The sequence below is a fragment of the Sceloporus occidentalis genome, unplaced genomic scaffold (assembly GCF_023333645.1).
Source record: "Sceloporus occidentalis isolate IW3139 unplaced genomic scaffold, rSceOcc1.0.p SCAF_30, whole genome shotgun sequence".
Lineage (NCBI taxonomy): Eukaryota > Metazoa > Chordata > Lepidosauria > Squamata > Phrynosomatidae > Sceloporus > Sceloporus occidentalis.
In genome coordinates this window covers 573,490-645,578 of record NW_028317010.1, presented here as the reverse complement: position 1 = coordinate 645,578, position 72,089 = coordinate 573,490, and the positions used below count along the sequence as shown (strand labels likewise).

The 72,089-nt window shown below is 40.2% G+C and overlaps 2 protein-coding genes and 1 pseudogene across 2 annotated transcripts; all 3 read left to right on the top strand.

Annotated features, from left to right (window-relative positions):
• The first annotated feature begins 26,578 nt into the window (after window positions 1-26,578).
• On the top strand, window positions 26,579-27,521 carry LOC149298852 (mitochondrial import inner membrane translocase subunit Tim10). The gene is made up of 2 exons (XM_089486977.1): window positions 26,579-26,649; window positions 27,320-27,521. The coding sequence occupies exons 1-2, from the start codon at window positions 26,579-26,581 to the stop codon at window positions 27,519-27,521; spliced, it is 273 nt and encodes a 90-aa protein (XP_089343103.1).
• Window positions 27,522-33,159: 5,638 nt separating this feature from the next.
• LOC149298851 (large neutral amino acids transporter small subunit 3-like) lies at window positions 33,160-52,827 on the top strand (annotated as a pseudogene).
• An 8,700-nt stretch (window positions 52,828-61,527) lies between these two features.
• LOC149298850 (transmembrane protein 17A-like) lies at window positions 61,528-65,093 on the top strand. The gene is made up of 4 exons (XM_089486733.1): window positions 61,528-61,630; window positions 62,109-62,212; window positions 63,936-64,049; window positions 64,860-65,093. Exons 1-4 carry the CDS (start codon window positions 61,528-61,530, stop codon window positions 65,091-65,093), a joined length of 555 nt encoding a protein of 184 aa, XP_089342859.1.
• Window positions 65,094-72,089: the final 6,996 nt, after the last annotated feature.

Sequence of the window (72,089 nt, the reverse complement as noted above, 5' to 3'; positions counted from 1 at the left end):
TCTTGTCTCCTACCTTCTTTCCTGCTTATCATTCAGTGGGGTGGGAGACTATTTTTATTCAGGATTAGCTGGTATTATGCATCCTCCTTGGTTACCCCACCCCCTCACAGCTGTCACCTTGATACTCCGTCCATGGAAATCTAAAAACAGTCCTGTGTTATGTCACTTGTCACTGTCCCTATGACTGTCCAAGTGCCACAAACCCTTTACTGCTTCAGTCACAGCTGTTAAAAACCATGTGTGCTGCTTGACTTTCTTTTAGTATTCTTATATTTGTTTTTACCAGTGGTTACAACATCTATATCTACAGTACTGGGATGTTAAACAGATTTAAATTTGTCACGTCCTTAGATCACCTAATCATTTAATTAATTTGTACATTTTAATACATTATCTGGATAAAGGGGTGCAGACTTTATGGGTTTTGTGTATATCACAAACAATCTGCCTATTTAAGTGTTATTTAAATGTTTTGGGGAGTGTCTATATTCTCTTTCTTTCATCATGTAAACTATTCACAATGGTTGTGCAAAAAAGATACATTGCACCAGTTAAATTGTTTAAGTGTTACCATGGACAGACTACAAAACACAGCTATGCCTTAGCCCATTCCCCTAAAATGACATAAAATATATGTGAAAACTTCAGAACATTCTGCAGCTAAATATCTGATACCATGTTGGCTTGCACAATACTGTCAAGAGTCGCATTTGTGTTTTGGCTAAGGAAGCCATGTCATCCTTGGATGAATGTTCAAATTATTTAAATTGATACTGGTAACTCGAGAAGTTCTAGGCAAATTGCCTGGTGGGGAATCCATCCTTGTCACTATTTGATGGAGAAGTAAATCCACAGTGGAATCTAGGGGAGGGAGCTGGAGGGCTGTTTATGTAGGATATGGCGATTCTGCATGTTAGAGAATCAAGTGTGTGACTGAGAGGAAATCCCTTGGATAGAGTAACTCAAGGGTTGGCTAAGAGACCTGAAACATCAATTGTGGTTGATCAAGGAATATGGGAGAATACATGAAGTAAGGTGAAAAGTTTGAAACATGAAATATCGGTATTATCTATATGTCGTTAAAATACACATGCAAATTGATGGCAGATACCTAGTCTGCCTGTTATCCCTGTTGTAAAGACTCAATCTTATTCAGGTCTGATCTCAATTTTATGATAACCATATGCCTACCTCATGCATGTTTGGATGGCTGCTCTGCTTATCTACCACCCCCTCAGTAAAGGAATACTTGCATTACATTTAAGCCCCCAAACCTCTTGTTTTGGATTAAGACCCCCTCCACCTGAAATAAACCATAATTTGTTGAATACTTTTATTATGGAGCAACTACAGATGACTACAGAGCCACAAGGGTATTGCTAGGTCCTAAAAAGATCTGTGTCAAAGTCCAATAATAACTGTGGGATGCAATTCTTTAATTCCTGCAAGTAAAAATCAAGCTATCTAAAATAATATCATAGGACTTACTCACTGAGCCATATATACCATTACCCAGCTACTTTTCAACTTACTTGCATGCTTCTGGCCTTCCTCCTAGTATAAAAGCAGTATCACTTGTATTTGCGGTGCTCTGTACAGATAGATGGGACAGTGGAATATGGCCCCCCTACAGATTGCTTACATTAACACCCACTGACTCATTCTAGCACCATGCACTAACACCCACTATTCACTCTAACATGCAGACACTCACGCTAGCACAATACATTTACACATACCCTGTTCTCCCTCTCTCACAGCTGCCCATCTCTCTCCCGATTTTGCATTTTCCCTCTTTTCCGGCTCTCCCTCTCTCGCAGCCTTGCCTCTCCCTCTATGTCTTGCTCCTACATCTTTCTCTATTTATTTCCCAGTCTCAAAACTTTTACTTCCTCCCCCTTACCCCAAGCTAAACTGTTTCTTCATGCAGTTTGCATGTGGGCTGCTATGCTTCTACACTGATGGGTAGTATAACATTTTACATAAAGCAACTGGGTGCAGGACAGGTAGGAAGCTGGGTCCAGTTTTGTCCTATACAAAGGATGCCCCTGATTTTATGTACCGGTATTTAAATGTTTGTATCAAATCCATTCTCTTCTGTCTTCTAGCTATGCATATTGACATCTATTAGTCTTTCTTGATTTTTTTTTTTATCTTGCAAGCCATTTACCTTTTTAGGAGCCATTTTCTGAACTCTCTACTGAAGATGTTTCTGGAGATGGGGGCTCCATAACTGTACACTTTAATACTCTAGGTGAGTTCTGACCAGAGATCTGTAATGATATATTTTATTAAAACTTGCAAGGAGCTTTCAGTGAAGTGACATTTTTATGGGGCTTATCTGCCAGTAGCACATAAGCAGCGGAAGTGACATCTGAACGCAATCTGATTAACCAATCAATAATGCATAGAGTATTGGTTAATCAAACTGTGCATGTACAGCTCCAACTCTGGTCAATATTAGTTTCCTTTGGTTATGCTGACCATACATATAGTTAAAAAAAACTCTATAAAAGCAAACACAGGCCACTTCATAAGGAATACACTAAAAATGCTTTGCAGGGCTGGCCTGGCCGAGTGACCTAAATTTACTGTAGCTTGAACAACAAATTTAGCATAGAGACTTCAGAAAATTAACCATGCAAACTGGTTGTTTGTGTCCATCACAAAGTAGTATTCACAGGCTTCGGGCAAAGCTTACAAAGGAAGCACAGCATGCCATGTCATCTTTTTGGAAACTCTGGAAATACTAGTCAGAGCATTTCCATACTATACTTCATTCTACTTAATGCCCATGAGCAGATGTCTAATTGCTTAGGAAAAAAGTTAGCAGCCCAAAACATAGGTAAAACTGCCTGGAGCCAATTGTCTGTAGCAGTTTTTCAGCTTAACACTGACCATACTTAATAGTATCCCTTTCTCAATTTAGAACACACGTTTACACAAGCACTGACCTTGAAAAAAAAAATGATTGTTGTAATTTGTTGATGGCAAAAATGACCTGACCTTCATAGTTCTACGGTCTGTTTAGCTCTATTACTAACTTTTGGAATATCTCCTTCATAGGTGCACGTGTATATTCTAAAACAGAAATCTGAATTTGCATTTATTCAAAGTATTATTATGGATGTGGCTACGTTCATAGAAAATGCTGAGATTTTATCAGCTGTTACCTGGCAAAAACACCGTCACAACCTGTTGTAAAGAGGATCCAGCAACTGCCATTCATAAATCGGTCAAGCCAGGAGGTCAACTGAAAACTGTAAACAAAAATTTGGAGCAATGTGACTTTTAAATATCCATTTTGCCTCTCCTGCTCTTTCAAAAGTAAACAAAAAAAAAATATCACAGTCATCATATGAACCCTAAGTAGGTTGCGATGTTTGCTGAAAACGTATGCAAAATATATTTTTTTTTCTGAGACTTATTCTCATAGAGACTTGCCTGCTGCAGTATTCTGACTGTAAACCTGATTGTTATCCCAATTGTTAAATGCATAAAGAAGTCGGCAATGTCTATGGTGAAAAGCATGTTTTACAATCTAGTATGCACCATTTGTGCATTGGATCATTTGTTTCTTTGATTTTAACACAAAAAAAAATCAAAAACAGTTCAAAGTTCATGTTGTCAGTGGAGCAAAAGGATCAACTTGCATACCAACACATGGCCAACAATTTGCAAGTATGGTTTCTGTCACAGTTTAAATTTTTTTCAATCTTGAAATGTATACCGTATTTGCTCGATTATAAGACGACCCCCCAAAATCTGAATATTAACTTAGGAAAAAAAGAAAAAGCCTGAATATAAGACGACCCTAAAGGAAAAAAGTTTTACCAGTAAATGTTAATTCATGTAAACTATTTTTTTAAATAAAAGCTATGATTGAGAAAAATATTTTTTTTGTTTTTATTTCCTTGTATTTTCCAACCTGTCCCCCAGTTACACACATCTGCCCCCAGGCTTGCCACACCAATATGGCACTGTGGCCCATGATATGCCTTTTAACCCTCTATATGCCACTGTGCCCCATGGTATGCCTTTTGACCCCCTATGTGCCACTCTGCCTCCAGAAATGCCTTATACCCCTATATCCCATTCTGGCATTTAGGGGGTTAAAATGCATATTATGGGGCAGAGTGGCATATAGGGAGGTATAAGGCATTCCAGGAGGCAGAGTGGCATTAAGGGAGTTAAAAGGCATTGTATAGAGCACTCTGCCTCCAGAAATGCCTTATACCCCTATATCCCATTCTGGCATATAGGGGGTTAAAAGGCATATTATGGGGCAGAGTGGCATATAGGGAGGTATAAGGCATTTCAGGAGGCAGAGTGCTCTATTAAATGCCCCCTTAACGCCACTCTGCCTCCTGAAATGCCTTATACCTCCCTATATGCCACTCTGCCCCATAATATGCCTTTTAACCCCCTAAGTGCCAGAGTGGCATATAGGGGTATAAGGCATTCCAGAAATGCCTTATGCCCCCATTTAACACACACACACACACGCACACACACACACTTACCGGTGCTTCCAATTTCCTGCTGTATTGCCGGGGCAGCGGGTTGACGTCTCCTTCCGCTGCAGCCGGAAGGAGGTGGAGTTGGCAGCGGGGGTTTGTCTGCGTCCGTCGCGCATACCTTCCCCGGCTGTCAGAGATCAGAGTTCCCCAGTCGGGGAAGGTATCCGCGACGGACGCAGACAACCCGCGCTGCTAGCCACACCTCCTTCTGGCTGCAGCGGACGTTGTCTACGCGGATCGCGTAGACCTCAACCCGCTGCCCCGGCAATACAGCAGGAAGCACCGGTAAGTGGGGGGGGGAGACAGGAGGATCCAGGTCCCCTGCAGCGGTGCGGGGGATCTGGATCTTAGTCTCATAATCAGACCTCTATTTGAGGTCTGATTAGAAGACGATTTGCTCTGAAAAAACCTCATCTTATAATCGAGCAAATACGGTAATTTGAGATTTTTCAAAAATATTGTTCAACAACAGTATTACACATTATGTTAAGGCTGAGGTCATCAAAAACTTTACATTGCCAGGTGCAAGAATGATCTTAATTTAACCACAGCACTTCCCCAATTTAGAGCTAAAACAGACTTTTGTTTTCAATACACTAGCTGCCACAAGAGTTTCATTTCACCCAGTGGACAAAATATAAGTGCTGGGTCAAATGTTATATTTTTTGCATTCAATGATTCATGAAACATATTACCAGAGAAATGCTGTTTGGGGAACTGAATTTTAAAAAGTAACATATAAAAATATAACAGTAAAAAAAAATGTTGGACTAGTTGGACAATCCATAATTACAAGGTGGACCAGATAGATACAACCATATATATATATATATATGTTTCTATTGGCCAGGTACTCTACACTTCACACCATCCACATGATATTTTCGCTCTTTTTCTTACCCATGTTTCTAATACTATGTATAATCTATTTTGGTTTACTTATTCTCGGTTTCTGTTAAAATCCCTATATAATACAGAATATATACGAATAAGTTACACAAGAATGGAAAAACTACGAGATGAAATACTACAATGTTTATTGTACAAATCAGTGCAAACACTATATTAAGCTTCTGAAATGGCTTGTGTATTTATTACGAAGTGCTTTGTATAAATCCATGCATCCAATTTCTGAAAATTCAATTAAAAGAAGTTAGTAATGTTACCTGCCTCAGTAATGGATAATCCACACTGGTGCATGACATGCCTAATTCTCCCAGTGCTTTACTTTATAATCTGACATTACTAACACAACCTCTTTGGATCACACAGTTGTGTTATAAAAGGAAGCCACCTATGGGTCATATTGTAACACTGCATCTGATGGAGCCACTCACAGTTGCATTGATTTTACAGCTCCCTGACCGTTCAGGGACAGTGCCCAAAAATCAAGACAGCATCTCACTTCAAAAATATGCCTAATATGGTTGCTTGCTTGGTAACCATCCAGTTTGTAAAATAAATGTGGACACATGTTAACAGCTGCTTTATTGTAAGGCCAGCTGGCATGTTGGTTGAAAAAGCCTGCCACAGGAAGTTCTGGAATTCTCCCTTGTGTAAATGTAACCAACACTTGCACTGAGTGACATTGCTTGATCTGCCAGTGATGCTGGCTGCTGCTGACAGACACTTTCATAATTACATATAAAAAGTGATTCTGGTGCTATGGTCCAATCAGCCGAAGCATACCATTGGTCGCTATGATGACAAGACCGCTTTTCAAACTGCACCAGAAGCACTTTTTTTATGTCTAATGCCCATAGACTTTTAGCTCTTGGTAGTTTGACTTGATTTTTGTTGTGTAATCTTGAATCCAGATTCTTCTTAAGAACATCCTCTATGGGCTGAAGCTCTCTATGACTATTACCCACTTGGACCTAATAGGCTGTTTGGGAGTTGTTAAACCATTGCCTTTCATCATGAATTGTTTAACCAGGCTTCTGTGTATTTCCCTTGGACCTTTTTGTTTCAACAGTAGCATAGTTGTAAATTAAAAAGTAAGCAATTTGCATTTTTCAGCAATACCTAGGTTCCATGTGGGACATTGTTTGCCTTTTTTGAGAATATGCAGTTTCTCCATGGGATGTAAGCTCGTTTGAGGAGGCGTCTCCTTTTTATTGAAAATTTTTTTTTGTAGGTTATGTAGTATTTGTTATGTTGTTGTTTATCCACTGTGCAGCCTTGCGCTGCAGAACTGCAGGAATCTGGATCTTAGTCTTATAGTCAGACCCTGAATGACCCAGAATATAAAAAGGTGAATTTTTCAAAGCATTTGCTCTGAAAAAACCTTGTCTTATATTAGAGCAAATACAGTAGATATGATTTGTTTAGCTTAGCTACTTCATGTAGTTAAAACATGAAATAAGAATTGTTGTAAACAAATTATACATAATGTATGCAAAGTTATGCGACAGCATAAAAATAATTCCGAATAATTTTTTACGGTTTTTTTTTAAATCTGTGTGACTTTTTCGAAGATATTGACTTCAAAAGTAATAAGCTCTGTGCATTGGAATCTTCATGAAACAGGTTTTCATGGCAGAGCAGGTGGACACACGCTGAAGATCACTATGCACAATGCCAAGCGTTGGCTGGAGGATACCCCTACTGGACCCTGGAGCAGTGGAAACTTGACAGACAAATATGGGCTTACTTACAGGAATGCATAGTGCCTACTGTAGAGTTTGATGGAGGAGGGATACTGGACTGGGGCTGTTTTTCAGGGTTTTGGCTATGCCCCTTCATTCTATTGAAGGTAAATGCTAATGCAACAACAAACACAGACCAGTTAGGGGGAAGGCTCTTTTCCGCTTCTTTTTCAGTTTGATGAGTTTGGTGCATAAGAACTTAAGTGGCCTGACTCCAACCCAATTGAACACCTTTGGGATGGATTGGAATGCTGATTGTGATGGCAGAGGAGGCCCCTGCAGGCGACCAATAGAGTTGCTTGTACGGACATTTGAAATCCTGGCCCTAAAGCTGCTGCGTAGTGCATACCGCGTTAACCCCGTATTATCCCCTCCTACAAAAAAACGGCAAAAAATGATTACGAAGAATGTACACGAATATTTGCCCAAACCGAACACAGGAACGGGCAAATATTTGTGGAATGCGAAGATTCTTCTTTCACGAAGATGAACGCGAAGAGTTGGCCGGCGCCCAAGTCTACTAATTATACATATAATTGCAGCCACCGCAATCAGTGACACACCAGATTTATGGGGTGAAAATGGCAGGGTATAGAAATGATGGTGAGGAGGAATATGATGATAAGGTTATGAATATGGTAGTTGTGGGTAAATAATTGTGGTTTGGTATTGGAATGATTTAGGGGTATGACTATGGTCAGGGGCAGCTCTACACTAACACATACATTAACCATACATACATATATACTCACACCACTCTAGCAAACACCTACATACACAAATCCACTCTAACATCATGCACTAACACATACACCCACAATGTACGTGCACAGTCTAAAACCATAAACATGCATACACTCTAACAATATAAACGTACATACTTACATACACATTCACTCTCTCTGATAATCAACGCAACTCCCACATGTCCATACCTGGGAACTCCAGGTGAAGCACCGGTTCTCTGAGTCAACACCTGAATTCCCAGTTAGCCCTGGGTGGGCCCTTTCTAAAAGCAGCATACATACACTCACTGACCACTTTATTAGGTACACCTTGCTAGTACCAGGTTTGATCCCCTTTTGCCTTCATTCTTCTTGGCATAGAAGGCGCTGGAAACATTCCTCTGAGATTTTGGTCCATATGGTCATGATGGCATCACAAAGTTGCTGCAGATTTGTCGGCTTCACATCCACAATGCGGAGATCTGGATTAAGATCTAGTGACTGTGGAGGCCATTGAAGTACAGTGAACTCCTTGTCATGTTCAAGAAACCAGTTGGAGATGATGTGGGCTTTGTGATATGGCGCATTATCCTGCTGGAAGTAGCCATCAGAAGATGGGTACTCATGTCAATACATGGTCAGCAACAATACTCAGGTAGGCTGTCGTTTAAACCATGCTCAACTGGTACCAAAAGTGTGCAAAAAATGGAAATTTTTTACTCACCGTAAATTCCTTTTTCCTTAATACAATGGCAGTACGACTGGGTATAGTCTCTTCATTTGGACAAGACGACGCTACGGGTTAAAAAAGGGTCAACAAGCGAGAAACCCTCCTCCTTCCCCATAAAACCACGTTCACCCTGAAAGGATCCAGTAAATAACGAACAAAAACTGCTTGCAACAAATAATTTATTTAGACACAGAGGGAGGGAAATCCGTACTGCCCCTGTATTAAAAGGAAAAAGGAATTTACGGTGAGTAAAAAAATTTCCATTTTTCCTGCCATACAGGGGCAGTACGACTGGGATGTACCAAGATTCCTGAAGAATGAGAGGGCAACAAACTTCCTCAGGAAACAACCGTTTGGAGCACTTTACGCCCAAAATCCGCTGCAGAGGATGAGCAGACGTCTAGCCGGTAGTGTCGAACAAAGGTATTGAATGATGACCACGTAGCCGCCTTGCAAATATCCTCCGGTGAAGCGGAAGCCTTCTCAGCCCACGAGGCAGACACAGCCCTGGTGGAGTGGGCCGTGACAGGAGATAATAGTGGAACGTCAGAGACTTGGTAGCCCATACGAATAGTTTCTGTGATCCATCGTGACAGGGTAGCCTTAGAGGCAGCCTTCCCCGCTGAACGACCAGACCAAGTAACGAACAGTTGGTCAGTGGAACAGATGGTGGAAGTCCTAGAAATATACAACTAAAGGGCTCTCTTGATATCCAACATGTGCCATTTAGCTTCCTCCGGAGAGGAGGGAGATGGAAAGAATGATGGAAGAACTAAAGGCTGACCAATAGCGCATTTGGATAAAACTTTCGGAAGACCGGAAGGCTGCAGGTAGTGATGGAAGATGGTAAACTTCTCAGAGGATGACAGGGCTTGAATTTCTCCCACATGTTTGGCGGAAGTAATATCCACTAAAACCACAGTCTTAAATGATAAGAGCTTCAATGGCACTTCCTCCAAAGGTTCAAACGGAGTCAAGCAGAGAGAGTGAAGAACCACGGTAAGATCCCAAGCTGGAAAGTGAGTTCTCATCGGGGGATGCTGAATGGTGATGGCCTTAAATAACCGTCTGACTAGCACATGAGAAGCTAGATTGTCCCGAAAAAATTGAGTAAGAGCCGAAATCTGACCTTTTAGGGTCAAGACACTGAGGTCTGCGGAAAAACCATCCTTTAAAAACAGCAAAACAGAGTTGATGGCAGGAGGAGAAACCGAAAAACCCCTTGAGGCATACCAGAGCAGAAACTTCTTCCAGACCCGAAAATAAATCCTTGAAGTAGACCCTCTAACAGATTTCAACAGCAAGTCAGAAAGATCATCCTCAACACCTTGACCACGCAGAATCATCCTTGCAGTAGCTAGGCTGTCAACTTGTACATCTGGAGATGCTCCAGATGCAGAGCCCCATCGTCCAGAAAGTGATCTGAAGGAGGCGGTTCCCAACACGTTAGACTTAGTTGTTTTAGGAGGGAGAACCAACTGCGGTTTGGCCAGTATGGGATGATGGCTAAGACCCGGGCTCTGTCTGAACGGATTTTCTGGAGGACGCAGGGAATTAACGCGACTGGAGGAAACACGTAACCCAGACTCATGGACAGACCGTCCAGGAAGTCTGGTCAATCCTGCCTGTTGAGAGAGGCAAAAATTGGAACCTTCCTGTTTCGCCTGGACGCCATCAGATCTATCTCTGGAAAGCCAAATCTTGACACCAAGGAGGTGAAGGTCCTTTCGGTTAAAGACCACTCTGCTTGTGACCACTTTGGTATTGTCGCAGCCTCTTATGTGGGTAGCCGATATGTCTTTCAGATGAAGTTGGGCCCAACTCATCAACACAGAACAAAGAACCTGAAGGCTCCTTACCCGTGTACCCCCCTGCTTGTTTATGTATGCGACTGTCGTACCGTTGATCGACTGTATCCTCATGGCACGACCTTCCAACAGGGTTCTGAAGGCTAAGAGAGCGAGAAGAGCTGCCTTTAGTTCCCGATAATTGGATGAAGCGAATCTTCCGGAGACCAACTGCCTTGCCGGAAGTGACAACTTAAATGGGCGCCCCATCCGATACCGGAAGCATCCGTGGTAAGGGTTACCCAATTGGGGGAATGAAAAGAGAGGCCTCTGGAAAGATGAGAAGACGTCCTCCACCAGGTAAGTTGGGATAAGACCTGACTCGCGATCTTGACATCTAGATCTAGGTCTTCCTCTCGTCTTGACCAATTCCGTAGAATATCCCACTGAAGAGGACGCAGTTGAGCTCTTGCCTACTTGACCGCCGAGATGGAGGCTGTCAGTACACCTAGGATACTCATGGCTTTCCTGATAGAGCAAGTCGGGTGAGATTGAAGGGATCTGACCTCCCTTTTGATCTTCCTGATTTTTGTGGACGGAAGAAAAAAATTTAGAGAGACCGAATCTACTCCTAAGCCGAGGAACTGGATCCCGGTGGAAAGGATGAGGTTGGACTTCTTTCGGTTGATAATCCAGCCATGATCTTCCAGAAACTGCATAGTGGTGGCAATGTCCGCCCGGAGCTTCCCTGAAGATTCGGCCTTTATGAGCCAGTCGTCGAGGTAGGGAACTATGTAAATCCCCTTTTCTCGCAGAGATGCCGTAAAACAACACAAAATCTTTGTGAAGATTCTTGGGGCAGAGGATAGACCGAACGGAAGTGCCTTGAATTGGAAATGATGAATGACTCCGCGTATTCGGATTGCAAACCTGAGAAACCTTCTGGAAGACTGTGCAATTGGAACGTGAAGGTAAGCGTCCTTCAAATCCAAGGTCGCCCTGACGTCTCCTCTTTGAAGCAACTGGGCGACTGAAGAAATGTTCTCCATCCGAAAGTGGCAATACGGGATGCAGCTGTTCACTTTCTTGAGATCCAAAACGGGGCGAAAGGATCCGTCCGGCTTTGGGACTAAAAAGAGTCTGGAATACACACCTTGGAAGTGTTATGAAGCTTCAACCGTCTCTATGACTCCTTTTGAAAGAAGAGATAGGCAAGCCGAATGAAGTGCTAAATTTTACATATGGGATGGATATGAGGAGATCAGGAACTGACTTCTGGGAAGCGACATGAAACTGATCTTGTATCCTTCTGAGATGATTTCCCGAATCCACTTGTTGTGGGCCGTCCGTTCCCAAACATGAGTGAACTGCTGCAGCCTTCCTCCTACTTTGTCAGTATTTTCTCTTTTCTTTTTTTTTGGGACGATCCTGGAATTTCCGGTCTCCAAAGTAACCTAGAAAATTCTGTGATCTGGAAGACGTCTGGAAGGGCCTGGTGGTCTTATACGGATACCTCCTATTCCATCTGGAACGTCTATCCTGAGGGAGAGCCCTCTTAGTCTCAGACATTTGCTTGATCAAGTCATCCAATGGGCGCCGTCCAGGATCTCAGCCATAAAGCTCTGCGGGCCACAGAGGATAAGCCCATATTGCGAGCTGAAATCTTCACCATTTCCTGAGAGGAATCCGTAAGAAAACTATTTGACAATCTCAAATTTTTTAGTAGTCGTGACATTTCGGAGTATTGATCGTCCGGTAAGCACTCTTCCAAGGCTTGTATCCAATCACTTTGAGCCCTAGAGACCGCTGCACTAGCCACAGCTGCTCTGCATTGCGCACCTGATGCCTGAAATATACGCCTGCAGGAAGTCTGAACCCTTCTATCAATTGAGTCTTTAAGGCCGGAGACACCTCCAATGGGAATGGTCGTTTTTTTCGACAGCTGAGCTATTTGGACATCAACCTTGGGGGGCTCATCCTCTTCCCTGGGTATTTCCATTCTCTTTCCATAAGTTGCTTCAGCTTGGGAAGGACAGGAAAGCCCTTGATTTTATTAACCTCTTCATAGATAGAATACGAGTCACCTCCTTGGTGAACTTCCGAAGCTCTTGGGGAGGAAAAACAGCTTCATCCTCCGAACTGTACGATGGAGGATGACCGAGATCTTTTGCGTTTGCAGGAGGATTTACTCGAAACCCTGGACTGAGCTTGAGCTGCAGAAACCTGAAATGCCTCAAAAGTCTGTGCTAGGTTTTCCTGGAACCATCCCAGTAAGGATTGCAAGTCTGTTTGTCTTTAGAAAGTTGCTCTGCCGAGCAGGCATTACACATCTTTTTTCCTGCATCCATCAGGAAGAAGGGTAGCACACTCAGAGCAAGCCGCATGCTTTGATTTAAAAGTGGCCTTCCTAGGAATGGGAGCAGGTTTCTTGTCTTTATCCCCCGGAGAAACCGGACTAGACATCTGGCAAAAGACAATAAGTAGTGAGAGTTTGTATAACAAATATAAATAGATCTTTTTTTTTTTTTATATATACAAAAAATTCTTCTGGAGGAAGAGTAAAATGAAGGAAAAGATAAAATAATCTTACCTCCAAATCCTCTGAACCGTGTGGGGGGGGGCTGGTGACATGGTGTCCTGTGCTGAACTATGCCCATGAAGACAGAAAGGACTTATCCAAACCTTTTAAAGGTTTGAATTTGGCGCCCTCCCGAAGATCCGATACGCGTATGCGCAGTAGCGCGATCGGATCTTTGGTGGAACGCAACGCCACCCGGGCGTGCGTTCCACCCACAGCCGGAAAGGAATCCTACGGCATAAAAAAAAACAAAAAAATAAAAACCTCAGTCAAACCCCTCCGTAACGACCACCGTTACGGAGGGGACCTCGCTCTGCTCTCCACCCGGGGAGCAATCGGAGGATGAAGACCCCCAGGCAGCAACCCGTGCGCCTCACCAGACTAGACATCTTCGGGGAAAAGATCCCCCAGCCGCAGCGCACATCCGTCCCTGAATGGGACAAGAAGAAAACTGGATCCTTTCAGGGTGAGCGTGGTTTTATGGGGAAGGAGGAGGGTTTCTCGCTTGTTAACCTTTTTTTAACCCGTAGCGTCTTCTTGTCCAAATGAAGAGACTATACCCAGTCATACTGCCACTGTATGGCAGGAAAGAAATGTCCCCCACACCATTACACCACCACCAGCCTGAACCAGCTCAGACCAGGCAACGTTCTTCCAGTCTTCCATTGTCCAAATTTGGTGAGCCTGTGCGAACTGTAGCCTAGGTTTCCTGTTCTTAGCTGATAGGAGTGGCACCCGGTGCGGTCTTCTGCTGCTGCAGCCCAGCTGCTTCAAGGTTCAACGTGTTGTGCGTTCAGAGATGGTGTTCTGCATACCCTGTTTGTAATGTTGTTAAGCGTTACTGTCGCCTTCTGTCATCTCAAACCAGTCTGCCCATTCTCCTCTGACCTCTAACACGAACAAGGCACTTTCGTCCACACGAATGCCCCTCGCTGGATATTTTCTCTTTTTCAGATCATTCTCAGTAAACCCTAGAGATGGTTGTGCATGAAAATCCAAGTAGATCAGCAGTTTCTGAAATACTCAGTGTCACGTTCTGCCCAGGCTGCGGAGCTGCATATCTGTCTTGTTTCAGTTTCCCTGTTTTGCTTCGATCCACTCCTGGATTTCCTTTTGCTTTGTTCTGATCTTCCATTCCTTCCTTCTGCTTCAGCTCGGTTTCCTTTATAAGGTGTGCCCCACCTGTGTGTTCTGTTTGTCTCAGTCTACAGTCCTAGGTATGTCTCAGTACTATGTGTTTTGATTGCATGTTTGGTTTGTTTCGTACCACTGTCAGCAGGGATTAGCGTTAGGACCCACCGTCGTTGGAGTACTTTGGCGTAGTGGTGGGCTAAGCATACTATGGCCATAAGATGTGACGGAATCTCCAATAGTTATCATACAGTCCTAGGCTAGTTTCTGTATTTATGTGTGTCAGTCTGTCCTGTATCCCCGGCAGCGGGGTGTCCTGTCTTGTTCCCTGTTGTGCCCTGTGTTATGTATATCTTGTCTGGTTATGTTTATTCCTTGTCTTGTTCACTGTTGTGCTCAGTAACATGTATATCTTGTCTGGTTATGTTTCGTGCTTGGTCTCCCTGTCCCTTGCTTGTTATGTGTCTGCTATATTTCTCTGCTTAGCTTCCATACTCCCAGCCTGCAGCATCCTGCATAAGAGTCTTGTGTGATGTCTCATGCCTGTTCCAGGGTGCCTGCAGGATTTGACTTTGTTCTGGACTACATCCGCTGCTATATCAGGGCACTGGCGTTTGGCTGCACATCCCTAGATATTCAACACCTGGGTGAGTGTGGTCGCCCTGCAACCAGGCCCTGTTCAACTCCACTGCTGCACCGTAACTCCTGCACACAATCTTTGGGCGCGCTGGGTCTTTCAGTCATCTGTTTGGACCCGGTCCGTGACACTCAGACCAGCCCATCTGGCACCAACAACCATGCCACATTTAAAGTCACTTAAATCCCTTAAATTTCTGATGCTCGGTTTGAACTTCATACATAGTTACAAGTTCAACCCTTCTACCTAACCTTCCTACTCTTGATCCAAAAGAATGCAGAAAATCCCTAATTAAGCTACTTCGAATTCTGGCATCAGGGGAAAAAATTCCTTCTTGACTCCAAAAGGCAATCTGATTTCTCCTTGGATCAAGAATCGCTAAAATATTAATTCTGTATGTAATGCCTTTCTAAAAAAAATATCCAGACCCCTTTTGAAGGCATCTAATGTATTTGATAACATCACCTCCATTGGCAGTGAATTCCATACCTTTATTGTCCTTACTGTAAAGAATCCCTTCCTTTGTTGTCTATGAAATCTCCGTTCTTCCAGTCTCAGAGAGTGACCTCTTGCTCTTTGTACATTTCTGTTAATGAACAGGTCACTGAAGAGATCTTTATATTGGCCCTGCATATATTTGTTAAGTTGTCATATCCCTTCTAAGATGCCGTTTTTGCAGTGTATATAATTTTAACTTTTTATTCTCTCTTCATAACTAGTATCTCCCAATCCCCTTATTAATTTTGTAGCCCTCCTTTGCACTTTTTCTAGTTCCATAATGCAAGGACTGGTGCCCAGAATTGTACCACATATTCAAGGTGAGGTCTTACCATTGACATGTAAAGAGGCAAGATGATATCCTCCTCCCGTGAATCAATACCTCTTTTTATACATGCCAAAACCTTATTGGCCCATGCAGCTGCTTGCTGGCATTGCGCACTGTTGTCACATCTATTGTCTACCATTATTCCTAAGTCCTTCTCATTGGTAGTTTTCCCCAAGGATATTCCATTAATAGTATAGGTTGCATTTTTATTATTTTTTACATAATGCATTTATCTATGTTGAACCTCATCTGCCACTTGCACGCCCAGTCCCCAACTCTAAATCCTCCTGCAAAGAAGAAACATCCATGTCACGGGCACACCTTGTACCCCGGCTGGGTACGCCCGTAGTTTCGGCGATGCTTCCTGCCGGGATCGAGAGGGTTAACCGCTTCTAGCCGATACTAGCGGAACGGGACTCACGAGCTGGTACTGTGACTCTAGCTTCATGGCACCGCAGCCCGGTGAGTACAGTGCCGTAGTTGTCCTGACAAGGACAACTAGTGATCCAGTGGGCCCCTGAAGCATTAAACAGAACTTGGGCTGAAACAACTAATCGATAAAATCGATAATAATAGATAATGAAAATAGTTGTCAACGATTTTCATTATCGATTAGTCGAATCGATTTTTATCGATTATAAAAAGAGGTTTTTTTCAGAGCAAATGCTCTGAAAAACTCCTCTCCTTATATAATCCGACCTCAAACAGAGATCGGATTATAACACTAGAATCCAGATCCAAAGCCACGCTGCAGGGGACCTGGATTCCCCACACTGTTGGCTGGTCTCTCACTTCCGTCTCTCTCCCCCCTCCCATACACCCCTCTGACTCCTCCCCCCTCCCATACACCGCTCTGCCTCTCTCCCGACTCCCTGGTGCTTTGTGAACCTCCGTTGCTGACAGGCACTTACACTGCAGCTTCATAGAAGCCTCAGCGTAAGTGAAGGGCTGTAACGGAGTCTGTCTGTGCGATGCGCGCAGACCCCCACCGGCTGACAGAGAATCATCCTTCTATGAAGCTGCAGTGAAAGTGCCTGTCAGCAACGGAGCCGGGTAGAGAGGCAGAGCGATGTATGGGAGGGGGGAGGAGTCAGAGGGGTGTATGGGAGCCACCCTCCCTTACACCACTCTGGCTCCTCCCCCTCCCATACGCCACTCTGCCTCTCTACCCGGCTCCCTGGTGTCTTGTGAACCTCCGTTGCTGACAGGAGGCAGAGTGGAGTATGGGAGGGGGGAGGAGGCAGAGTGGAGTATGGGAGGGGGGAAGGAGACAAAGTGGTGTATGGGAGGGGGAGGAGCCAGAGTGGAGTATGGGAGGGGGAGGAGGCAAAGTGATGTATGGGAGGGGGGAGGAGCCAGAATGGTGTATGGGAGGGGAGGAGCCAGAGTGGTGTATGGGTGAGTTATAGTGGTGTATGGGGGGTATTATGAATTTCAGGGCATATAGGGGTATAAGGCATATCGATATTAGGCATATCAGGGGGGCATAAAACATATCTGGGGGTAAAAGGTATATCAGGGGGCTCAGTTGCATATCACTGGCATATAAGGAGTATAAAGCATATCAGGGGGCACAGTGGAATCTCTGGCATATAGGAGGTATATGGCATATATGGGGGCAGAGTGGTAAGCTGGGGGTCAGATGTGCATAACTGGGGGCAGTTTGGTAAAAGAAAATAAACAAGGCTTTTTTCTCATAGTTTTTATTAAATATGAAAAATAGTTAACATATGAATTAATATTTACTAATAACTTTGTATTAAAACCTAGTTTGAGAAACACTGTGTTTGGGTTCTTGTAGCTTTTATTATTATGTCAGTAAAATAAGAAGGTGAATAGAGAGAGGCCATTGCAATAAATACATGAAAGTGTAAATTGTAAGTTTTTTATTACATTATTTAAAATTTTACAAAATTGCATTTTTATATCCGATTAATCGAAAAAAATAATCGGCCAACTAATCGATTATTAAAATAATCGTTAGTTGCAGCCCTAAACAGAACTAATGTTCCAGGGAAGTAACACTCTTTATTGGGAAACACACAGGCTTATATACAGGTTATGTGATAAAAAGGTCATAAATCAGGACACATCTTCACGCATTGCCCAGACAGTCCGGCGCCATACTTAGGCTACCGAGCCCCGCAATGTCTGTCTACTTTGGTAGTCGTTCTCGGGGTGATCCCGAATGAGTGGCGGCGATCTTGGGGGGGTGCCGAGGGGTCCAAGAACATCTGGTCCAAAAGGCAACGGTCAACGGGGCCCCAAGCAACAACAGTTTAAAGTTTCCCCGGGACGAACTGCGAGATAGCCGGCACGCGTTCGGCAGCCACAGCAGTCCTTTTCCGCTCCTCTGGAAGTCCCGGTGACCAGGCATCCATGGGAGGCTTTTTCCCCGAATCGTTCCTGCTCCGTACCCCATCCCGTGGGTTTAATAGAAGGGAAATAGTGCGGTAGGGGGGGCTGATGGCGTCCGGGATACGAAGAGTTAAAGTATGTGGACAGGGCATGTGGAACCTGGAGAAGGGTGGCACACGAGGGAGAACAAAGGCACAGAAGACAGTCACACAGATAGATATAGCTAACAATCACAACCCCTGATTATTAAATGGCACTTTTTAACCCAGGGTTATGACAGAAGGGGATACATCATTCAATGGTACTTGGTCCGACATTATTTAACCCCGGATATTCTTAATAGGTGTTATAGACGGCATTTATTAACCCCGGGCCGTCACAATCCCCTGCCTAATTTTGTGTCATCAGCAAAAACTGTGACATGGCTCTCAATGCAGCATGGGAGATCATTGATAAATAAATTAAAAAGAAGAGGACCCAGGACAGACTCCTGAGGCACTCCACTTAATACCTGCGTATAGTCTGAGAAACATCTATTCACAACAACCCTCTGCATTCTATCTTTTAGACAATTTCTGATCCAAATACAGATATTTGCCCCTAAGCCTATTTCTGTTAATTTGTAGAGGAGCCTTTTATGTGGGACTGTATCAAATGCCTTAGTAAAGTCCAGATACATCACATCTACAGCCGCACCCAGATATATATTTTTACTAACTTCTTCATAGAATACTAATAGGCTGGTTTGACAAGACCACAAATCCATGTTGACTTCAGCGTCACGTCTACATGCCTAAATGCATTGAGTTGCTGCCATGGGATTGGCTGATTATCTTATTGTTTTAACAAGCAATTGAACAGGTGAACCTAATAAAGTGGCCAGTGAGTGTATATCTCAGACATTATTAATACTACGCAACAGCAACTGAAGTCATGCTATCAGACAGTTTCATATCAGTGGTCAAGCAATCAGACGCTTTTTGTTTCAGATCAGCATTAGGTGTATAAGAACTGCAAACGTGATGATACAATTATGACTGGATTAGGCAGAGTCCTCACAAAAATCGATTCGACTAATCGATAATGAAAATAGTTGTTGCAGCCCTAAATGTATCCAGAAATGTTAGAAAACGTCATTTGCTGGCAATGGTCTGATATTTACCTTTAATTTGTTTAATAAAATTATATATTTTTGTAGAATTAAAGGTAAATATCAGACCATTGCCAGCAAATGACGTTTTCTAACATTTCTGGATACATTTAGGGCTGCAACAACTATTTTCATTATCGATTAGTCGAGTCGATTTTTATCGATTATAAAAAGAGGTTTTTTTCAGAGCAAATGCTCTGAAAAACTCCTCTCCTTACATAATCCGACCTCAAACAGAGATCGGATTATAACACTAGAATCCAGATCCTCCACACCGCTGCAGGGGCCCTAGATTCCCCTCACTGTCAGCCGGTTGGTGTCCGTGCGATGCGCACAGACAACTTCCGCCTCTCCCCTCCACTTTCACTGGGGCTCCTACGATGCAGTGCCAGCATCACATGATGTAGAAGCCCCATCGGAAGTGAAGGGGAGTAACGGAGGCTGTCTGTGCACAATGCAGACCCCCACCAGCTGCAAGAGAATCGAGGTCTCCAGCAGAGGATCATCCTCTCTGTCAGCTGGTGGGGGTCTGCGCAATGCGCATAGACAGCCTCCATTACTCCCCTTCACTTCCGCTGGGGCTTCTATGAAGCTCCGGTGAAAGTGCCTGTCAGCAACGGAGGTTCACAAAAACCAGGGAGTCGGGAGAGAGGCAGAGTAGTGTATGGGAGGGGGAGGAAGCAGAGTGGTGTATGCGAGCCACCCTCCCATACACCACTCTGCCGCCTCCCCCTCCCATACATCACTCTGCCTCCTCCCCCCTCCCATACACCACTCTGCCTCTCTACCCGACTCCCTGGTGTGTTGTGAACCTCCGTTACTGACAGGAGGCAGAGTGGTGTATGGGAGGGGGGAGAGAGGCAGAGTGGTGTATGGGAGGGGGGAGAGAGGAAGAGTGGTATATGGGAGGGGGGAGAGAGAGGGCCCCCTCTATCTGACTCCCTGGTGTGTTGTGAACCTCCGTTGCTGACAGGAGGCAGAGTGGTGTATGGGAGGGGGGAGAGAGGCAGAGTGGTGAATGGGGAGGGGGGAGGAGGCAGAGTGGTAAATGGGGAGGGGGGAGGAGGCAGAGTGGTGTATGGGAGGGGGGAGGATGCAGAGTGGTGCATGGGTGAGTTATTGTGGTGTATGGGGGGTATAATGAATTTCAGAGTGGCATATCTGGGGGAGGCTGAGTGGTGAATCAGGGAGTATAATGAATTTCAGAGTGGTGCAGGGCATTTATGGGGACGGAGTGGCATATCAGGGGGCACAGTGGCATATAGTGGGTATAAGGCATATCGATATTGGGCATATCAGGGGGGCAGAAGACATATTTGGGGGTAAAAGGTATATCAGGGGGCTCAGTTGCATATCAGGGGGTACAGTGGCATATCGAAATTAGGCATATAGGAGGTATAAGGCATATCTGCGGGCAGAGTGGCAAGCTGGGGGTCAGATGTGCATAACTGGGGGCAGTTTGGTAAATATTAGAAAATATAAACAAGGCTTTTTTCTCAGTTTTTATGAAATATGAAAAATAGTTAACATAAGATTAATATTTACTAATAACTTTGTATTAAAACCTAGTTTGAGAAACACTGTGTTTGGGTTCTTGTAGCTTTTATTATTATGTCAGTAAAATAAGGTGAATACAGAAATGCCATAGAGATAAAGAGATGAAAGTGTAAATTGTACGTTTTTTTTTACATTATTGTAAATAAAAAAAAATTGCATTTTCTTATCCGATAAATCGAAAAAATAATCAGCCAACTAATCGATTATTAAAATAATCGTTAGTTGCAGCCCTAGATACATTACAAAAATCCCACATTGGTGTGATTTCACTGTGGAAATATATAGTGCCCCAAATATCAGACCCGTAGTTAGCAAATGTCATTTTTCAACATTCTACATGGGTTTAAACTAGGGCTGCAACTAACGATTATTTTCATAATTGATTAGTTGGCCGATTATTTTTTCCATTAATCGATTAAAAAAATTAATGTAAATTTTTCATTTATTTAAAATAATTTAATAAACACATGATGTTAAATACAAACAGCAGAATAAAAAAAACTTTGATAAAATGCATTTCTTGTCTTTATTTCCCAACCAGCCCCCCCAATTTATGCACATTTGAGCCCAGGCATGCCACGCTGCCTCCCAGGCATGCCACGCTGCCTCCCAGGCATGCCACGCTGCCTCCCACATATGCCACTCCACTCTACCCCCAGATATGCCTTATACACCCTGATACACCACTCCGTCCTCCCCAGACATGCCACACTGCCCTCCCCATACATGCCTTATATACCGTATATGCCTTATACCCCCAGATATGGCTCTCCGTCCTCCCCAGATATCTCATAACACAGGACCAGGAGGATCCAGGTCCCCTGCATCGCTGCAGGGGATCTGGATCTTAGTCTCATAGTCAGACCTATTTGAGGTCTGATTATAAGACGACCCTGATTATAAGACGAGGGGTATCATTAAATTAACCATAAACACCCCATTAACCATAACTACCCCTAAATTAACTCTAAATACCCCATAAACAGCCCCTAAATTAACCCTAAACACACCATTAACCATAGCTACCCCTAAACACCCTATTAACCATAACTGCCCCTAAATTAACCCTAAACACCTCATTAACTATAACTTCCCCTAAATTAACCCCCACTTCCCCTAACTTTCAGCAGCCTAAGTATTATACTTACAGTTAGATGAGTGTCACAGCCATGTGGTTCTGGAGAAGCTACCTGGTGCCTTCCCTTGCGGGACGCGGCCAGCACGGCCCACTGACGTGTTGTAGAAGACTGGAGTCAAGCTATCAGACAGTTTCAAATCAGTGGTCATGCCATCAGACGCTTTTTCTTAAGATTAGCAAAATGTGCCTTAGACCTGGAAATGTGATAATAATCATATAATGTTACAATTTTTAGTGGATTTTGCAGAGTTCTCACACAAATATATCTCCCTGCAAAATTAGATACGTTTATTAAACAAATTAAAGGTAAATATCCGCTCATTTCTAGCAAATTACCTTTTATAACATTTCTGCATATATTACAAAATTCCACCGTTGGACCAACACATTTACACTGCACATATCTCACACACACACCCCTATATAATATCTTACAATATGGTGCATTTTTACTGTGGAAATTTAAAGATATAGCACCCCAAATAGCAGTGCAGTACTTGATAAATGTCATATTTCAACATTCTACATGGAATTAAAAAAAAATCCCCCATTGGACCAATACAGTTACACTGCAGATATCTCAAACACATGCCCCTCTATTATTTCTGAGAATATGGTGCATTTTTACTGTGGAAATTTAAAGCTATAGCGCCCCAAATATCATCCCAGTAGACAGCAACTGGCATTTTTCAGCATTCTACAGAGGGTTAAAAAAAAAATCCCCATTGGACCAATACAGTTACACTGCACATATCTCAAACACAACCCCCTCTATTATTTCTGAGAATATGGTGCATTTTTACTGTGGAAATTTAAAGCTATAGCGCCCCAAATATCATCCCAGTAGACAGCAACTGGCATTTTTCAGCATTCTACAGAGGGTTAAAAAAAATTCCCCCATTGGACCAATACAGTTACACTGCAGATATCTCAAACACATGCCCCTCTATTATTTCTGAGAATATGGTGCATTTTTACTGTGGAAATTTAAAGCTATAGCGCCCCAAATATCATCCCAGTAGACAGCAACTGGCATTTTTCAGCATTCTACAGAGGGTTAAAAAAAATTTCCCCATTGGACCAATACAGTTACACTGCAGATATCTCAAACACATGCCCCTCTATTATTTCTGAGAATATGGTGCATTTTTACTGTGGAAATTTAAAGCTATAGCGCCCCAAATATCATCCCAGTAGACAGCAACTGGCATTTTTCAGCATTCTACAGAGGGTTAAAAAAAATTCCCCATTGGACCAATACAGTTACACTGCACATATCTCAAACACAACCCCCTCTATTATTTTTTTTAACCCTCTGTAGAATGCTGGAAAATGCCAGTTGCTGTCTACTGGGATGATATTTGGGGTGCTATAGCTTTACATTTCCACAGTAAAAATGCACCATATTCTCAGAAATAATAGAGGGGCATGTGTTTGAGATATCTGCAGTGTAACTGTATTGGTCCAATGGGGGAATTTTTTTTAACCCTCTGTAGAATGCTGAAAAATGCCAGTTGCTGTCTACTGGGATGATATTTGGGGCGCTATAGCTTTAAATTTCCACAGTAAAAATGCACCATATTCTCAGAAATAATAGAGGGGGTTGTGTTTGAGATATGTGCAGTGTAACTGTATTGGTCCAATGGGGATTTTTTTTTTAACCCTCTGTAGAATGCTGAAAAATGCCAGTTGCTGTCTACTGGGATGATATTTGGGGCGCTATAGCTTTAAATTTCCACAGTAAAAATGCACCATATTCTCAGAAATAATAGAGGGGCATGTGTTTGAGATATCTGCAGTGTAACTGTATTGGTCCAATGGGGGATTTTTTTTTTATTCCATGTAGAATGTTGAAATATGACATTTATCAAGTACTGCACTGCTATTTGGGGTGCTATGTCTTTAAATTTCCACAGTAAAAATGCACCATATTGTAAGATATTATATAGGGGTGTGTGTGTGAGATATGTGCAGTGTAAATGTGTTGGTCCAACGGTGGAATTTTGTAATATATGCAGAAATGTTATAAAAGGTAATTTGCTAGAAATGAGTGGATATTTACCTTTAATTTGTTTAATAAACGTATCTAATTTTGCAGGGAGATATATTTGTGTGAGAACTCTGCAAAATCCACTAAAAATTGTAACATTATATGATTATTATCACATTTCCAGGTCTAAGGCACATTTTGCTAATCTTAAGAAAAAGCGTCTGATGGCATGACCACTGATTTGAAACTGTCTGATAGCTTGACTCCAGTTGTAGAAGGCAGTAGTATGCCTATACCCACCAAACATTCTGAGCTCTCACACATAAAGCATACCAGGGGTGGAAAGAGGGACACGTAATATCATGTCTGCAAATAGCTGCGAAGGCCTTACACCCAGGTAGATTTAGCTTCTTAAAATTAATTGTATAAAAACGTTTCTGATTGTATATTTTGCCTCTAAATGGTTAAACATTTCACTAAGCATGTGTGAAAATGGTACACACCTGTGTAACGTTAATTTATAGTGAAACAAATCACAGGGTACCCATTTGCTTAACAGCAAGACATTACCTTTACATGGACAGCCCAGTAAACACAAAAAATTAAGGATACCAGCAATGGTGCTTTTCTATTATTTTTGAATCATTGTGGATATGCGTTCCCAAGCCTCTCTTCAATGCTTTCTGGTCCTAGGCGGCTTCCGTCGCCACGTGACTATGGTCTGCCTGTTAGTGTCCTTCGACTCTATCGTACCAGGAAGTTCTTCTTCTTCTTCATGTGACACACGTGTTTCCGGCACAAGGTCGTAGGTGAGTATACTAATATGTCGATACCGGCAGTATTGTGAAAGCGACTGTATTTTGTGTTTTACCGAAATACATGAAACCTCGTGTAAATAATTATCGGATCTTGTATAGTTACGCGATATTTTATTTGATCTCAAAGCAATATGCGTTTTGAGTAAAAGCATGTTATAGCCACAGTGGAATTATTACAAAGGATGCCCTCTGTCTGTATGCCTGCCATTTTATCCCTTGCATAAAACCGTTAATACTTAATTTGAAAGCACTTTGGTAAAGGTATATTTTAGTGATCTCAAACTTCACCGATTTTGGAAGAAAAGATCTGGATTTGGCTTTGGATGAATACACTTACACTGTGATGTATGCCATGTGAAGGACAGCATGGATATGATTCATACATAGTGTGACGTTAGAATAACTGCTTTCATAGAACTGTGAGAGATTCTGTAAGAAAAGCTTTGTGTATTAATTTAAGGATTTGCATATTTATATATATATATATATATATATACACATACACATACACACACGCATACAATGTTACTAAGGTCTATGGTAGTAAATATGCCTTCCTACTAAATCTTTTCTAATGGCTCATGCAGCCACAACAACACAGAATGCACGTTAAAGAACTAAAGAATTCACTTACCTTTAGGAGAAGCAGCAATGAGTTTTAGTTTGAAACCATACTTCAATTAAATATGCATATGTGCCCAAAGCTCACATTAGACCCCCCCTGGAACTCTTGCGCATGTCAGCACTGGGACTGGCTGGCATTAAGTGTACCGCATGCCCACACTGGCAAGCAGATGTGTGTCTAGCTGACTGCATCTCATGCCAGCCGAGGATGGGGATTCTGATGAATCACTCCATGCCCTTGCGAATGAGAAAAAATTATAAATTTAAAGGGGACACTCAGCTGTCATATGCATTAACAAATATAGATGGCTGGAGTGTCCCTTCATATTTTATCGCTCCTTAATGTTGCATAAAAATAGATTGTGTGGGCATGTAGCTAGCGGTGATTGCAAACCCAGTCTTCAAGCCACATCAAAAGGTCCAGGCTATTTTGAATTTCCATTTTGGAGCCTAATGTGGCAATCCTGTCCTTTTGTGGCTTGGGGGTAAAAAGATGAGCTGATAAAAAGTTGCTAGAGTGAAATAGGAATTATTTTAAATTTTTAAAATGTTTGTGTAAAAGAATAATAGTCTTCTCTCCTGCAAAAAAGATCATGATGGAAACACTCTGCAAAGCTCTTGCGTGCCTCCAGTATTTGTACTGGAGTCCGAACCTATTTGAAAGACATCTGTGTTGATAATGACTGTTGGATTCAGTCTTAAATCCAGAATAAAAAAGGAAACACACTGCAACCCTTTGCTGTCAGGAAGCTACTGCTTCCAGTTGAAATGGTACCCAGATAACGGTTTGAACTAATCCGTAATTATAAAAATGCTGCTCCTTCAAGGATGACTTTTGCAAGCATCATACCGCCACTAGATGGCAGTGCTAGGAGAAAGTGCCTTATAGCTTTTGTAGGGTGTTTTTGGTCAGCGGAAAATGGAGTGAATTTATATATTATTATTATTATTATCTTTTATTCATATATCGTCAACAATTCCTTTTGTTTTGCATGACTTTCAAAAATAAAAGAAATGGAACACAATTCTGCAGATGTTCAGCTAGCATAGATGTTACGGAATCCCGCTACTTTTGCGGTGAAGGTACATGGCTAGTGCAGGAAGTTCATTATTTCAGGAAAGGGGACAATGAAACAGGAAACAGAACTATAATGTTGCGACTCCAAATAGTGAAAGAAGGGATAAACCATTTTGCGTTTAAATGAGATACGTGAGCATGGTGTGAGTTCCTTTAAGATGAAGGCTACATTAATCTCAGCTGTATATTGTACTTGGGCAAAGAGAGTAATTTTATATTCTGCTGTTTTTCCTTGTTGTGTGTGCATGTCATTAAGGGTCCAGCATAGTGCAGCTATAACGCAATGGATCCACTCAAAGCTCAGCAGCTGGCAGCAGAACTGGAGGTGGAAATGATGGCGGATATGTATAACAGGTACGGAGTGGAACGCTTAGAAAATATGGCCATTCTTCTGCATATTTACTTTAATCCATATGATGAGGTCTACTGAAGGGAGATATTTAATGCAATACATGCATACCATATTGTCAAGGGGGAAACTGGTGGGTGTTCCCTTATTTTATTTCACCATGGGGATGAAAATCACTAGGGCCTAGGGTAAGTAAAGCAGAGTAGGCACAACCCAATAGCATTTCCAATCCATTGTTAAACCATCAGGTTGAGTTGACATTAGAAAATATTCCATTCTGTGTTTTTAATCAAACTCGTGAGTGTGACTTACCAATTTAAGCAAAATAGATCGCATAAAGCAATGTGCAATTCATGGGTGGTGGTACAAGATATCTCCTTTTCTCCTTCCAACTACCCCTCATTTCGTTTATGGTACCTGCCTACATATTTTTTTTTGTTTAAATAGTACCTGCCTATATTTCTTTTCTCACAGTCTGCTCCATTCCACTCACAATGAGTCTTTAAATGCCTGACATTTCTCTTTGACAATGATTAGTTTGTGACAAATTGCCAAAATATGTAGGTGCACTGTACAATAAAGCTGCCCTTCACTTTTTTTTTTCTTTCTATCTGTGAAACTGTTGTGTCAATCCTTATGTTGATAATATACAATATTGGCTCCTATATCATGCAGGATGACTGGTGCCTGTCACAAAAAGTGTGTTCCTCCTCACTACAAGGAGCCAGAGTTATCTAAAGGAGAGAGCGTCTGCTTGGACCGCTGTGTCTCAAAATATCTCGATATCCATGAGAGAATGGGCAAGAAACTCACTGAACTTTCTATGCAAGATGAGGAGCTTATGAGAAGAATGCAGCAAGGAGTGGGACCCGCGTAGTGACAACACATAAAAGAGATTGCATCATCAAATTGACTTCAGTGATACTTGGGATGTTGGATATTAAGCTATCATCTGTAGCAAGGCAGACAGAGCTATGCTGAAAGAGATTTATAAAAATGTACATGTTCATACTGAACCTGTTGCTGGTCTGTTCTTGATATTTGCTGTTTCTGTCCACTTTTCTGCAAAGTGATGTGAATATTTAAACCTTGTTTGTTGATGTATTGGAACAATGTCTAATAATAAAACAATAAACCATTTAAATGTTGCAGATATTGTTTTGTGTGTGGAAGAGGCTGGGGTAAAAAAATTCTGCCCCAATTGCATTTTTAAAAAAAAAAAATGTTTAGTCTTTATATTTGTTGTAAAAACTCTTTAGAACCAATTGAACTATGAGAAACAAGCACCTGTTTATTGTGGGTAACTAAGTCATTTTAATAAATTAATACATGTAATTCCCCTTTCTTTCTTTTTTTATTATTTTTTTTATTATATATGCTTAGACTGCCATTAAACTTTTTTGGTAGAAAATGTCCCCGCACCGATTCCAGTTCTCCAACCGTTACATTGCACGTTATATTTTGTTTCTCATTGTATCTGCCTTATATGTAGCTTTTGTTCATGTGAATTCTGATTCTGTGTTGTCACAATTCACCCCCCACATCTCTCATTTTCACTCCTACAGTTTCCTACCAGAGTTCTTCACTACTCCCTCCCCCCCCATCAGACATAACATACTTGTAGAATTAGAGTATGTATTCTCTATGGTATTTCCTTGCACACTCCCTCGGGCTGTTCATGAGTTAGTGCCCTGAGTCCTGACCAGTGCTTTTTTTTTTTTTTTTTTTTTTTTTTTTTTTCTTTCCTCCCTTCCTCCTCCCCTTCAAACTTTCCCACCCCCTGTCTCATGCCTTATAAAGTAATGCTGTTTCCTGTACTTGTGCACCCCCCCCCCCAGGCTTTCCATTTAACTTGAACTGAAGGAGACTTTAGGTATAGAGAGTTATCAGTCTGCGTTGGACCCACCTTAAGGTAGGAATACATATGGCACAAAGCTGCTCTTTTCATATGATTTTTTCCTAGAAATATTTCACTTTTTTTCTAAACTATGCAGAACTTTTTTTTTAACTCAACACACGTGGCATTAACTTATCTGTGTAGAGAGCAGGAACTGCAACTTTTAGTGTGTCCTACCATGTGCGCTTACTCTGAAACAATGAAGAAAAAAGAATAAGTAACACGATATTGCCGGGTTGTCTTGTCTAACAATAGTGTTAGCTGTGTATATAAACATACGTGTGAATGTGAGTTGCTGATGCAATGATCTTGGTCGTTACACGTGTCCTTCAGTATGCATCTGTTATGTGGGAAGAATGTTAATCAGTAACAGATTAATGTAAATATTACAACAAAATTCCTGCAGACTTTTGTAAAGATAAAATGCGCACATATAAGCATGCGTTACATGTGTATAATATATATATATATATATATATAAATGTAAGCTTAAAAGTTCTTGAACTATGGGAACCTGTTATCTTTCATGAGTATTACAGTTAAAACTTACAGGTGTGGTGTTGAACAGAATCCGATCAATTTTTGATCATGTATGAGCATGCATATGTGTGTGCTGCTTTTGTGTATTTCTTGGCAGACAAATTTACTTTAATGGGTCGAAAGCAGTGGGTGTGTGATAGCCGCCAGTTTAGGAATGTGTGGAGTTAAAGATCTAGTTACAGGCCACATGGGGATAGTGCAACGCTTTCCATCTGTTACAAGTTCACAGTTGCAGCAAGTCTACTAGTGTCATTCGGAAGGGTTTGTCACAGCGTGGTGTGGTGTCCCTAACATATATAGTTTGGCGTCAACTCGAATGGTCTTACAGCCTGTAAGACAAGTGGTTTGCGTATCTTTTTACTCTTAATAAATACTCTGCACAACGTAGCTTATGCCAATTTTCTACATGTGATTTTTGCATAGGTTCGTATTTAGGGATCCGTTAGTAGAAATATATATCACGTTCAAAATCTGTTGACCTTTGGGGTTCGGGTTCACGGTACAAGGCACTTCTAGAAATTCCTAAGTATTCATTAGTTCACAAACATGGGAAAACACGTGCGACGAGCGTTAGTCGTAACCATAGGCGAAAGCAAGTTTGTGAGTCATTGAATCATTTTATGCTGCACTACGTTTTGATCCGTTATGTTCCTCGATCTCCACTTGTATTCTTTATTATGTTCTTGAGTGTCACTTTTGTAGGCTTCATTGTCTTATTTGGTTTATGCCGTTTTTTAAATTATTATTATTATTCATGAAATTAAATAATTTGTAGAAAACACAACTAATCTCCATGTGGTGTCAGCTTCCTCATCTCTGGTGCATCAGTCTTCTGGTATATTTTACAAACACACTTTCTCATCCCTGTAGGATTTAGTTTACTTAGGTCACTAGGTGGGCTTCAGAATCGTTTACTGTCCGCCATGAGGGTCACGGTTTAATAAAATATTTTGTTTTAGCTCATTGATCTTGGCAGCTAGCAGGGATCCTCCCAGCCTTTTCCCTTTTCAGGGGCTATTATGCAGCCGCTCCTCCTGTGAGTATTGCACCTCTCTCTGCGGTATCTAGAATGATTTAGAAAGAGTTCATAGATGACGAATGCCAGTATAAATATTGACTAGTTGCCTATGAGGTATACACCCCAGCACTTAATAGAACATCCAGTATAAATGGTTGAACTGGAAATAAGTTTTATATCCAGCCCAAAAAGCATGAATTTTCCCTCACGGCTTATAAATAATAAGTAGGTTATCCAAATTGTCTATATCATATGCCAAGGCTGATATTTCTAATATATTACTCCATTCTGCCAATATTTAAAATGAACAAGGAGGCAAATGTTTGGTGCCCGCTACATATGGCGTACGTCATTCACAGTTTGCCTTGAACCCGACATTAAGAATAGCTTAATGTAACCTGGGGGGAAAAAAAGATTTCCCTAGGTAAAGTTTACTTTGTTAATTTTGTAAGGTTGTCAATGAAAGGTATTGCAAAACTATAGCGGTGACTAAACTCCCACCTCTCAAAAGGTTAACAGGATGTGGCTAGTGAAAGGTGTAAAGTGCTGCCCTGCACAATGTGGGATGTATAACTCAGTAACCGATTCTCTTTTTTTGTTTTTACATCCTGTGTACTACAGTGCTGTACTCTACATGTCCTAGTTAACAACCATAAGTATCCTGGCAATAATTTCCTGTATAGTAACCCTGTTTTGTATGTATGAGTGTATCTCGCTGCCTTAGCATTAACGATAGTCTGTGTTTGAGTAGAACCACTTCATAAAACATTTAAAATACATCAGCACAAAAAAGTCTAATATATATGGACTGAGCAGTCATTCCCTCCGTCACTGAACAAAGACTCCGCATTAGAAGAGCCGTGTAACTGATACCCCTTCCACATTTGAACATTACACGATTAATAAAGCTTTGAATTGGAGCAGAAACAAGAACCACTAGGTTCAGTTGACTATCCATCATGCCCAAAATATAATGAGCTGCACAAAAGGAAGGAGGAAATCCTTTACGATAAGTCTTAAGTGTGGTACAATATCTGCAAGAACATGCATTACAGGACACCTGATTACAAAAGGTCATCTGTGCCCCACATTACAGAGGCATGAAGTGGGACATGGGCAGAACATAGGCATGATGAGGACAGGCAAATTGGATGAAGATGGAGCAGGAACCTTCACATTCTTGTTTCACCATACTATAGCGTTCCATAAATGCATCACAAGTCTTCATAGTAAGATTATCCTACCTGAAGGTCTTAGAGGGACAATATTATTATTATTCTCAAGATTGTAAGCTTATGAGCAGGGCTCTCTCCACCTAATGTATCGGTTTGTCTTAGTCTGTCAGTTCTCTTCGTCATACCCCTTGAATATATGTATTGTATTACGTGCTGCGTAAATTGTTGGCGCTATATAAATAAAAGATAATAATAACTGCATGATTAGGACGATGGCTAGAGTCTTAAAAAGAAAGGTTGTATGCTTCTCAGAAAAAGTGGGTTTTCATGGAGCTCTGACAGGAAGGGAATTCCAGAGAAGGGGTAGAGCCCGAGCGAAATCCTGAATGGATTTAGGAAGAGTAGGAAGGGGTAATGACAGTAGAGACTCAAGTCATGAGATGAACAAGGAGGGTTTATTTGGATAGGAGGGTCGAGATATAAGGGGTTGCGGAGTTCTTAAGGGTTCTATAGTTTAGGTGTTTGAATTTGAATCTGAAGGGTATGGGGAGCCAATGGAGCGATTGCCATAGTGGAGCAGCAGATGAGGAACGTTGACACACAAAGATTAACCTAGCTGCAGTATTGAGGATGGATTGGAGCGGTGAAAGGTGGGAGAGGGGAAGACCAGTTAGTAAGGAGTTGCAAAAATCTAGATGGGAGCATTCATAACTTATGTTGTCTTTCTGTATTCCTAATTTGTTTTTGTGGACTGATAATAATTAATCCTGATGATAATCAGTCCTAACATCGCAACATTTTTATATGCTTTACATATGATTTGGTGAAAAAATATTCAGTTTTGTTTGTCCAATAATGAACTTATTTTAATATCACATAAAGAGTTTGAGCTTAGAACTGCATCATGCACATCTAAGGGCCCTTTGTTTATAAAAAACAACTTTGAGACTTAATAGTTAATTGACAGTTAAGTCGAATCTGGGAAAAACCTGGTGAGTTCCTATGAATGATTCTAATCACTATAGCCTCATACGCATGTCCCTGCCATACCAGAGCAAACTCTATACTTTATGGAGGCCCACCACGTATCTTCATGAACAACAGCATTTTAGAATGATAGACCTTACATGAAATACCATGGAGAGCACAACTTTCAATGTGGAACTAAAATATAATATTTTAACATTTAAGGTTGCCTTAAGAATTGATTTGGGTTGCTGTATTGTAAATAACTTTGTATACACTTTAGCAATATTTTTTAAATGCCCTGTTTATGAAAATAATTGTGTTTGTAATATATTTGTACTTCTATTTTCTATCTCTTCCGCTGAGAATGTAATATGTTCCAAGATGGCTATGAATTTTGTATGTTTACAAATCTTGGATATTTCACTGATTTTGTATGTTTATGTATGATTTTGTATGTTTATGATGTATGTTTATGTGTGTAGGCAGAATGGGCAGGGCCCTGTGTTTCCTACACAATGCTGTGCTTAAAAGATGTGTCTAAAATAGCAGACATTTGCAAAACGGAGCCCATGTAACCTATGGGCATGAAAAAAGGGACCTAGATTGAGACTTTACATTCATGTCTTAGACGTGTCCATGTTGACATAAGTGTATTTTTTTGTGCTTGAGTTCACCAAGTTTATTAAACCATTTTTGCTATGACAATAAGGCCACCTGCGTTTTATACTTAATCCACATTGTATGGTATACTAGTCCACTATGTGTGTGTGTTTTTTTAATAATTGTGTTTTATTTGAATAAAGCCCAAACAATAAGAACTGTATTATTTATTATTTCAGGTATATAACATTATCAGCTCTCTGCTTTGCCTTGAATATCTTCTGTCGCTTCCGTCCACGCAGAGTCTTGCGCGACTATGGCACCCTCACTTCAGACTGCCTACGCCCGCCGCTGGTGGATCGCTTGTACTGCAGTACTGGAGAATCTCTTCTTTTCTGCAGTTCTTTTTGGATGGGGCTCTTTGCTCATCATGTTGCAGCAAGAAGGATTTTATTCACATCTCTGCACAGGTACAAGTCTCTCCAAACCTAGGTTAAAACTATTTGCATAAGAATTGTATACATTCAACATTTTTGTTACATATTTGTAATATATAGCGCTTCTGGAAGTGTGTGGAAGGGACACTCCAGGGCAATGCCACCAACAGCAACTTTATATTGAAATGTTTTAATATGCGGTTTGTAGCAGGAAAAAACATTACCATTAGGAGAAGCCGCATTTGATTACAATTTGGCATTGGCTGATTACAATGTAAACTAAGAAGCTGGGGGTGGGGAAAAGGGGAAATGCATAGAGAAGACCTCTGATAAACCATTCAATGTACTGTATTACCATAAGATGACTGGAAAGTCCCTTTAACACATAATATTGCAAGCTCTGATGAGTGGCCCTCTGTCATTGAATTGATTTATTTTGGATTTAAATGGCTACATGTACCTGTGTGAAATTGTTACTCCCTTATATGGAGTAAATAATAATAATGTACATGTCTAGACATAAATACCTCATTATTTAGCAGTAGATGTTGCTACCATCAATGGCCCCACACCTCCAGGGCTCCTTAAAACATAAAACTTGACGCATGTAAAAATTGTTTCCAAAAGAAAGGTCATATATGGGTTTTCTGTAGGTCCACAAATCATTTACCAAAATATATTGATATTAAGCACTTTTAACAGTTACCTTGAACATCACAGTTACCACATCTTTTGCTCATCAGTTGTCACCGATTACACATCCATCACTGTCAGGGCTAGACTGGGAATAAAGACCAGCCCTGTAATAATTGAATACAGCCTCATATTTCATGGTGCCATTTCTGTCCACACAACTCAAATGCTGGGTCCCCTGCCCCAGTAATATTTTTGTTCAGAATAGAAACGAACCATGTCTTTTTAAAGTGTCTTTGAAGAACATATCAGTCATATATAAGATATATAGCAAAACACATAATTCATAATATCACTGTGGTCCATGACATAATGTAATGGGTTGGGACCAACTAGGAGAGTACTGGTATAAATAATGTGAAAAACTAAAATAACCATTCTGAAGTTTATTTAAAGAAATTACTAAAAACAAAGTTATTTAAAACACAAATATCACTTTCCCAGCAGATATAAAGCAGTACAAATAAACACATAATAAAAAAAATTAGGACTTAAAATGCAAGAGAGAGTTTGGGGGACTGTGTGTGAACTGAATGGATGATCAAGAGAGACTGTGTATCTGTGTACTCAGAATGTATGTGTAAGTGTATGGTGTTAGAATGGGTGGATATGTATTTATGTGTAAGTAAATGGTGTTAGAACGGCAGTGTGTGTACATATGTATGTGAGAGTGTGTGTATGTAGGTGTAGAGCTGACCCTGACCACAATCATACCCTTCCACATTATAATTTATACCCATACCTCGCCACAATCATTAACTGCAACCCCAATTGGACATTGGGGTTCTGCCTTTATAATGCCTTTTTAATGCCTAGTGAAATTGGGGAGCTGAAACTTCAACTTTCCTGTCATCTCCTGGTTTAGTGAATAACCCATATGTGTATACTGTATCTACTTCCTTCTTGTTTGGTATTTAATATGATTTCACACTATATAGGTTTTTCTTCACTTCTGGTCACAAAAGATTTTTTTTTATGATGTTATTGCCAAGTCAGCACACTTGCTGTTTTTTCTTTCTTCTTTCACTTGCAATATTTAAGGTTGCGCATTAAGAGATTAGACTTTTCCTGGATTGTAATTATGAACGTGCCCCTTGGCTTAAGCTCTGTTGCTGATATTATTGCCAGAAACAGAGGAGAGCGTGCAGGCACCAGAATTTATATCAGAAACATGCATTTTCCCTGTCCATAAATCATGGACAATAATAGTAACATATAGTACAGTGAAAATATCAGAAAATCATTAATCTAAAAGTACTGCATTTATTCAACAATTACTATATTACTTGTATGAAATCTCCTACACAGTTAATATAGTGGCTTAAAAAACTAATATATGATAATACACTGGTGCCACTGAAAAGTCATCGAGGATAAGGGAAAAATCTCTTCAGTAGACAGCAGGCATACATTCACAAAACAATAAGTTTTTTTAAAGGTCATTTTCCACATCAGCTGCCACTAAATATATAATCTGTCACTCCTTGAGACTGAGGATATATAGGGGTAGGTTTGAGTTTGGTAGGGGGCCGTGGCAGATTCATGAGGAAGCTCCTTTCTCAGCTTCCCAGTCCCCTATCATGTCATCCTGTGCGATTGGGGGCACAAGGTGACTGGGAAACCCAATATGGGCTGCACAATGTGCAGATTAACCCGCTATGAGGGCTGTTACGAGACTAAAACACACACTAACATGCAAAGTCATTCCCACACCATGCACTTACACATATATACACATATCTCCCTCCCTCCCTCTTCTCGTTGGGGCCCCTAACCATAGATTCACTCCTGACAATCTAACACCATACTCTCATACACTCACACTAAAACCATACAACACCCCCCCACACAGACAGATGTTGGCACTCATGCCAACTACATACCCTAAAATACACTCAAACACTAACACCAAACAGGGCACATACACTCATGCTAACACCATACAATAACACATATACACACGTGTGCTCACACACACATTTATGCTATTAAGAGACACACATGCTAACACCATATGCTCATACACACATGCTAACAACAAACACTAGCACACAAACAATATTTTACCATACAGTTCAATACCCTTATGCATACATACACACTCTTCTACCATACATTTACACACACACACACACACTTACTCTCTCCTGTTATCCATGTATCTCATGTAGCTCTCTTCCGTCTTTCCGTCCCTATCCTTTTACCGCACCTGGAGCCCTGTCTTCACTGCAACTCGCAATTTCTATGGGTGCACCCGTGGCTCTGCTTTAGCGTGTTGCTATTGTAGCATGAAAATACTTCACATGTTTAAATATTTAACCTTGAATTTGTATATGGAACATCAACTATTGGTGACATAATATCCTGTCATTCTGCAACAAAAATGAGAATTTAACAACTAAGCACGCTTGGCTTCTCTGTATATAATAAAATCATCCGTCACACAGCAAGGTGGCACTGTTAAAACTGACCCGTGGTACTTTTAATTGAATTATTCAAGGATATTCAAATTCCTGACCGAATTAAATGATGAAAGAGTTTGCATTGCCAAGACTAATCCAAATTCCCTTATTCATGTAATGATTACTACTACATAAAATTACAGATTCCTAACTATAAATATCGTGGTGTAGTAAAGTCACTCTAATTAAACTTAACCCTTGCAACGTTAATCAGACACAAAATGTATTTATTATGTATTATATTTTTCTGGCATCCTGTAGAACCCACTAATTAATATGCCATTTGGCTGCTCTTGTCACATGCTGAAATATGCTGTCCTGTTCTGCCCAACATAGGCAATGCCACTACTAAATGTAAACATAAGAAAATAAACTACCAAAACGTATTGTGTAAATAGCTGAAGGATTTTGGTCCTTGTAAGTGTTTTACGTAATCTTTGGCCTTATACGCATCCTTCCTTTTGTTGCTTGAGAGTCCAGTTCTGCTACTTCAATTAATTTAGAGAGCACTTATTCACAACATCTTATTTCACAATAGTAGACCCACACATTAAATCATTCAACAGTAGATGTCACAGTAAGGGACACTGAAATATAGGCAAGTATAGCACTGAGTGAGTAGCAGTAAAAGGAAAATAGATCTATCCTGGTAGAAGCACATATGACCCTTTCCCTTACTACACTATAAAGGACAGTCCCATGTACAGTTACACCAGTGGTGGTAGAGCTGCACTTTCTCCAGCTACTTATGCTAAACATTTATGGAGAGAAAGTTCCAGATTCACCATATTCTATTATATATGAATCACACTATTGTCTAAGTAAATTTTATCCTAACATGTTTTGTTATCTGTTCAGTGAGAGCTGTGGTTTGATAATGTTTTAATGTTGTGCAAATAAGTGTGAAGACAGATGATTTACTAAGACCACTGTTTTATTTTGTCTATTTTCTGTTTTTAGATGGAAACTCGTCAAGTGATGAACCATTATCTCAGGACACTGAAGCTATCAATGCCTCATTTCCGAAGCCTTGGCTGACATGTGTTGCCCAAGAAGAAATGTTAAACTTGGGTTTCACCATTGGCTCATTTTTGTTAAGTGCAACAACTCTGCCCCTTGGGATACTGATGGATCGATTTGGGCCTCGTCCACTTAGATTAGTTGGAAGGTAAAGTATTACTATGTCTGAATACAGAAAGCCAGATCTTAAGACACTTTGGTTTCAGTCCAATGAGCCTTCTAAAACTTAATTGATGTAAACAGTGGTTACATTGTTACATAGTTATATAGGCTGAAAAAAAAGACATGCGTCCATCAAGTTCAGCCTTTCCTATATCTGTTAATTTGTTGCTGTTGATTCAAAAGAAGGCAAAAAAACTCTACAATTTTGCACTAACCAGGGAAAAAAAATTCCTTCTTGACCCCAAATTTGACCCCAGATTTCTCCTTGCTGTTTTCCCATAATTAAAGATTATATCCCTGAATATTATGTTTGTTGGTTAAAAATGCATGGTTTGTCATTCAACTACATGTCTAAAAACAAGTTTGTGATTGTGAAATCTAGACTGTGACTGCTAAAAGAGAGCGACATCGAAATGAAATACTTTACCTAAGTGATTCAGTTTTCTGAAATCTAAACTTAAAATGAAATTATAAGAATTTATTAAAATCAATAGTAGTCCGATTCAATAACTTTGACATGATTCATTTAACCAATATGTGATACCTCTACAAGCACCAGGATGTGATCAATAACTTTAACAGAGTAATTGCTGGTTTAACAAAAAGAGACTTTCAAGAATTTAAACATGTTTTAATTATTATAATTATATATATATTCATTTTAATAACAGGGAAAAGTAAAAAAAACACAATTTGATAGAATTTGATAGATAGATAGATAGATAGATAGATATTGTCAAAATGTGTATATGTCATATGCCAAAAATGACTTCACTATTCTACATTTATGTTTAGTATTTATACTTGTTCTTTGTGCTCAGTTCATTTATTACATTATTAAGAGATTGTGCTTTTGAAGGCTAACTACAATGTCTCATTTTTCACAGCTTCTGCTTTGCTCTCTCGTGTGCACTGATTGCTCTTTCTGGATATGATCCTACAGGTATGTAAAGTTCAGTTATATAAGTGTTCTATATTTAGGTATTCATCTGATAATGGTATCAGGGATGCTTCAAAATAACTCAACACCCCTAAGTGGAAATGTCCAAATTGGGCCCAAAGTGTCAATATTTTGTGTGGCCACCATTATTTTCCAGCACTGCCTTAACCCTCTTGGGCATGGAGTTCACCAGAGCTTCACAGGTTGCTACTGGAGTCCTCTTCCACTCCTCCATGACCACATCACGGATCTGGTGGAGAGTGGAAGCTGCATGGCTTTCTGCTTGTAAGGAAAACAGAAATAGAGATGCTTGGTGTAGGTTGTGTACACAGAAGCCATTGTGTATGTACAGTATATACACATCAGTATATATACATCTTTATGTAGGGGTGTCTCTATATTATGTCATGTGATTCTGCCTCTTAATGTGTGTGTGTGTGTATGTGCATGATCCCTTTATGTGTAGACTAGCAGCATGAATTAAGAAGCAGTGTCTCCATGACCAGGATAAATCTGAATGTTCCTGTCTTGTCTGACAGATAATTGGTTATGCTTGGACATTCAGTTAGTTTTTATAACGTCCATTCAGCTTTGTGGGAACAAGACTTGCGTTGCGTTACATAATTCCCTCCTTGTCCGTAGTCCCTCTCACTTTTCCTGAAATATGTTCCTGAAATCCCTTTCCAAACCCATACTGAATTGCATTGCCTAGATTGTGTAGGAAAAATATTAATCTTGCTGAACAGCCAGGTGTGTGTGTGTATAGAATTATCTGGAACAGTGTTGCCCTCGAGCCCCATTTGATCATGATCCGCCCTTGATGTTGGCTCAATAAAAGGTATTGGCTTCAACCAAAGACCAAATGTTTCGCTGTAATCTTTTGAAAAAATGTACTGTGTGGAACTAAAACTTTTCATCATTGTTCAACAAAAAAGGGTAATTACAGTTCAATGCATACAATAAAATGTCGATTGTCAGTACTATTATCATATGTATCAGCATGTTTATGAACTATATTTCCCATGTTGTATGTTATGATGTTAATAGGGCACCCATTTTCAGTGGTAACAGTATTTTCATGCTTCTACTGATTAAAAGAGGATTTTATTTGCCCCAAACAATGTTGCCAAGATATGACTTCACTAGATACAAACTACAGTAGCCAGTGAGGCTGATAAAGACCTAGTTAGGTAGTGTGTTTGTCACAAGGACCTTGTCATTTGCCCTTGTGTTTATAGGTCAGATTTATGTTTAATACTAGATACTCTGATTCCATATTTTGTTTTGTTAGTATTTTTTTTCACTCACTAACCATGTCCCCACTTATCTCTAACCATGACCCCTAACAAAGGTGTCCAGTTTGGGGCACCTGAAATGCTGAGGGTGGTATATTGATTCTGTAGCCATATACATTTTATATATTTTTTGACAGCCCGTATTAGTAGTCATCTAATTCGGTCCATGTGTGTAACGCATTTTACTGTGTTTATATACAATCTATTCATTTGTTTATCGATATTAATTTTATACTAATATGGTTTTTGTTTGCAGTTTTAGCACCATTAATATTCCTAGCGCTCTCCCTTAATGGTTTTGGAGGTATCTGCCTGACTTTCACATCTCTGACAGTAAGTATACTTATGGTATTAGCAACTTGGAAATGAGGAGGAAATGCTTTGGAAAATAGGGAATTAACTACTAGGTAACCTAGGAGTGGAAAAATACTCAATGTTCCCTGTATTGATATGTCAAAGTTCCTCATATAATTTTCTTATTGCCTTAGAAAGCCTATTTATATATGAATTCCATAGCAACTGACAGGGGGCACTTACCAGCATTTTGTTGTGGGGCCCATTAACATTAAAAACGGCCTTGGATTTAACCATTGTAGGCAATATCAGATGCAACTCCAATGGTGTGATTCTTGACATTTTCTATAGTAATCTAACACAGCCAACTCCCAAGTGTTCTACAAATAGAATACAAGCCTAGGAGTTACTAGATGAAGTTATTATTCCATAAAAGAAGCCAAACTGTTTATTTTAATTCTGGCCCAGAACCACTAACGAAGTAATAGAGCAATCCTGTAGAAACCTTGTACCGTTAAATGTTCTCCCTGTATCACAGACCCAATAACTCCCCTGACCAAGTGGGTGGGGGAGGTAAACACCCATAGTATTTATTACATTCATAGCATAACTAACCAATGAGCCATCAGATGATCTTATAGCAGAAGGCATACAGTAAATTCCCATTCTATGTAGATACCCTCTGTCAAGTAGCTTTGTATGTCCTAAAGTGACTATGATCCTTCAGCGTCACTAGATTCCTCGCGGTAAGAGAAGCAGCAGCACTTCTCGTTACAGTATGTCTGCACTTTACCCAATTTACAGGGCTGCAGCAATAACATGAGATTTAGCCGCACTAAACAAATGGAACAAAACTCATATTTCAGTAAAATTGGGATCATTAATAATGATTCACTTATTCCTTGATAAAATAGGTATGATTACCCCTTTTATATTTCTAGACAATGTGATAACATTTTGCCATGTTTAAATCCATAAAGTAGGTGGTCTCGAAAGTTATAGAAAAGTAACTGAAATCTAGGTTGTGTATTGCTGCTAAACAAATCTTATTTACTAAAGGTCACTTTAAGGAAACAAAAACAAAAGTATATCATCACAGTCAGTACTCGTGAGGAATGACCCTAGTATTTTTTGTTTTGTATGTGACTGTCATATGCTGGCCCACATGCCGACTGTTTATAAAACAGCCAGAAAGTCACCCTGACCCACCCCCCCACCACGAGCACCATCATCACTGAAACCCCGTTGACACACCTGTTCTTCAACGCACATTTCCTTTACAACTGCCTTCTTGTGTCCTTGATTCTGGCTGGGGCCAGATTTGAAAAGGGGTGTGTAGCTGTTCTCAGCCACGATTGGCTGACGTTTACCTGCCCTGCTTTTTCCAAAGCCAGAGGATAATGTTAACTATTTTTGTTCTCCATATGTCAGCAGACCATTGCTTTTTATTGCACTGGGCACATGAGCTGCAAATGTGCCATTTAACATACAAGTTCTTTTCAAGAAACACTTTTTGTAAAGTAAATAAATAAACGACTGTTATTGCCATCTGCTTCAGATATATATCGATGTGTCTAAACCACGGGCAGCCAATGTTTTATAAATAGTCACACAGCCACAGCACATAATATATTAGTAATTTTTTTTTGCCCCTGTTACCATGGCACATTTATTACGTCATGTGGATGACTAGAACCTGTTCTCAACCACACTTTTTGTCTGCAGTCATCACCCCCACATTTCATTTTATTATTATTAAAGCGGGTTTTTCCAGTTCTAGCAGCAGGTGTTTGCAAACTCTGTCCTCTGTTTTCCAGCCTCTGCCTTTCCTCCCTTTCACGCGCTCTGCAATAATATGTGTTGCAATGCAGATAACCAGACCTCTGACAGTTTACTGGTTATGAAAGGTATAACGACCCGTTAAAAAGTATACTCCGAGGCATGATTTCCTTCTGTGCATTTATAAAACGTACATACTACATGGCTGCTCTGTAACTTGCACTTATCAGCAATATGCGAAAATTATGTGTGTCCTTGAAAAAAAATAAAAAATATATATAATTGGTCAATAGTATAAAACACATTTTATGGTAAAATAGCCCAAATTTGTGAAACCACGAGTGTAATTAAACGTTTCACATGATTTTCTCTTTCAGCTTCCCAACATGTTTGGCAGCTTGCGTTCCACCATGATGTCCTTGATGATTGGTTCTTATGCATCTTCTGCTATCACTTTTCCTGCACTAAAGGTAAGTTTTCTGTTTTTTATATATTTTTCATGTCACGCATCTTTTCAGTGTTTGAGAGTCTAAGAAAGGCAGTGTGCTGCTCGTTTATAAATAGGAACTCACAAGCAAATTTCTAAATATAGGATCAGGTCAAGATTAGGTGAATCTCTGGGGCAATACTGTTCCAAGGGGCCACCTTGAAGTTCAAGGAAGAGCAAGGAGTGCTAAGTTCATGGCTTTCCACCACAAAAACTTTAACAACATTGAACATCTTTGGGAACATCTGAAAAGGGAAACATCAAAATACATTGTGAGATCGCTAGACAATCTCTGGGTTGCTCTAAAAAGCAATGCTGGAATAATGGAAATTGCACAATTGTGCACAAACTTGCAGACCAAGAGTCATCATACCAAATATTCAGTAATGTTTGTTTTCAGGATGTACTAACCAACATATTTTTTTTAACTTTTATTAATAAAAATAATAATTCTTTGTTTGAGATGGGAATGCTCCAGTCAGTTGTGTGCCCCAGAAACTTAGATAAAAGTACAGGAAAGTACAAGAGACAACAGACAAATCTATTTGGATCGTAATGGAATACGAGTTTTTATTTGCATGAAGCCGCATGAAAGCTAACTTTAGTATTTATCAAACAATACATTATAAAAAAAATAAATGCTTACATATCTCATACCAGCAGATATGTGGCTTATTTCCTTGTGCTGATAAGCTAATATACATAGACACACAAAAGCATGATGTATAGACACACTCATATATGCAGCTATGGAGGCATCCCCACAGAAATAGATACGCACAAATAAACACATTGACACACGTGGATCCGAGTTCCTATCTTGACAGTGTATCACTGAGCCTGTGACTGTAGGCTGCTGACTGTGGGATCCCAAAGCAGTAACTGTCACGTCTGCCATCACCGATTGAGCCCTCTCCTCAGACGTTCTTCAGTCCTGGGTCACCTAGAAAGTAGTTGCGCCCTTAGCTAAGCGGACAGGGACTTAGATGATCACAACATTGAGGGGGCTCAGGTATAGGCAGGTACATTTTTGTACTGAGCAGGCAAAGCACAGACAGATCCAGAAACCTGTACAGGCAATCTGCAGGCTGGATTCACAGATGGGTGATACAAAATGTCAGGGGTTAATGCAGAATGGATGGTCAGACACAGCCGAGTTCAGTAGAATAAATGGGTAGTCATACAAGCCAGAAGTTGGTACACAGCCCAGGTAGTCAAACAAGCCAGGAACGGTACATAGGTAGAGCAATGCAGGATCACAATCACTGGGCAGAAGAGTAGTCAGGCAAGCCAAGGGTCAATAAGAGCAAACACAAATTCCAACTATAATACACCAAATAGCAGGATGACAACAGGGTGCCTGTGCTGAGCAGGTCCAGATTTTTACATTTGACTCCCAGCAAGCCCCGCCTCATGCCCCATGTCACCGGCACACCTGTAAATATTTTCCGATCTGGGTAAGTGCGTGCCACTCAGGACCTCTGTGTCAGAAGGCAGGCAGATCTGTCGGCAACAGGTCTTGCCTTCCCTAACAATCATTGAGCCATGCAACTTCCACTCTGCATGTGTCTGGCTACCAGGTGTATTTTATACAGGTAACTAACTGAAGGGAGTGATCCTAATCTCAGCTTGTTAGCTGGCCACAGAAGCAATAAATCAGAACTAATTTTGAATCAATAATTCAAAACTCTCCACCATGGCCAAGACCAAAGAGCTGTTCAAGGATGTCAGGGACAAGGTTGTAGACCTACACAAGCCTGGAATGGGCTACAAGACCATCACCAAGCAGCTTGGTGAGAAGATGACAATAGTTTGTGCGATTATTCGCAAATGGAAGATACACAAAATAACTGTCAATCTCCTTCTGTCTGGGGCTCCATGCAAGATCTCACCTTGTTGAGTTTCAATGATCATGAGAACGGTGAGGAATCAGCCCAGAATTACACGTTAAGATCTTGTCAATGATCTCAAGGCAGCTGGGACCATAGTGATCAAGAAAACAATTGGCAGCACCCGCAAGGTCCCCCTGCTCAAGAAAGCACATGTGCAGGCCCATCAAAAGTTTGCCAATGAACAGCTGAATGATTCAGGGGAGAACTGGGTGAAAATGTTGTGGTCAGATGAGACTAAAATTGAGCTATTTGTCATCAACTCGCCGTGTTTGGAGCAGGAGGAATGCTGCCCATGACCCCAAGAACACCATCCCCAGCGTCAAACGTCGAGGTGGAAACATTATGCTTTGGTGGTGTTTCTCTGCTAAGGGGACAGGACAACTTCACCGCATCAAAAGGATGTTGGATGGGGCCATGTGCCGTCAAATCTTGGGTGAGAACCTCCTTCCCTCAGCCGGGGCCTTGAAAATGGGTCACAGATGGGTATTTCAGCATGACAATGACCCAAAAAACACGGCCAAGGCAATAAAGGAGTAACTCAAGAAGAAGCCAGTCTCCAGACTGCAATCCCATAGAAAATCTGTGTTAAGGGAGCTGAAGGTTCGAGTTGCCAAATGTCAGCCTCAAAACCTTAATGACTTGGAGAGGATCTGCAAAGAGAAGTGGGACAAAATCCAGGCATTTTTCATAGATTTCTCAGCTTAAGGGTGGAGCAATGCAGCAATTAGACAACCTGGGCAATATTTAGTATTGGTTGCTCCTTTATCTATAAACTCTGATGACATTATTAGGAACTGAGCAATGGTTACCTGGTAAGCATGGAGTCCAAATGCAGGAATACTGACCACACATAAAATATCTAGCAGGGGATAACCCTCATTGTAGTAAGTGATAACACTGTCTGAAATGAGTTACCAAAAAAGGGTAATCCAGAAGCAAGCCCTCACACATACTCCAGAGGTCAGGTCTAGAGTATGTTTGAGGCTACAAGTTCTCAAATAATGTTTAAGTCGAAGTACATGATTTGGCAGCAGAATAAGTGACATTTTATAGTAAGACTGCGTCATTCTGCACATTCTGGTTATATGCAACTTCCAGGTGAGCCACATAGAAATATGCAGACATGTGGCCTCAGGTGTCTTTTTTGAGTGATGCTACACCATTTGCATCTGTGAATATGTCTAATACCCTGTAACCAATGGTGGCTGGCAATGCAGGAACACTGCAATCAATCACACTTAATTTTCATACCATGACTTTCCTTTCCTGCTATGAACTGACGTAATATGACATCTGGGTTAGTTCCTCCCTATCAGCTAATGTGACTTACAAACCAATTAAGGTAAACCCTCCTAACAAGTTCCCTAATTTAGTATTGAATAGAAAAAAAACAAATACATTTATATTTATGCTGCCATTGGCTAGTACTAATCATTTTTGCATTTCCTTTATAGCAGCTTGAATCTAGGTAATACCCACAAAAACAGCCGGGGGGGGGGGCAAAACGAAACATGAATAGTACAAAAGGAAAAACTATTAAGATTGCAAGGCAGACTGAAGAACGCCAGCCCTTCGAAGCCAAGGTTATTTAATAGTTGCCTAATGCAGGGATAGGGACCATGTTCTTGCCCTGTAAACAGTGGTCTTGTTAAATATATGATTTTGACTGGTTTCAAAGTTTCAAGCAGATGTAGAGACCAGCACCACAGGATCCTTGGTATTGTGTTAACACACACCGAATGCTCCATACCAGCACACTGCTAAAACTTTTATAGAGGTGGTCAATTAATCAAGGGCATTTGATTAGTAGCACCTGTCTGCTACTTAGCATCTTAATTTCTATGGAAGCAGAGAAGAGTGTACTTAGTTTTTCACACATGGCTTCTCCATTTTGGCTTTATTTTTGTTGAATAAATCATAACACAGTGTAATATGTCATGTGTTTTTGTTCATTTGAGGTCGTATTCACCTAATTTTTACACCTGCTAAGAAACAGATGATTGTTGTTATATCCTGATATGCAAAAATCATAGAATTAAGAAGGTGTAGTTTCTTTTTCACACGACTGTATATCCAAATGACCAAAAGGAAAGTAAACCATATTGTTGGTGTCCTTGTTATTTTTCTCATTTTGTGCCCCCCTACTACAGTTTGTGTGTCCTTTTTCCTTGCATTAACTGCATATTTTCTCTTTGCAGTTGATATATGAGGCTGGTGTATCATTTGTTGGGATTATGTTGGGCTGGTCTGCTTTAGCCTGTCTGATTTTTCTCAACTGTCTCATAAACTGGCCAAAGGAATCCATTCCATCACCCGAAGAGACTGCATATGTGTGAGTAAGCCGCGAGTGTTGAAGAACTGCTCTTTGTAGAACAAATACGTTTCTATAATGTATGATGTGTGACGTTTTCAACCCCCTTAGTCTGCTGTTGGCAGTTTACAAACCTTCAGCTATTTTTCCACTACATAATGCATCAGCCACAGCCTGTAAAAGCTTAAGAATGTGGTAGTCCATAAGCCTCTGTTGGAACACCACATCATTCACAGTCAAATAATATTCTAGTAAATTTAGATTAAAAGTTAATCACAGCTAGCTAACAAAAGGATTTGATATGGAAATATTAGCCAAATGTATGGTAACATCTTTACATGCTTAACAGGAAGAAGGTCACTCTGCATACTTTGGCTTTAGACCACAAAGTCACTGGAGACCAATTTTACACCCATGTGACCACAGTTGGCCAAAGGTTAAGTCGAAAAGGAGACGCTGAACAAGAGCACCTATCCAATGAAGATCTGACAGAACCTACCAAAAACAACGGTAAGGATGACATTAGTCAAATATGATCAATAATACATTTATCACGTTGTTTTCTGTGATTTTGTTATTGATCTTGCCAGCCTCTTGGATAAATTGCCATTTAATGTAATCCACAGGACCTTCACCTAATTTCCTTCATAGTGCACGTTCCCCTATATTTCTCTTCTCACTCATCACCATGATGATGACCCAGCTCCGTATCATTTTCTTTATGGCTTCCATGAACAAGATGCTTCAATACCTGGTGGTTGAGGATGCAGAAAATGGTGAGTGAAAAATAAATAAACAGCAAAATATAGTGATACACATTTAAATGTAATATGTGCCTCGCTCCTTCCACATCTCTAGAACGGGCCCTAAGCACCTACCTACTCTGTTTATATGGTAGGATCACCTCTCACCCTCCCAATTAAATTTTATATAATTATTTCTACAAATATTAGAACAGATGAATTATGCAAACAGACAAATACAGCTAAAGTACATGGCTACATGTTATTCCAGACTCCTTGTGTCAGTTTCATCATATCAACTTTTTAACATTAAGTAGGTTAATGTACCAAGATCTGGCCAGTTAATGTTGCTTTAAATCTGGTTTACCATGCTTTTATATGACATATAATTTTAAATTAGCCAGACAGGCCTGGATTAAATACTAATTAATTACTTAATTGGTAATTGACCCATAAGCAAAATGACAAATTGTGATGTTATAGATGTGTGTATAATTATGAAACTAGAGATTAGTAGAGATTAATATATTAAAAAAAATGTAAACATGCATGGGATAGGCATATGGCTATCCTGAATCTAAGATGAGACCAACGATTGACTAGGATTTTAGTCTTTACAGCAAGAAAAATGGGCCAAAGGGTTCTTATATCATATGAAATTATATGTTTCTATGTGCAACGGAGATGTTTGCACTTCATTGTTCAATTCAATACCTAAAACTGAAATTATATTCAGTAGGCAGCAATCAAGGACCAGGGGTTCTTTTACTTCCCTTTTAAAAAAATTTATTGAAATCCCTGGATTTCCTCCACAAATAACTACCTAGTGTGAGTTATGGATAGTTTGGCCATACCATCCAGAGTATCCCTGGGCATTTTGTTTTAAAAGTCGCATCTTGGATTGAGTCCTGACATTCGTTATTTCAAAACAATAGTTAATTTAACTTTTAATTTTTCTTTTTTTTCTTTTTTCAGCAGATTCTGAAAAAATACCAGAGGGAGCCAATACAGGTATTAAAGGATTACAAATTCTTTACATTCACTATATAACAAAGATAATGCGCATGGAACACAGAATTGAGTGTAACACGTCGGCTTGCTCACTTACCTTTTTCTATACAGCTCCAATTACATGGAGTATGCAGGGTCTGCTATACCTAGTCATGTGGCAGAAGAAGAAATAAATATGTGCCTCCATCAGTGCAGATGTCTCTTTTTTTGCCCTTACATGTTACAATATGTGGATAAACCAGGCTGCCTTGATGTGATATATGCGGATGGGGCCCTGACTCTCTTCTTTCACCTATCTTCTATAACATGCAAACGGAGCACGGGACATGAAGTCCCATTGCGGGACTGTCCTGGGCAATCTGGGACATGTGGTCACCCTATGTTGAGGGACATGAGAGATGCACAATTACACATCAGGGCACCTCAGAAAGAATGACTGGTTTAACAGAAACATTTTCAGTCTGAACATGTTAAAAAATAAGATAGACTGAGCTGTGTCAGCTAAAAATTATTGTAGCTAAATCAGTTTTTCAATTCTGATACCCTATAGGTAGGTAGGGATGTAAATATCGTTTTAAAAACAGAGCACTGAATATTAAAGGCTAATAATAATAATAATAATAACGATAATAAATGTTTCTCATCCGTTGCAGTTGGTTTATACTCCTCCATTTTTGGCGTCATGCAGCTGCTGTGCCTTGTTACCTGCCCATTCATTGGCTTTGTCATGGATTGGAAGATGAAGAAGGGAGATGAAGGGTGAGAACAAAGATAAACAAAATAAAAAGTACTAGATTATTTCACAAGCATAAATTCAGACAACCTTAACGTATTTTTTAAAAAGCAATTCAAATTTAATATAACCCACAATTAATGAAATGTATGCAGAATGAGATGGCTATTCTCACAGTGGATTGAAAGTTCAATGAAATTGTTGAAAGTTTTAATTAATTTATAACATATTTGGATTTCAAAGGGGAACAATATGTGGTATTAGAAAATATAAATGTCCTGCTTGGGCACAGAGTTCCCACTTAAGTTTGGAAAACTGATTCATTTGCCCTGTTGTTGATCCAGTTCTTTCTGTTGTTTAAGATAAAGCATCTTCGGAATTGTAAGAATCGGTGCGAATGAAGTGCAGCTTACATAAGAACCCAGTTTTGTTTAGGAGCAGTTAGTAATACATCCATTATCTTTTTTTATTTTCTTTTTTCAAGGACCAAAACCATCCAGAAAATCACCAATGCTACTAGAGCTTTCATTTTCACCAACATGTTGCTCATTGGTTTTGGAGTCACCTGTCTTATTCGCAGTCTCCCTCTGCAGGTAATAACAATTTTTGCTCTACTGCTTTTTTTTTTTACCGGTCCTTTTTATTATTGTTGGAAGATAATAAAACAGTTGTGGAATATATCAAACAATTACAAAATTGGTCAACTGATCAGCTCCGCTGTACAGATCTTCCTTGCTGCTGAAAGCTCCATTGTTCAAGGGATTAACCCTTTTGTGTAATTTCTCACACATATCTCTTCTAATGACAGCTTTTGTGTTTTCTCAGTTTGTTTCATTCGTCCTTCACACATTGGTTAGAGGTTTCATCCACTCAGCATGTGGCGGGTTGTATGCTGCTGTGTGAGTATGCCCTTTAATTAAATTTGTTAGAGTTTGTTGCAATGATGCCTGTCTTTAAAGGGTAATTGGCCCATTCCAGATTATCCCACTGCAATCCATTTGACTGTATAGAATGTATTTACTTCTGATGTGTTATTTTTTATAGAGCATTAATAAAATGTCAACTACATATTTTTCTCATTGTTGTTTTCTGTAGTGCTTTAGCTCATAGTTTCCATCAGACATTGACGGTGGTACAGCATCACTGTTATCATTGTATACTGAGGCAAAAATTGACGGTGGAACTGCATAACAGCTATCATTATATACTGAGGCAAACATTGACGGTGGTACAGCATAACTGCTCTCACTATATACTGAGGCAGACATTGACAGTGGTACTGCATAACTGCTATCATTATATACTGAGGCAAACATTGACGGTGGTATAGGATAACTGTTATCATTACATACTGAGGCAAACATTGACGTTGGTACAGCATAACTGTTATCATTATATACTGAGGCAAACATTGTCATGGTATAGGATAACTGTTATCATTATATACTGAGGCACGCACTGACGGTGGTACAGCATAACACCTATCACTATATACTGAGGCAAACATTGACGGTGGTACAGCATAATCCCTATCACTATATATTGAGCCAGACATTGACAATAATGCAGCATCACCCCTATCACTATATACTAAGCCAAACATTGATGGGGTGTAGGCCTACACTGTAGGCCTGGTCTCTGAATAGCTTGCTAGTGCTGTCTAATGCTCTAGTTAACCAATGCGCATTATGCTGTGTGTGTTAACATGACATTGTCAGGAGAGTCATCATAGTGTAGGCATATTCATTTCTTTAGTGTCCAAAGCAATGTTCACTGATGTAACATGGACAATGAACAGAATATTTGTAACCTAAAAAAACAGTAACCATAATAAATTAAGATGTAGATGTTTTTCAGTGTTTATTTATATAGTTATTATTAATTATGTGAGCTTTAAGACCCAATATATTTAATTATTATGGGCACTGGTGCTGCTGCTCAAAATTTTAGACTATTCTGCCACCATTTTAGTTGAAGTTTCTTCTGGAGGTGGCACTACCAGGATTGATTTCCAAAATAAAAGGTACCACATCACCACCCGAGCATTGTGAAGGCTTAGGTCCTGATAGTTGCAGATACCAGACCATTTGAATAACTACACAACAACACTCTTACTCTGACCATGAGCGACTACAGCTAATTATTCATAAAACATTTTATGCTAAATTTTCGTCTCTTTAAATGGAACGTACTCCCAGACTCAACTAGACATAATTACAATCCATCTTTTGGGTCTCATATCGTCTGTCTTGTAGGTTCCCATCAGGTCATTTTGGGACTCTGACAGGGCTGCAGTCCCTTTTAAGTGCAGTGTTTGCTTTGCTGCAAGAGCCTCTCTACAGGGCAATGCTGGGGCCACTCCACGGGGATGCTTTTTGGGTAAGAATTTAATTTTTTAACACATTATGCACATTATGACAAGTAATCAGCAATGTTTGATTCTGATGTTCTGAAATAGGCCATGACTATGGATTACATTATGTATGGGAGGTACTGCCCCTTCCACCTGACAGCACAGGTATCGATACCTATGACGGACAGACTTTTTTGCATTTAAATTAATGGCATCCAAAGTTATTAAAAAGCTTTAGAGTAGCCTGGCAAAACTAGTAAATATTGGCAGTAGTACTTACAGAAGATTGGAGTTTGAAATCAGTAGTTGGGAAATTTATGAAAACCTTCAGGTCCCGATTAGGGATGACTAGGTGGCTTTGGCACTTAAGGCCACAGGCCGCCAAATTACATATGGGTGGTCACTGTCTGGACACATGTTGCCGCACATTATGTTTTTATACTTATCAGTATGCGGCAGCGCATATCCAGCCAGTGGCCGAATGCTGCAGGACCAAATCTGCCGCTAGAGTGGTAGTATAAGTATATGGCCCTTCAAGATGGCCAGGCTGGGCCTGGAAACCCTGTTAAAGGAAGGAGGTTTGCAAGATCAGAAACAGCACAAGTTTACTGCAGGTAGAGCTTGTCAATGTAACCTTATTTACTTTGTTGACAGGCTAACTAAAATAATAGATCAGGAAGAAGCAAAGGAACATTGTGCATCATCAAGAAGTCAAAATTGAGATGTGATAGACACATTAAATAAATAAAGATATTTAACAAAGTACAGGAGAGAGGGTTGTTGAAAATAAGGGGAATTTGTATCACAGGAGGTTATATTCTAAAACTACAGAGTCAGGGGTTTAGATGTAATGGAAGGAAGTTGTATCTTACTACTTCTCACGAGGTAGTAGATAAGTGGAACCGTTAGGGAGATTTAAAACTGCATAGGATAGGCGTATGGCTATCCTGAATAAAAAGATGAGACCAAAGACTGATTAAGCGTTCAGTCTTTACATCCGTAAATACAGGCAGACTAGATGGACTGAATAATTATTATCTGCTGTTTATTTGTTGAGACACTTATGTACTTTAAGATATTTCAGGGCAGAAATATGTACTATTACAAATGACAGAAGGACTATCGTCATGTTTTCTTGGTAAGCTAAGACACCATGGCACCTATATAGCTGACATATATAACTCTCTTGCAGGTAAACTTGGCTTTGTTAATCTTCTCCTTCAGCGGGTTCATACTTCCGGGATATCTCTTGGTTTACAGAAGTCGTCTATTACGTCAGAATGGACAAAAACAAGAGAAGGACCCTGCAGCTATTCAGCTGCAAGAAAAAAATCATCCCAATGGTATTGCGGAAAGTGACACTACATCTTAATTTAAGTCATGGTACCAAGGCTTACTTGAGAAGTTGGTTCATTAGACAAAGCACACTGCTGTATAACACATTATACAGCTGGGAGTTCATAGTATTGTAAAAATATATTTATAATAAATTAATACAGCAGTTGCCAATATTCCAATTTTGGATTTGCAAGAATTGTGTATAGAGTAATGCAGTGTTTAGTATGTTTCAAACACACTTGGTTGCAGTTGAGTATAGCATTAAGAAAAAAAATATAGAAACCATTGTTAATAAGTTATTTTTTTGGTCTCCTTGCATTCTCAGGGATAAACAGTGTCCGCTTGCTGGTGTTAAAGGAGCCCTATGTATATACTGTACAATCCAGTATCTCCTTACAACATGGTGCAAGCATGGGACACATGCTCAACATCTTTAATGGTTTCGTAAGGAACCTAGTAAATGCTTATTTCTGAGCATATCTCTGTTATGGAGACTTGGGTTTCAAAACTGCCCCTACCCAATACATTTTGCTCCTATTTAGTAAAAGATCTGGGTTATAATTGTATTTCTAGAAATACAGTAGTGTCTTTCCAATTTGGAAATTGTATCACTCACCACTCAATGGGAAGATATTGCTGCTATAATACCATATATATATATATATATATATATATATACCCTTATCGCTGTGCAGATATGGGATGTTTATCAGGACAATGTCATATTGACATAAGAAACAAAGCTGTATGGGACTTTAACGTGTTTAATCATCAAATAAACTGAAGTGATGCTTCTGCTAAATATAAGTTCTGTTTCTGTGTAAAGAAAAGCACTTAATGTATATTTTTCTGTTTACATAAATCCCCACGTTATTGTACATGTGATTATAGATTTTGTCCTGTAAACTCTTGCTGCTATAGGTAACGAGCAAAAAAAAAATACAAACAAACAGAAAACGGCTGCTTCCTGTATTAACGAGAGTTTGAATTATTTGTGAAAATATGCCTTTCCTGACAAGTAGCCATATGAATTTTGTTTTCCAACTTTGAACAAACTTCACCCACAAGAACAGTAACATGTTCACCTGTTCACCTATGTTTCAGGAAGTAGAAGCTCTCAAGACTTTACAGCCGCACAAACTGTCAGTAAAATGAATATTTATTAAAGATAGAGACAAAAATGCATTACACTTTCTTTGGTTCATGTGGGAATGTAGAGGTAAAAATAAAATGTGCAAAAAAATATTGTGAGATTGTCTCTTTGTAATGGCTGACATCAGAACCATGGTATTGCATTAAACTAACTGCCTTATACCATACAACAGGGCTAATAGTGTGGAGATATTTTCAGTCCCAACAGAAAATTGTATCCTGGCCGATACAATAAATAAAAAGAAAAATGAAACAACGGAGTAATTTAGTGAATCTTCCACAGCTGGCAATTGTACAACTCAATATTCGTTTTAAGTAAATGTTCTTATACTTTGAATTTCAAATGAATCAACTGTGCGTAAATGTTTATTTTCATGTGATTCCACGTGAAGACTGTTTGTAATAAACTGTAGATGAAACAGGTTTATATAATGCTTACGGATTCAGATGTTTCCAACTATTCTGTAAACTCCCTATAGTGAATAGACCCCTTTACATAATATGAAATCAAAGAAATTAAGGTGCATATGGCCCATATAATCCACCTGACCATGGCTAATGAAACTAACCAGGGGCAATAGCCCCTGATTTCGCCCTGTGACAAGCCAAAACACAAAAGTCAGTGCCTGTTGTGACCAATCCCATTACTACAGTACAGAGCTATGCCTGCAGCCAACCATTGGCCATCACTGGACCTGACCATACAGCGCTCAGCTCTGGTCATTACTACGGCCAAAAAAGACCCCTCTTGACTAAAGATGTCAGTCACCTCTTTAAACGTCCCTGCAAATCATTGTAAACTAAGTCTAGACTAAATCTGGCAAGTGTACTCCATCGTCCATTTGATTCAGCTGTGGATAAGGCAGCTGGATACCGCCATGTTAACACACGCACTTATTCATGGCTCTATTCAGCTTCTTTCTAACTTCTTCTACTACTGTAATGGGAGCCTCACCACATGTCTCTGGGCATGATATCAGACTATACCAATGTATAGCTTGGAGGCTTCAGCCTGAATCTGCAGATTTGCAGATGTCTGAAGTGTTAAATCAATACCTCCAGTGTGCAGAATAACAAGGTCCTGCTTACCCCATTTTTTGAGGATGATGATTATTATTATTATTATCTTTTATTTATATAGTGCCAACAATTTACGCAGTGGTTCTTACAATACATATATTCAAGGGGAATGACAAGAGAAAGCCCTAGGTGGAGAAAGCCCTGCTCTCATCATTGGAATATCTCTCACTGTCACTGCAGAATCCTACTAAATAAAAAACCCTCATCTCCTGCTTAACCCTTTGTTTTGTTTTCCTCTTGTATGTCTCTATCTTGCCTGTCTCAATACCCTGCTGATTTCAAAAGGTTAACTCTGGTGCTATCTTGTCTAGCTTAATTAAAATGTGAAAAACATTCTATATGCAATGCGGGTGAAGCACCAGTTCTCCTGGTCTTACAAATTGGTCCAAAAAAATTAACTCCTGTAGTAAGATGTGATTAGATGATGGCTGACATGTCTAAAAGCCACGAAACACAACAGCAACATTTCCAGCACATACAATAATTACATACCTTACATCAAAATGTGTATATCAAAACATATGGTTTGACCCAAAAGATCTCTGTCTTCATCACGGCTTATTTTTTAAAATAAAATAAAATCATACTATTGTAGGGACCAATGATACCAGTTATTTCATTCCTCCACAGAAATCCAATACAGCTTCCACATACCTGGGTCAGGTGGGCAGTTGACCATGTATCTGGCTCACATCCCAATTTGGAAACCTGTAATGTTGGAAAGTGGGGGAATGTGTAAGGTAACTAACAGATAATGTAAACCCTGTGCTCAGTAACCTTTCAATGGATCCGTAACAGGCACGGAGCTAATGGAATCAATAGTGGAAGGAATACACATACTCTTACAATGTTATATACAGATCTGCACAGCTTGAGTATCTTATCTACACCAAGAGTGCAGCACCACCTTCTGGTTTACTACAATAGGACAACACTGTATCACTTTTAAAGTAGTTTTATTATTGTGCCTAACCTGTACCAGCACATTGCTACTACCTGGTTTACTATAAAAATGAAATATTGCAATCCTCCAAAAACAAGTGCGGAAACGGCCTGGTACTGAACTTTTGGATAAAATTGATTGCAACTTGGAAAAACCAAGTTGGGTGTTGGGTTCTATAGCTAGTAGCAGAAAGAGACTTCTGCCACTTCACAGATCTCTGGTCAGACCTCACAAAAAATATTATATACAGTTCTTGAGACTCCATCTCCAGAAGGCTATTGACATATTAGAGAGAGAAGAAGGCTATTAAAGGACTAAAAAGCCTGCCTACCGGGAAAACGAGGTTAGTTAGCACAAACAGAGAACAGGACACACCACAGAAGAGGCCCAGGGCACAGACACTGGAAGCCACAGGAGGATATGAGCACAGATATGTTTTGAGAGCGAGTGCAAGAAAAAAATGTAATAGTCATAATTGAACTCTTTCTCGCGTTCCCTCTCAAAAACAATTGATTTTCGAGATGTCTCTAAGGGTTTGCGTCCGGGAGCCGCTATGAAACTATGGAGAACTTCCAGGAGAGTTGGGATGTCAGGTATAGCTTGGAGGAAGGAAGAGAGAGAGGAAGAACTTAACATAATACAGGAAGAATATTTATTTCAAAGGAGGAGAAATGTTAAAACAAGAGGTTATACTCTAAAACTAGAGGGTCGCAGGTTTAGATGTAATGTATTGAATTTTTACTTTACTGAGAAGGTGGTAAATAAATGGAACAGCCTCCTATCAGAAGTTATAGAGGCTAATACAGTGAGGGACTTTAAACATGCATGGGGTAGGCATACAGCTATTAGTGATGGGAAGTTCGGATCATTAAAGTGGATCGGATAATTTCGTTTCGTTCACTGAAATGATCCGATTCATGATCCGGATCTTCGGATCACTCAGTGTGCCTGCACGGAGTTACTGTTTTCCAGTAACTCCGTGCAGGCACACTAACGATTAACCCCGCCCCTTTCATTATGAATCCTCCCCCCTGCCTCCAGTGATGTCAGTGAAGGCAGAGAGTCATTCAAAGATTCGGATCTTACAGGGATCCGAATCTTACAGTGATCCGGATCACTGTAAGATCCGGATCATTGTAAGATCTGGATCATTGTAAGATCCGGATCATTGTAAGATCCGGATCTTTGAACGACTCTCTGCCTTCATTGGCATTCTAATCATTCAGAGAATCTCACCATACTGTTATAAATAATACATTAATAATCACTGCCCCCAGGATTTACATTCCCCTTTACCTGCAACTGCACCTAAAGCTAACTTTATTAAATTAATTAAATTAACCCTCACCATTAAATTAACCCTAAACACCCCATCAACCATGACTGCCCCTAAAATTAACCCTTAACACCCCATCAACCATGACTGCCCCTAAAATTAACCCTTAACACCCGATTAACCATAACTGCCCCCAAATTAACCCTAAACACCCCATTAAGCATAACTGCCCCCAAATTAACCCTAAATACCTCATTAAGCATAAATGCCCCTAAATTAACACTAAAGACCCCATTAAGCATAACTGTCCCCAAATTAACCCTAAACACCTCATTAAGCATAACTGCCCCTAAATTAACACTAAAGACCCCATTAAGCATAACTACCCCCAAATTAACCCTAAACACCTCATTAAGCATAACTGCCCCTAAATTAACACTAAAGACCCCATTAAGCATAACTGCCCCCAAATTAACCCTAAACACCTCATTAAGCATAACTGCCCCTAAATTAACACTAAAGACCCCATTAAGCATAGCTGCCCCTAAATTATCCCTAAACACCCCATTAAGCATAACTGCCCCCAAATTAACACTAAAGACCCCATCAACCATACCAATTTATTAGGTAATTTATCTGGAGTACATGCAATTAATTTAGGGGCAGTTATGGTTAATGGAGTATTTAGGGTTAATTTCAGGGGCCGTTATGGTTAATGGGGTCTTTAGGGTTAATTTCAGGGGCCGTTATGGTTAATGGGATCTTTACGGTTAATTTCAGGGGCAGTTATGGTTGATGGGGTATAAGGGTTAATTTTATGCTGATGACTGAGGGTTAATTTAATTAATTTAATAAAGTTAACTGTAGGTGCAGTTATAGGTAAAGGGGGGCAAACTCAGGGGAATCTAAATCCTGGGGGCAGTGTGAACATTATTAATGTATTTATTTATAAAAGTATGGTATCAGTAATATTCTCTGAATGATTCGAATCTCTGTAAGATTCGGATCCTTGTAAGATCCGGATCCCAGTAAGATTCGAATCATTCGACTCTTCGGATCATTCGACTCTTCGGATCATTCGACTCTTTGAACGACTCTCTCACTCTATGAGTCATCGTTCCTGTGTGAATTAATGAGCTGTAACCTGACCCCAGAGTCTGTGTCTGAGTGCTCTGCAGATGACTCACAGCTCTAGGATCAGGTTACAGCTGCATGATTCACAGACTGAACCGCTACAAATGAATCGTTCAGTCTAGTGAACCGATTCATCCGGATCACTAAAAAGAACCGGATCAAATGAACGATTCGTTCATGATCCGGACATCACTAACAGCTATAATCTATGACAAGACCAAAGACTGATTAAGGATTTAATCTTTACATAATGAAAAATGGACTCTTTGGGCCGAATGGTTCTCATCTGCAGTCAAATACTATATTTTCATGATTTTAAGAACCCCAAAATATTGTGGTTTATATATATATATATATATATATATATCTTATTCGGTGATGTTCTCACTGCTTACATTATTTTTTGCTATTAAAAAGTGTGACAATAACAAAATTAATTTATAGCATTGTAATTAAGGTTGAAAAAGTTCAAACTTCCAGTTGATTCAGAAGAAAGCAGAAACCAAAATTGAAGCGATTTCCAATTGTGACCCAAAAAGTGGAAAAAAATCCTTATCGTCTCTGTTAGCTGTAACTAATCCTGTCCATATAACCATCTATATCCATGTATATTATTTAACCCTCTCGGATATTTCTCATGAGAGAAGATATCAGATGTTCTTGCAGGGAAATAAGGTCTAGTTCAGACTGTACTGGCATGTGACTTTCAATAGCCACTGCATCATTAATAGACATTAAATTGTGGGTCTAAGACCCTAAAAACCTGAGGAGCCCCACTTGCCACGTTTGACTCATTGGAGAACCTTTCGTTAAAAACATTAACCCCATCTTTAAACCAGTTTTCAATCCAGATGCAAAAATATTGCCTAATCCTTTATCTTTTAATATGCTCAGTAGCTGAGCAAATGTATGTTTTTCACAAAATCCAAATAAATCAGATCTGATATAAGACGCTGATCTATATTTTTGCTTACCTCTTCACAGAATCTGTCCTTCATAAAACCGTATTGAATCTTATTAATTATGTTGTTTGACGAAATATATTCTGGAATATTATCCCTTACTAAACTTTCAAATAATCAATAATAATAATAAATAAGTTGAAAGGCTAGGTGAATACATCCATTCCATTCCCCTCAGGCTCCTGTACTAGCAGAAGATTTCTGGTGTCCTGCCACACCAAGGCAGGCACGGTTGGGATATGATGAAACATGATCAATCAGGATCAAATGGTATACTGAAAGTTTAATTGATTGAATGATTGCTTCTCAAAATGACATAAGGGGGTGAGAAACAGGAGGTCAGGACTGCGTGGTAGTGAATGACGTTAATGTAGGGCAAGATAAGGGATGTAAGTGGGTGAGAGATAAGTTCTAATGTTTATGTCAGTGGTAGGCGAAGGTGAAGAGAAAGTTTTTACGTAGCGTTTGAAGGAGGGTAGAGTTGGTGAGAGTCGGACAGCACAGGGAAGAGAATTCCAGAGGGTTGGTGCTGCGCAAGAGAAGGCCTGTAGCCGGGTGTAGGAAGAGGTGATAAGTGAAGATGCGAGGAGCAGGTCATTGTTGGAGTATATTTGCTGATGAGGGAGGATAGGTAGAGGTGAGTGGCGTTAGTGAGAGCTTTGTAGGATAGAGTGTGGAGTGGGGCCATGGGTGTGGTTTTATTTGTAACTACTAAAATGTTTGGTTTAGTAAATAGAAAGTAGAGAAAGGAGACAAGAAAGAAAGGGGAGAAAAGTAAGGAAAGATCAGAGGGAGACTGGTGTTTAAGAAAAGAAAAGGTGGGAGAGAAGAAAGACGAAAGAGAAGAGTTGTCATGTTAACCCTTATTCGACTGGGGGAATCCACTAAACAGCTTTTGGAAAAGTGAAAGTAATTGATTGCGGGACTTAGCAGTCCTGTGGACCACATGAGTGATGCATTGAGAAAGACATTTAGCTTGGATGGGAGAGAAAGTCCGTGCTCACACTTTTTTTATCTTCTCTACTTTCTCATGTTTTTCTTCATTAGTTGTCTCCTATCATGTTTCCTATTCTCTTCTTTCTTTCTTGTCTCTTTCCTCTAGTTTCACAAACCATTTTAGTGGTTACAGGTAAAATCACACCCATGGCCAAAGAGGAAAAAAAGGACAGTAGAGAAGAGGGAAAAGAGAGAGGAGAGAAAAAGAAAAGAAAATAGAGCTAGGGAAGTGAAAAGACTGGTGAAAAGAAAGAAAAAGGCTGATAGGAGCTAAATGAGAGAAAGGATGGAGGAGAGAATGGGATAAGGAGAGGAGATAAAATGTGTGAGCATGAATTCTGTGCCCCATGCAGTGGGGGCTACTGCAATGGGGTACACCTCTCAAGGGGGCCCGGGGGACCCGTGACCACCCGTTCCTGTCACCTCATGCCGGTTCAAAATTGCTCAGAAAAGGCCCTTTTGACCTAGACCAAGACAGTCTGATAAACTGTTAGGGGCCAAAAGTGCCACTCACAAGATGTTTGGGGGCAAATGTGGCACATGTTGTTTGGTGAGGTTGGGGGCCCTGGGGCAATCGTCATACCGGAGCCCTGTAGTTTCTTCTAGTTACGCCCCTGGTCCCACCCAAGCTCAGTGTTGTCCCTCTCAATGCATTACACGTACGTTCCAGAGCCCTGCTAAGTGCAACCATCAGTTATTTTTTAAAAAGCTGTCCAGTCCACGAATATGGCCACAAACTTACTTGTTTATTCTGGGACTTTCCAAGTAAAACCAGGGCAGGTGACATAAGCTGAAATGCATGTACCTTAATAACAGACTTGCTCATAACCGCACATTACTCAAATCTGACAGACAACACTCAGGATCTTGTACTCCTTTGAGTCGAACACTACTTGTAATGTCCTGTCGTAGAACACGGTGACGCTGTATAAATCAATACATGTTTAGCCATGTAGGTTTATAAATGTATGCATTGCTTGTGCAACTGTTTATTTCAGAATTTAAATGCCACAATCTTTCTGGACAGATGCTCTATACAGCGAACTAAGTTATTTTAAGAATGCATTTCCGTCAGAATTGTTCTTCTTCGTACTCTATGCTACGAACGTTCGTATTTGGTTGTCATGGAAACGTGGTCTTCTGGCTCGCGCGTCTGCTTCCTGGATACGCTTTAGCGTTCGGAGATTCAAGATGGCGCTGCCCGAGCCTGTCCGCCGACATCTGGACTCTTTGACGCGAACTGTGTTCAGTGATGTTAGACGAACGATGCCCAAAAAAGAAGAAGGAGCAGCCGGTAAGTCGCTGTTAATCGGTTTTGTTACCGTTGTTTCGATAGTAAGCTATCGGTTTGTCACCGCTTATAAGCCGAGTGAGAAAATAAGGCCATCTGTAAACAGCTGGCGCCTCGGGGTAACGTAGGAATTTTGGATGTTATTCTAATCAGTTTAACGTTTTCTACATACAGAATTGTGGTTAAAAATTTAGTCTTTTTTATTTGTATTGTCGCCCTTGAGTTTTGACCCGGAGCTCCATTCTTTTTTAACTACAGAATGGTTAACAGCATTGGCAGATCCTATTGGCTGATTTTTTTTTTTACTTGTTGGTGAGGTTTACTATTGCATTATCACAAATTGAGGCTTTCGTGCCCTGGTGCATTTAAATCCACCCCCATTATATATATATATATATATATATATATATATATATACTTATTTGGTTGTTTACTATTACTATCATTATTTATTGTACCTTCCTTCCCATCTTTCTTTCAGAAGTAGACCTTGTCTCCAGTTTACCGCTGCAGATGTCGCTATACTTCAACACATTCTATTTTCCCTTCTGGTGGATTTGTTATGTTTTAATGCTTCAGCTAAAGGTATGATACAATCAGACAGCGTTCGCGATACAGTGTTATTAAAGTCATGAGGGAATGACTAGAAATGATGGGGAAGTTGGCTTCTTATTAGGCAGGATCATCTAGAAATAGGTATTTTTGAAATATTGTGTCAGATAACAGCCCTTAAAACATGTCTAATGTCTTGCGAAGATTGTCCTATATTGTACATGGGTTTGGTGAGCCCTATATCTTAACTCTTTTGTGACCAAGGATAATCTGTACCTGCAAACCCCAGGAACCGGAACCTTTTTCTGCCATGTGCTTCTTCAACCACAATTGTCCTGTTTTTTTACAACAGGAAAAAGCCCATTCAGTTACATCTTCTGAATACAACAATGCTTCATATGCATATGTTTGTCATTTTTTTTTCTTTGGGTGGGGGGCTTTTTATTGTTTAAGCTTGAAATTTTCACTATTTTGTTTCACTTGGTCCATGTCCCATCTAAGACAAATTTAGCAGTCTGGCTTTTTAATTACTGTATTTGCTCGATTATAAAACGACCCCCCAAAATCTGCATATTAATTTAGGAAAAATAGAAAAAGCCTGAATATAAGACGACCCTATAGGAAAAAAGTTTTACTAGTAAATATTAATTCATGTAAACTGTTTTTTTCATATTTAATAAAAGCTATGATTAAATAAAATATATATTTTTGTTTTTATTTCCTTTTATTTGCCAACCTGCCCCCCCAGTTATGCACATCTGCCCCCAGGCTTGCCACTCTGCCCCAGAGCCTTATGCCCCCCATATAACACTCCCCCCGTCTTACCAGTGCTTCTGACTCCCTGGTGTCTAGTGGACGCAGCGGCTGGAGGCCGACATTAGTTCCGCCGGAGCTTCTATGACTGAGCACCGGAAGGTTATGTGACGCCGGTGCTCCGTCATAGAAGCCCCGGTGGAAGTGCCAGCAGCAGCGGGGGTGTCTGCGTCCAGAAGGGCTGCTTCTAGAGAATAGAATTCCCCTCAGCGCTGCAGGGAATTCTCCTCACTGGCAGCCGGGGAAGGTATAGACAACCTCCGGCGCTCGGTGATAGACCCCTGGTGGAAGTGCCGGCAGCAGCTGGGGTTACCAGACAGGAGGATCTGGGTCCCCTGCAGCGCTGCGGAGGATCTGGATCTTAGTCTCATAGTTAGACCTCTATTTGTGCTCTGAAAAAAACCTTGTCTTATAATTAAGCAAATATGGTAATTTGCATTAACCTCACAACAGTCTGTATTTCCATAAAGCAGACACTAGGCCATTTAGCTAGTAGTTTTAGCTGACATCATGTGGCCATTTTAGAGCCAATCTCTCTTGTTTGCACCAACACAAATAACTCCTGCCTAATGTATGTTTTTAGTTAAACTAATGAACACGATTATTTGTTTTAAGGGTGAATCCTTGCTCCATTTCACAAATTCTGAGGACACTTGAGTTGGGGTTCATGCTGAAACAGCAAACCTGAAATTATTTGGGGAGTGTATTCTGCTGTATATGGCTTAATGACTGCTCTAAAACAGTGATCAGCAGGTAAAAGAGCGATAGGACTAGAAAATATATTGTAAAACACGTTTATGTTTGTAAACACCTTCTCAAGCTGTTTAATCTATCCCTCCAAGCCTGTTTTGGTTCCAATGTAGATCGGCTGTGGGAGGGCTGTGCTTGAGAAGGGATATATATAAGTAGATATACATACTTTAACATTCTTTTATTTCTTTAGTATGTTCTACTTCCTGACTACTATAAATTCATCCTGGTGACTCTGCTCATCCTGATGACTGTAATTGAAGTGATTCGACTTTTCCTGGGATACAGTGGCAACTTACAAGAAAAGGTATAAATGTCTGGTGGTGCTTAACCTCAAGCGTGAGGGACAGTAGGTCACAGAGAATGATGCAGAAAATCACGTTTGCGAGAACTATTTTGTAGATCCACTAAATTGCACAATTTGGGAAAATAAAAAAACACAATAGTGTAGACCGCACGTGTAAAGCAAAAATGTAAATCTGTGTAATATATGCACTCACAAGAGGATAAATGGAATTGGGCTCTTCTCATAAACTCAATCAAATCATTACTTTCATGATCTCTGAGATAATTCCGGTGATGCAGAATGAGTATTGTAACTAAAGTTTTTTTATTTAAGCCAATGTGTCTTTACGTAGAATAGGACTTCTATTTATTCCCCCTGAATGAAGATGTCATTCAGGTATATCATATATATTCAATACCCTGGAACTGATAGAACTGGAGACCTGGCCAATAAACATACTATACATACTGTACATTCCAGATATTCCAGGAAAATATTAAATATCAAGTCAAGTCTATTTAAACAACATTTTTGTAAATAGACTTTATTCAAATCAATTGTGGCATATAAAATATTAATAAATAAATATATATATCAAGTTTAAAAATGTTCATGAAATAATTAACTCCAACTCACAAGTTTATAGCTCAGGTCCTCATCTTTTGGCTTTAGTAGATACAAATGTAAAATCTAAATGATAACCACACAGATGCAAATGTAAAACTCCACTGAAAATTACGTTTGTATGTGTGCATGAAATGCCACTATATGATCTTTCTGGCTTTAATTCTTCGTTTTAGAATTTGCTCATTTGTGTCCTTTTCTTCTTAGGTCCCTGAACTCGCAGGGTTTTGGCTGCTGAGCATCCTATTACAGCTGCCGCTGCTGCTGTTCTTGTTGTTCAACCCTGGACTAGAGCCTACTCCTCTTGAGCTGGCTGCACATGGCATACTGACTGTTTTCCTACTCTTTCAGATCCCAATGTCCTCCCTCACTTTACGCAGGACCACCAGACGACTTGCGGGAAGGTTCCATCAGCTGGGAAGCTCAAACGTACAAGCCTAAAATGAGCAATGAATCCAAGTTATTTCTGCAAAGAGATTCCATCAACTCAGAAGAATGGGAGAGACATTTGACTAGACTGGTGTCATCCAATCAAGGAAACAAATGGGATTCTTTCTGCAAATGTATACTTCCTTTTTTATGACCACACCCTCTAAATAAACAATATATATATTTTTTCATATTTCTAGGTATCATATTTTTCTCTATTACTGTATTTAACTGATGTATATAAAAAGTAATATTTAATCATACTAATAAAAAGCTTAGAAAACATACACAAGGAACAGACCCTAAAGTTACTGTGAAACTTGCAAAGAACCACAAGGCGGGTTGTACAGTACCCAGTGGCGTCGCTACAGGGGGGCAATTGCCCCCCCCTGGGTTATTCCTTGCCCCCCCTGTTGCCCCCCCGCCGAATTTGTAACCACCCAGGACAGTCCTTGACTGCTAACGACGGCATGGTGCCGTCGCTAGCAGTCCCAGTCAGGTACTAACGACGGCACCATGCCGTCACTAGCACTATCTTACCTTGATGGAGGTCTGTGGTAGACCTCCATCATCACCTACCCCGGCGATCTGCCCCTCACACTGAAGGGCATCACCGGGGCCACCCGATCTGCCCGGTGACGTCTCGTGCGATGACGTCACCGCACAACTTTATTAACAACTGACAATTGTCAGTTAAAGAGGTATGGGGGCATGCTGCTTAGATGCCTGTATCTAATCGCCTCACCTTTCCAACGGTATATAGATTGTAAAAAAAGAATAAAAAATATTAAGTTAAAAAAAATAAAAATGTAAAAAAAATCATTTGGGGGTCTCTAAAGGCAGATAAAAAAAGATCAAAATTGCCTAGAGACCCCCCAAATTAAATTATTTAACCCCTTAATGACAATTGCTGGTCCTGGCACGGCACGGAAAAGCATGTGCTTTACGACAATTGACGTGCCAGGACCGGCACGTCTTTAAACGGGTGCAGAAAGCGATCTACTATCGCTTTCTGCACCCAAAAAGCGTTGCTGAATGCCTCGACCTCGAGGCATTCAGCAACGCCGCGATCGGCACGAAGGGGCCATCTCTGGCCCCTCCACGGGGCGTCAACATCCGCCATACTTTGTATGGCTGCGGACGCCCGTTTTAAAAGCGTTTAGGAGGCGATCGACGATCGCCTCCTAAACTTAAATGGTGTCGCTGGAATGCCTCGATCAGGAGGCATCCAGCGACACCAAACACTAACCTTTTGATGGGCTGTGACCGCTCCGGAGAGCGGTCACAGCCGCAGCTGCCGGCAATCTTCGCCATCAAGGAAGATGGCCGCCGTCCTGTAACAGGAACCACAAATTTTAAAAGTTCGCTAGATAGTCCAGACCATCTAGAGAACTTTGGCTCCACTTGCAGGTTGAATACAGGTACTGCATTCACCATGCAAGTCAATGGAGCCCAGCTTTCTAATCACAGTGTGATTAGTAAAAGTAAATTAAAAAATAAAATAAAATTAATAATAATTAGAAAAAAATAGTAAAAAAACAGTAAAATGTAAAAATCATTTCCCACTGATGTCACTATCAGGGGAACCTCCAAGTTGAAAAAAAATGTTAAATTTTTTTTTGAAAAAAAATAAAAAAAAAATATATATATATAAAAAATATATTTTTGTGAGCAAGTCCTAAAATTAGCATATTAGCTTAAAACAATTCTCGCATGGAAAGAGTTAAAATACTGGCATATTAAATGCCCGTGGGGTGTCTACTTTTAAAAAATGTATGATTTGATGGGGTAAATTGAATGGGCCAGGTTCAATAACGTCCCAATTAACACGGGGGGAAGGATGGCCACACATCTAATTTCCAATTAGAAAAATGCACACGTACCAAATGTGGCCTTTTAGTTCCCCCAAAAAATGACACACCCATGCATGTGGGGTATCACTGCACTCAGGAGATGTTGCTGAACACATTATGGGGTGTCGTGTGACAGCGGCATATACCAGGAGCTGTAAATTCATACATAAAGTAGGTGTGTGTGGGAAAAATACACACACAAAAATATTACTGCAAACTTTGAAAAAATGCTGGTGGTAAAATATGTGCATGCAAAGAGTTAAAATACCAGCATTTAAAATACCCTGTGGTGTCTAGTTTTGAAAAATATATGGTTTTGTTGGGCACACTGAAATGGCCTGGCTCAAAGATGTACCAAATAGGGCATGGGCAGTGGATCCCAAATGCCAAAGTTCAACATTGAAAAAAGCGCATGCCCCAAATGTGGCCCTTTTGCCCCAAAACAGCCAGGCAAAATCATTCATGTGAGGTATCGCTGTACTCAGGAGATGTTGCTGAACACATATTGGGGTGTTTTGTGATAGTGACATATACGAGAACATTTTAATTCATACCTGAATTAAAATGTGTGTGGAAAACCAAATGCAAAAAAATGACTACCACAAAGTTTGACAAAGACTGGTGGTAGATATGGTGCATGGAAAGAGTTAAAATACTAGCATTTGAAATACCCTGGGGTGTCTAGTTTTCAAAAATATATGGGTTTATTGGGCACACTGAAATGGCCCGGCTCAAAGATGTACCAAATAGGGCATGGGCAGTGGATCCCCAAATGCCAAAGTTCAACATTGAAAAATGCGCATGCCCCAAATGTGGCCCTTTTGCCCCCAAACAGCCAGGCAAAATCATTCATGTGGGGTATCGCTGCGCTCAGGAGATGTTGCTGAACACATATTGGGGTGTTTTGTGATAGTGACATAAACTAGAACATTTTAATTCATACCTGAAGTAAAATGTGTATGACAAAACAAATGCAAAAAAATGACTACCATAAAGTTTGACAAAGACTGGTGGTAGATATGGTGCATGGAAAGAGTTAAAATACTAGCATTTGGAATACCCTGGGCTGTCTAGTTTTCAAAAATATATGACTTGATGGGGTAAATTGCATTGGCCGGGTTCAAAGATACCCGAAATGGCACATGGGGGGAAGAATTACCAGATTTGGAAAAAATGGCTTTGAAATAGCAAAACGCTACCTGTACTTATTGCCCCATAATGGGTAGAAAAAAGCAAAAAAACATAAAAACATTGGGTATTTCTAAACTCAGGACAAATAGTAGAATCTATTTAGCAGGTTTTTTCATTACCTTTTATAGATGAGTAAAAGATTTTTCAACTAAAAGTTAGAAACAGTCATTTTTTTCTAAATTTTTCACCATATTTTATAATTTTTTTAATAGTAAATAATATGATACAATCAAAACAATGTCATCTAAAGAAAGCCCTTCTTGTCCTGAAAAAAACAATATCTAATGTGTGTGGGTTCAGTAAACGGGAAAGAAGAAAATTACAGCTAAACACAAGCAGCGCAGAAATGTTAAAAAGGCCATTGTCACAAAGGGTACAAAAAGTAAAATCAGCCTTTGTCTCGAAGGGGTTAAACATAAAGTAGTTTAACTTTAAAAAAAAAAAAAGTTGAAGTATTCTAGCTAAATGATCACTGTGGTAGCCAATGTTACCACAGCGATCATATAGCTATAAAAAGTCACATTCCCTTTTTAAAAATGGCCGATACTAATTTTTAATCCTATGATCCCTTTGATCATGGGGTTAAATTTAGCCAACGGTAGAGGGAGGCAATTTTTGAAATCCTGATGAACTGCAAATATTATTAAAATCAGCCATTTTGCCTGTGCGGTACGTGAGTAACCATATCATCCCTGGAGCGCCTTGCATTGTTACTGCAAAACTTATTTTTGCTGTAAAAGTGATTTTTTCTTCTCCCTTTACCATCATTTGTTTGGGATTGTAAGGGGAAAGAATGGTGTGTGTGCGTCTGTGAGTAAATGTATGGAAAGAATGGCGTGTGCTTCTGTGAGTGAATGGAGCGTGTGAATGATCAGTAATTAGGGTTGAAGCCTTGACGTGGCATTACTGCTCACGTAGGAAGTTAAATTATGGCACAAAAAGTACACATTTGCAAAAACGACATCCCTTGGCGCATCAAATGAGGGGCTGCATGTCTTTCTAGTACAAACCTGGAGTGCGCAAGACACAAATGACTATGTCGTTATGGTTAGAAAAAACATATTTTCAAGCCAAAGCGACATATTCCATCATTATTTGTGCACTTAACTTTAGTCCTAGAAATACATGTAGCCCCTCATTTGAAGCTCCAAGGGGTGTAGTTTCTTAAAATGGATGAATTGTCTGAATGAGGGAGAGCATGAGTTAATGTGTGGATGAATTGTCTGAATGAGGGAGAGCATGAGTTAATGTGTTTGTGTGTATCATAGATGTATAATTGTGGAAGGGCAAAGACGGCACTAGCAGGATGTTTGAGCCTTGGGGAACAGGATGGCACAGGCAGGGTGTATATGGGACAAAGATGGCAAATCTTATGTGTGTTATCTGGGTGCTGGCCAGGTTCTATGTGGGCAGCGTGGTTGGGGTGTGCAACCTGTGATCTATCCCTGTAATTTAGGGGGTTTTAAATATACCTTTAATGCCGTGTTTTTATGTGAATTCCAATTGATCTGTACCTGCAAAGCTTGGTTTGTGTGTTCTTCTGTAGATCCATATCTGCTATGCTATGTTTCCATACATTATTTATGTATACCTGCAAATACAGGGTTTGTATGTCTTGTTCAGTTGATTAATACCTGCAATGCTGTTTCCATGTATTGATTTGATCTATACCTGCAATGCTACATTTCATATATTATTATTGTATACCTGCAAATACAGGATTTGTATGTCTGATTCTGTTTATTTGATATATACCTTCAGTGCTGAGATCACAAGTGAATTTCAATTGATCTATACATGCAAAGCTGGGTTTGTGTGTTAATGTGTTGATCTATACCTGCTATCGGCAGCAGGGTCTAATATTTATATATATATTTATATATATATATCGGCAGCAGGGACTAATATTAGGCCCTGAAATCATTTAGTGGAAAAGTTAAGGTATTGTGTTTAAAGGATTTCAAGGATTAGTCTTACTAAATTGTGGCTTCAGGCTTCCCATGTAGAATGATCAAGTATTGTATTGTCCAATAACAAAAGTATCATTCCATAGCACATTACTTTTGGCAATATATATATATATATATATATATGTGTGTGTGTGTGTGTTTTTTCAGTGGTATGATTTAATGGTGGAAATTATTAATGCCCCCCCAGTTTGACTGTGGTATCTTGTGTGCCCCCCCTATATATTGATTCTAGAGTCGCCACTGACAGTACCTGCTGATATGTATAGAGAATAGAGATTAATACAGTACAAGACATGTCAGTAGGGGAGCGATGCATTCTCCTTTATAATGAATTACACAATGAGAACTCCTTAAAATACAGTATAATCCACCACTGTATGCAGAGCATTCTACAGAGAATCACTGCGGAAGACTGCAGGATGAAAAAAACCTGGATAACAGTGAATTCAGTTGCCATTCCTAACCTTGAGGAGACTGACTAGGCTGGTAACAGTAAGACTGTTTCCTTGTGGTTCTGTATATTTTCCATGGGGAAAATACACTGCTGAGCACTATACCTTTTTACTTTAATTTTGTGTAGTAAACCCCCCCTCCTTTATTTTTTCATTTGGTGCATTTCAGCAATAACAGATGTGTATTAACTATGTGTGTTATAAATTCTGTGTTCCTCTTAAAGCCATTTATAACCATTCGGCCAATCTAGTCTGCCCAACCAGTAAATATTTAACTTAGTGTCTGGCAGTAGCGTACCTAGCGGGGGGCGGGGGGGGGGGGGGCGGTCCGCACCGGGTGCCGCTCATAAGGGGGGTGCCAACTTGCCGGCTCGCAAGGGAGCGATATCGGAGATCTCCCTTGAACCCGGCTTAAAATCACTCAAGGGAGCCGGAGGTCTGTTAAAGACCTCCGATACCGCTCCCTTGCGATCCGCGCAGCAATGGCTGCTGTGCGCTGGGGATTGTTGTCAGATCCCGGCACACAACACTGAAGCCGTGCCCACCGCCGTCCGTGCCCTCTGAACCGGAAGAAGACAGAAGAACTGAAGAAGAGGAGGAAAAGGAGCTGTAAGAAGAAAAGAGGAAAGGTAGGAAAGCATTCAGTGAGAATGACAGTGAGAGTGACAGTGAGAGTGGATTGGTATGTGTGGATTGGTATATGTGTGGATTAGTATATGTGTGGATTAGTGTATGTGTGGATTAGTGTATGTGTGGCTTGGTAAATGTGGATTGGTAAGTGTGGCTTGGTAAGTGTGTGAGAGTGATGGGTGTTATGCTGTACCATTTCCAATGTATTTTTCATTATATAATTATGCTCTAAAGTACATCATAACTCCCATCACTCTATACTGTTCCATACAGTGGCAGAGCTGGAAGACAGAGGCCTTGCACCCCCACCGCAGGACTACTGAAAGGTAAGTGAACTTGAAAGAGGGAGAGCGTAGATAGTTAGGAGGGGTAGATAGGGAGAAGGGAGTGAGACGGGGGATAGGGGATAGGGGGTAGATAGGGAGAAGGGAGTGAGAAGGGTTAGATAGGGCAATCATACTCCTATCATGCCAAGTGTGCGAGTACATCCTGGAATCTGGGTATGCTTGGGCATGATAGGAATGTGATTGCTGTTAACAATCATATATATATATATATATATATATATATATATATTAATATTGTTATTTAATTGTTTTGTCCTATTTTGGTGTGTTACTTACTTTAAATAAAAGTGTTAGATTTTTTTTTTATGGTGTGTGGGGGGGTCATATTCGCTTTCGGCCAGGTAAATGCTGCATTTTCGGTTTCAGTCCAGAATTCGTTTCGGTGCATCCCTACTACTAATGAAGTGGTAGGCCTACACCACATTAATGTTTGGCTTAGTATATAGTGATAGGAGTTATGCTGCACTATTGTCAATGTCTGGCTCAATGTATAGTGATAGGGATTACACTGTACCACCGTCATTGTCTGCCTCAGTATATAGTGGTAGGTGTTATGCTGTACAAC

Excerpts from the sequence above, each read along its gene's own strand:
- LOC149298852 (XM_089486977.1), top strand. The coding sequence starts at position 26,579 with ATGGATCCACTCAAAGCTCAGCAGCTGGCAGCAGAACTGGAGGTGGAA. Across the intron at positions 26,650-27,319 it reads ATGGCGGATATGTATAACAG|GATGACTGGTGCCTGTCACA; the intron begins GTACGGAGTGGA and ends TATATCATGCAG.
- LOC149298850 (XM_089486733.1), top strand. The coding sequence starts at position 61,528 with ATGGCGCTGCCCGAGCCTGTCCGCCGACATCTGGACTCTTTGACGCGA. Across the intron at positions 61,631-62,108 it reads AAAAGAAGAAGGAGCAGCCG|AAGTAGACCTTGTCTCCAGT; the intron begins GTAAGTCGCTGT and ends TCTTTCTTTCAG. Across the intron at positions 64,050-64,859 it reads GTGGCAACTTACAAGAAAAG|GTCCCTGAACTCGCAGGGTT; the intron begins GTATAAATGTCT and ends TTTTCTTCTTAG.